Source organism: Lagenorhynchus albirostris, chromosome 16 (genome assembly GCF_949774975.1).
Source record: "Lagenorhynchus albirostris chromosome 16, mLagAlb1.1, whole genome shotgun sequence".
Taxonomy (NCBI): domain Eukaryota; kingdom Metazoa; phylum Chordata; class Mammalia; order Artiodactyla; family Delphinidae; genus Lagenorhynchus; species Lagenorhynchus albirostris.
Window position 1 is genome coordinate 14,435,795 of NC_083110.1, and position 72,089 is coordinate 14,507,883.

A 72,089-nucleotide genomic window follows, 5' to 3' on the forward strand; every position below is an offset into this window, starting at 1 on the left:
TATTTCTTGAATTTTTAATGGCCTAAAGTGTGGCCAAATTTTATAAATGTTCCTTGAGGCAAGAATTTTATTCCCTAAGTACAGAATTCTATAAATAGATATTGAATCAAGGTTGCTCATTATGTAATTCAAATGTCATATATAAGTATTTGTTTTTTTCTCCTCTCCTTGATCTGTTGATTTCTGAAAGAGTCTTGCTGAAGGCTCTTAAAATGCTTTTGGAATTGGCCATTTGTTGTGTTATTTCTAAAAGTTTTTGCTTTATATATTTTCATTATCTGCTGTTTGGTGAAGAAAATGACTTCTATATCTGTTTTTTAGATTGTGTCTTTTATCAATATCTAGGAGGGTTATTTTACAGTGATAAAAGGTACTCTATGTAGACTGCCAAATAATGCAACTTTTAGTCTGGGAGATAGAAATTGCTGTATTTGTTGCAAGAATGGGAACCCCTTCCAGGGCCCGAGAGTGGGCTCTTCTCTGCCGCTTGGAAATGAATTGCCTGAGGAGACAAACGTGCTGACAAAGCAAGAGACTTCATTGGGAAGGGGTGGAGAGCAGCAGGCTAAGGGATCCCAGGAGAACTGCCCTGACATGTGGTGCTCAGTCTTGGGTTTTATGGTAATGGGGTTAGTTTCCAGGTTGTCTCTAGCCAGTCATTCTGACTCAGGGTCCTTCCTGGTGGTGCGTGCATCACTCAGCCAAGGCGGATTCCAGTGAGAAGGATTCTGGGAGGTTGCCAGGACATATGGACTGGAGTCTCCTCTCTCCTTTTGAACTTTCCCAAATTCTTCTGGTTGGTGGTAGCTTGTTAGTTCTGCATTCCTTACCAGGACCTTCTGTTGTAAGATAACTCATGCAAGTGGTTACTGTCGGGCCTGGCCAGGTGTGCGGTTTCGGTCAGTGCTTCTCCTTACATATTGACCATTTCTCCTGGTTATACTTTTCTTTCCCTTTTTTTTTTTTTCTCTGCTGGTTGTGGATTTGCAGTTTCCTCAGCTTTGATTTTTCTTCCATCTCCAGACTTAATGCCCAAGGTAGAAATGCCATCTCCTTCCTGTAGCTCCAACCAACCTAGCTGGATTGTTCTCTTGTCAACTTGATGGACCTGAATACTACATTTCCCAGAATTCCCTACCCTGTATGATTCTGAGTTAGAATTAGTCCAGAGAGGAACTTGCATGAAATTTTGGAGGGTGGAAGCAAAATTGTGATCATTACTTTCTTAAGGTCTTTGTAGGCAGATAGGGTGAAGAATAGATGCAGAAATGCCCAGAGGGGTCTGGATTGTCCTTATTCTTTTCTGCTTGGTGTTCAGTTCTTCTTCCAAACTGCTGACCTTGCTGACTAAGAGCAGCCCCAGGCCCAACATCAGATGCTTGGCTGCAGACTCACAGGGGCATAAAATGTACAGAGGCAACATCTTCCCATAGCCCTCTCCAAGAGCTCCCCTTTGCAGTGTCACCTGTGGCTTGTGTAATTTAATTTCCAGATTTCCCTGTGAACTGTAACTTGTCCACCTGCTTTAGGACTAGTTAGTGAGTTTTCTCTGATCCTCTAGCTCCCTCTTCTGAATTTCCACTTAACCTAGCAACTCTCATAATTGTCGCTCTGTTTCCATAATCGAACCCTTATTGCTTTGCAAGCAGATTCCCATTATTTTTAGAGCTTAGTTCTCTCATGGCTTTCCTTGGAGTGAATGCCTGAGGTTGTTATTCTGTATGCTAAGAGGGGCATGATTGGCTTAGCTGCTTTGTAAGTGGTCTTTTATAATTTTAAAATCTGCCTGATTTTTTCTCCCTGTGCTCTTTCACATTTTGCTTACGGGTACTTAAAGCCTTCTTAGGGAAAATTGCTTCTTTCTTGTGAGGCTGACTTCTGCATATGTATTGGAATGAATATCTATCTGTTCTTTTTTCTCTGTCAATGTATCTCTTTTAAAAATATCTACCCTAATTAAAAAGAAATGTGTGGTCTAGTAGCATTATCCTGATTTCTAATACTCTTATGAATGTCTTCTTTTTTAAATCTCCCTGTCCTATGCTTTAAAACTTTTTGTATTAATTATTTGGAATGTGTCATAAATAATATAGATGGATTTTATTTTTTAACACATATGGAAATTTTTGTCAGTTAATAGAATAGTTTATCTCATTTATATTTATTGGGAAATCTGACATATCCTATCTCTATAATTTTATGTTATTAAAAAATAATTTCTTGCTATTTCTTTTTCTTTTCTTTGCTACTTTTTCTCTATTAATCATGCTGTATTGTTTTGTTGTCTCTAGGGATAATATAAATAATGAAACCATATTTTTGATTCATCCCTTTTTTCCTAGAAAAAAGCATAATAATTTTATTAATTAATTTGTGAAACATCTCCATAATGCTTTTTTCCATGTCTTTTGGCTCCTTACTCTTTTTTTTTCTTTGAAAGACTTAATTCTTTTTAAAGCAGTTTTAGGTTTATGGCAAATTGAATAGAAGGTACAAAGATTTTTCCATATATCCCCTGCCCCCACACATGCATAGCCTCCCGCATTATCATCCCTTGCCAGGGTAGTACACTTATGGCAGTTGATGAACCTACACTGATATATCATAATCACCCAAGTCCACACTTCACATTAAGGTTCACTCTTGGCTTTGTACGTTCTATGGGTTTGAACACATTTATAACGATATGTATTTAACATTTTCATGTCATACAGAATATTTTCAGTGCTGTAAAAGTCCTCTGTATTCTACCTATTCTTTCTTCCCTACCCTCAGTGCCCCCTGGCAAACTGATCTTTTTACTGCATCTATAGTTTTGCCTCTTCCAGAATGCCATATAGTTGGAATCATACAATATGTAGCCTTTTCAGATTGGCTTCTTTAATTTAGTAATATGCATTAAGGTCCCTCCATGTCTTTTCATGGCTTGGTAGTTCTTTTCTTTTTGGCACTGAGTAACATTCCATTGACTGGATGTACTACAGTTTACTTATCCATTCACCTACTGAAAGACATCTTGGTTATATCCACGTTGTGGCAAATTATGAAAAAAGCTTCTGTAAACATCCATGTGCGGGTATTGGAGTGAATATAAGTTTTAATCACCTTCGGATAAATACCAAGAAGCACTATTGCTGGATCTTATGGTGCAAGTATGTTCAGTTTTGTAGGAAATCACCAAATTGTCTTCCAAAATGGCTGTAACATGTTGTATTCCCACCAGCAGTGAATGAGAGTTCCTCACCAGCGTTTGGTGTTGTCAGTTGTTTTGAATTTTAGTCATTCTAATAGGTGTGTAGTGATCTCATTGTTGTTTTAATTTGCATTTCCTTGATGACATATGATGTGGAGCATCTTTTCTTATGCTTATTTGCTATCTGTATATCTTTTTTCATGACCTGTCTGTTAAGGTCTTTGACGTATTTTTTAATCTGATTGTTTGTTTTCTTATCGTTGAATTTTAAGAGTTATTTGTATATTTTGTGTGAATTCTTTATCAGTTATGTGTTTTGTAAATATTTTCTGCCTGTCTGTGGCTTGTCTCTCTGTTCTCTTAACAGTGACTCACAGAGCAAAAGTTTTTCATTTTAATGAAATCTAGTTTATCAATTATTTCTTCCTGGAGTTACATCTAGAAGGTCACCACCATACCCAAACTTATCTAGGTTTTCTACTGTGTTGATTCATCCTTCTAAAGATAAGACATATGAAATAATTTTATATCTTCCTTAGTTTTTAATTTTCTAGCTTGTTTTGTAATATTAGGAAATTCTATATCATTTTAAAAATATTGTTTCTTCTCTTTTGAAATTAATTTTCTACATTATGTATTGCTTCAATTATTTAGAAATTAATACACTATTGAATCATTTTGAAGATGCATTTTCTTCACATTATAACATCTTTGAAATCAGGATACATTTTGGAGTCAATAACTCTGGAAATCCATGTGATAGTCATACCTGAGTGAAAACCTTCATGATGTTTTGGTAAAATCAAGAAAACATTAAATTTAGATGTATTTAAATATTAACTGGTTAAATTTCTCTTTTTCTTTCCCTTTTCTCTTTACTAATTATTTTTTCTCACTTAAGGTCATTTTATTTTTAATTAATTGTTTATTAAAGCTTTTGAGACTTCCTTTTCCCTTTTTAAGAGAATGTATGTTTATGGAACACTAAGAAAATGCTTGTATGTCTGAGAAACTCTTTCTGCTGTCCTCATATGTAAGTGGCTTGACTGAGTGTGGAAATCTTGGGTCATGATCTTCTCCATAATTCTCAAAATTTTGTAGATTTTGCCTTGTGTCATTTTATGTTGAGGAGGAGATTTTGGTGTCAATAAGGGTTTTCCCTCCCAACATGAAGAATATGATTTCTTCTCCCTAGTTCCTCAAATTTTCTTTATTCATGAAATGTATGCAGGAAACATTTAGAGTCCTGATCCATGTGTATTTTATTAATTTTGCCCCATACTTGGAACGGGCCCTTTGATCTAAAGAATTAGTCCTTTCTTTAGCACAGGGACCTTTTCTTCTTTTACTTTGATTGTTGCTTTCATCTATTTAATTTATTTTTACTAGTCATATGTATATTATCTCTCCTGATGTGTCATTTATTTCTCTTTTCCTTTTGCTCATTCTCTCATTATCTGTAACTCTTCTGAGTCAGTGGGGAGAATGTTCATCTTCTCATTCCTTCTTCTGAAACTTACAATTCTCTGTTGTCTTTCATCACTGTAGTTTTAATGACTAGTCATGTAATTAAATTTTTTTTTAATTGAAGAATAGTTGATTTACAATATTGTGTTAGTTTCAGGTGTACAGCATAGTGATTCAGTTATATATTTTCCAGATTATTTTCCATTATAGATTATTATGAGATATCAAATATAGTTCCTTATGTCATATAATACAGCCTTGTTGCTTATCTGTTTTATATAGAGTAGTTTGTATATGATAATAATATACTACTAATTTATCCCTCCTCCCTTTTCCTCTCCCCTTTGGTAACCGTAAGTTTGTTTTTTACGTTTGTGAGTCTGTTTCTGTTTTGTATATAGATTTATTTGGATTACGTTTTAGATTCCAGATGTGAGTCCATGTAATATTTGTCTTTCTCTGTCTGATTTACTTCACTTAGTATGATATTCTCTAGGTCCATCCATGTGGCTACAAATGGCAATATTCTTTTCTTTTTCATGGCTGAGTAGTATTCCATTGTGTGTGAGATATATATATATATATACACACACCACATCTTAAAACAATCACCTGTTGATGGGCACTTGGGTTGTTTCCATATCTTGGCTGTTGTACATAGTGCTACTTTGTCATGTAATTTTTAAACTGAAAGTAAAATTTGCTGATCTCATGCTGTTTTCATTTCTCACATTCACTATTTTTCTGAATTTCTTTGACATAATTCAGAGAGAGACATATACATTTTTTTCTATTTCTTTCAGTAAATCTGTTTCTTTAGGGAAATTTGATGTGATTTGCACACACACACACACACACACACACACACACACACACACATATGCATACATACTAGTATGCCTAAATCTCTGTCTCTGTCTATCCTTCTTTTCAACTACCGAGTATTTTTTAGTATGCCTGGAGATTTTTGTCTGTTTATTAATTCTTATGGGAAGAAGATTTCTGCTTTATACAAGTGTTAAGAATTGAGGTGAGTTTTGTAGAAGATTCTGTGGATCAGTGCTTGCATATTTCCGGCCAAGCTGATGCGTGAAGGGACAGCGTAGATCTGCCGTGGTTTTATTTCGGCAGATCGCAGGTCCATTTCACCCCTGTAGGAAGTGAGGAGGGTGCAATCATCAGAAGGAGCTACGTGGCAGAGTGTCTCTATCATGTGCCTACGTGTTTCTTTTACATGTTTGTTCTTGAGGCCAAGTCAGTTGGAGCCGGCTGCTCCCATCCTCCAACTGCAAACTTTCCCTTCCTAGCCGTCGGCAGTGGTGGGCCCTGGTCTCTTCCCCAGAGGTTCAGGTAGGATTTGATTCACTGGCTTCCCTCCTGTCACAGTCTCCATCCCTGCCTCTATGAAAGCAGCCTCACTTAGGTAATCCCACAGTGTTTGAAAACATGGTATCATTGTTGAAATGATAGCATGGCCTCCTAATATACTAATTTAAGGATAATATTAATTCTGATAAATTGGAGTGTTCATTTAAAAGGTGTCTCATTATTTTGTTGGCATATTTTTTGTACCCCTAGAGAAAACTATTTTCTGTTATTAAGCCAAGTTATTATTTATTGTTAAGGCCAATGAATTTCCTACTGTTCTTATTTGATACCACTCAACCAGAAAAATAGTTTTCTATTTTTCCAAATACTTCCCAAATGCCATATGAAGTTCCCAGTCATTCTTTCATTCAATAAATATTTATTAAGTGATTATATTTCCTATGTATAAGGCATAGGGGCATTGGACAGATTTATTTTCAACTAGCTGTTTAGATGTTTGATATGATTCTCTCAACCTGATTCTCCATGACAGTCACAATAGCTTAGAAAACAGGGAGAATTTTTTATGCATCTTCAGAAAATGCACGTTTGTAGATGTTACTTTAAGCAAAGCGAAATGGCAAGGCCTGGGCATACTCTGCCATTTAACAAAAATAAACTCAGTATCTTAAAAGAAAATTACTCTTTGAGATAGCAAAATATAATAGCTTTTCATGGACATATTTCAGGAAATGAAATCTTTGGTTGAAAATGGTTTAGAAATTAGGATGTGTCACCATGAATTGTTTTCAGTCAATTCGGAGAAGGTAGACAGAATGATACAGTAGGCAAAAAGCAGGCATTGGAACCAGACAGACCAGGCTCAAATTCGATACTTATTTTCTGCTGTGCCCTTGGATAAACCTCTTAAACTCTCAACTTTCCTGTCTGTAAAATGGGACTGTTACTCTTTCCATCCCCGATGAAGCAGTGACTAAAGCACAGCCTTGGACGCTCCAGCAGGATTTTCTCACCAATGGCAACCTTAAAGAGATGTCTTTCTTCCAAATCCTACTTTTTTCCTCCCTGCCAAGTCAAGTCATTTATTTACTAACCACTGCGCTCCTGGAACTTCCAGCAGGTGGGTTGCCCCTCTGATACTTGATTTTCATTTTTAATGGATAAGACTGTCTCATTGCTTAGTCCCTTGCTATGTCAGGCCATTGCTAGAGCTTTGACAGTATTTCTGGTGAGCTGGTATCTATTTATATTCATGGATAATTCTTTCATAAGTATCTCATCCTGTAACAGTTGATCTTATAATAACCAGGCACACATACTCACCTATATGAAGGCTGTGACTTGAACATATGACATATGCTCATATAAATTTAAGGCAATATTGTGAGTTATCAGTCACTTGAAAGTCCATTTATATAACATCTCTTCTAACCTCTTGTGCTAATAAATGTTCTTGGCATGTTTAGCAAGACCCTTGTCAAGGAAGAAAAAAGAGAGCTCTGTACACTGAACTGATGAAATGACATACTCACGTTCTTCCTATTATTTCACGATTTTAGACCTTTAAGAAAGGCTCCTTCTTTAACTGACAAAAAACTGAAACAAAATAGAACAATGCTTTCCAGGGGCAAGCAGCCTTAAATTCCGGTGCAACTTCACTGTTTATTCTTCTCCAGGTGACCTTGCTCTCTCATTCTGTAATTTAGGAAGCACAGTCCAGTTCATTTTGAAGTAGGCAGAGGGATAGATTAATGCTCATTAACCCAAGAGTCTCCATTCCAAGGTAAAAATATAAACTCTCATCTCCAGGGGAATTTGTTTGGACAGACCCAACCTGGGTTCCGGGACCAAGGTTTTCTCCACATTTTTTTCTATGACTTCAATTCCGATTCTAATTCCATCTGTAGCAGAGAATAGTCACCTGTATGGTGTTCTTTTCTCACAGGGCACACAGCTAGACGACATTACTCAGACTCCTTTGTAGTAAAGTATGACCACGTGACTGAGTTCTAGGTGGTAGAACGTGAAAGGTGAGGCACACCACTTACAAGTTTGGACCGAAAACCTCGTGTGAGAGGCTTCTGTTCTTTCTCTGTCTGATGCTAAGAATCTAGAAGATGACTCTGAGGTCCCTACACGATATTGGAGGCGTAAGATAGAAGAATGCTGGGTCCTTAGATTACCACATTGAGTTGTCACATGAGTGATAAATCAGCTTCTCTTGTGTAAGTTCATTGAGATTTGGGGGAATGTTCTAGCAGTCTCTGACAACTAAAACACCATCTAGATACATAGCAGCTTCACTGCCCTTAATCCAGATTCCAGATGGAAGCCACTTTTACTTTGTGATCTGAATCCAACCATCACTTTTTCCATTTATTCTCCTCTCTCTCTTCAGTGATTACATTCACGTTTACCAAAGTGTGTTCCATGGTTCCCTAATATCCAAGAATATTAATAGATATTACATTTGGTAACACTGGCTCAAAGATTAACTTGTTCATTTACTGTGAGACCTCTCAAAGCTTTTATATTTTTGAGTCTCTGAGAGGGACTACAGTAAGCAGTATTTTAAAGCATATTTTGGAATTACATTACTTCCTATCTTCTTTTTATTAGCATCTTACAGGTATACTTTAAGAAATACTAGTCTAGGCAATTAGATTCGTATCATAGGTCTTTCCACGTGAGTTTTTCTGCCTCTGCATTGTTACTTTCCATGTCAGTGTCCTTCGCCTTCACATTTTTTGCCATATGTGAAGAGGCATATTTAGACAGTAGGTGCCCAAATTGTATGTCTTTAAAAATCAAGGTGGACCCTTTATAAGGTAGAAAAAGTAACTGCCACGTGTGTTGGTAAAATGTTGAAGGGAGATGATTCTGTCCCCCAAAGCTAATCCCCAACCTGAAGTATTTCTCCCTCTGGTTAGTCCTGGGTTCTGAAATTCCCGTGCTACTATTTACTGCCTTTCATATATTTAACCTTAATGTAAGGCAGTCTGTTTCTATGGAGAGGTGACGATGAACTGGCTAGCATTTTAGTTAGGATAAGTTGTTGTGACTAATTCATTGCCACACATGCAGTCAAGCTTTGGGGCAACAGGACGCAGCATAGAGAAGTTTTGATTTCAGGTAGGAGAGAGTAGGGAATGGAGAGTTAAGTCTGCTGTTACTTTGGGGTGAGGTCCAGGCAGCAAGGAGAGAGGCACGGTATGAATCTAGATGGTTTCAAGCTGTTTCTTCACTTGATAATTAGGCCTGGAGTAAGTTGTTTTACTTCTTTAAGCTTCAGTGTTCTATCTGCAAAAGAAAGGTAATAAGATAGTAAAAAGAAAGATAAAAAATATCTTACCCCATAGGGTTTTGATAATTAAATGAGAAAATACATAATTAATGTTGGCTATTATTTTTATTGTCATTATTAATCCAATCCTTTGGATGGTACACCAAAAATAAGGCAGCTTTTTAACCAATGAATCATATGCTTTTAGTGAACAAAGGAGACTCAAGGGGACGTTGTTGGGAGAAGAAAGCAAATTCTTTGTTACTGACGTTCAGTCTTTCATGCCAGTCAAATATTGTGGTCCAAACATTGTCATTTATAAGTATATAACATTACTGAAAAGGAAGAGTGGGATCCTTTCCATTGCCTAGAAAATTGGATAGATCTCATGATTGATACACTTGTGTAACCTCTTCAGTTTGGGAGCAATTCAGTTTTGATCGTCGCTTTCTGGAGTTTATGAAAGACACGTATTACTTGCATCGTGCTTCCTAGGTTTTGCTATTAATCATATTTAATTCAGTGAAATGTTACCCCATCAGTGTTCTTTGAAACAAGACACTTCCAAGGCGGAATTCAGAGTTGTTCTTTAAAAATTCATCTTTTCACTTGTTAGCACGGCTGTTGTGTTCCATTGAGGAGTTCCTGGTGAGTACATTTTCTTTGTGAGGCTGACTCCCCTTCTTTTTAGCTCTACTTTGAAGATATTAAGGGAAGAATCTAGCTGACATTCAATGCTGATATAGAAATACACCGAGAAAGAAAAAAGTCCTCTTGGGACAAAGGTGTGGATGAAAATATTTCTCCAGGCGATTTGGTGAAAAGTAGGATTATTTGTATTGATGTGGCAAATAAAAGGCCATTTTGAAAATATTCCCTTCTTTATTTCCCTCCAACCATTCCTCTGTTTTGTATTCATTTAAACATCCATCAGCAAGTACTTGCTAAGCACCTAGCACATGCAGGGCCCACTGTTTATCTCCAAGTTTTTTGTTTTGTTTTTTACGATGTTTAAAATATAGATCAGCTGTCCGGTTAGGGAGTTAAAACAGAGACACACAGATAGGCAATCTATAAAACCCAAAGGAGCAATGGATGACCAGAATAAGAGTTCACACTTACGGAGTGCCTGCTATGTGCCAAACATTGTTCTGTGATTTACAATTACTAACTGATTTCAGCCTCACACTTCACATCAGTGGTGGAGATGAGGGAGTCAAGGTATATGGATTTAGTAACTTTACTAGCACTTCAGTACTAGAAATAAAATTCGAACCAGTCTCTCCTCTGAGCCTTCTTAACCACCACACCACGCATGTAATAAATGTATTAATCATTAATTATTAGATGCTTAGAAAATATCACACCTTGAATATTGTTACTGATGTCTAGAAGGTAACGATGCAGTCCACTGCCATAGGCAGAGCCGTCACTGCTGGATCATGAGTCTGACATAAGCCCAGGTGAAAACGAATCCAACTCAATATGGGAATGGGAATATGTGTGGAACAATATTTTAAAAATATCTTTTAGAATAGTTTTAGGTTTACAAAAAAACTGATCAGAAAGTACAGAGCTTCCATATGTATCTCTTCTTTCCCACACTCCTCTCACCTCACAGTTTGCCTATGATTAATATCCTGCATTAGTGTGGTACATTTGTAACAACTGGGGAACAAAAAATACATTATTATTAATGAACGTCCCTGGTTTACATTAGGGCTTACTCTGTGTTGTACATTCTCTGGGCTTTGACAAATGCATAATGTCATGTATCCACCATTGGAGTATCATAGAGAATAGTCTCACTGCCCTAAAATTCACCTGTGCTCCGCCTGTACAACCCTTTCTTCCCTTCTCCAAACCCCTGGGAACCACAGATCTTTCTACCATTTTGCCTTTTCCAGAATGTCGCATAGTTGGGATCGTATAGTATGTAGCCTTTTCACACTGTCAGCTTTCACTTAGTCATATGCATTTAAGATTCCTCCGTGTATTTTCACGGCTCGATAACTTATTTATATTTATAGCGGAATAATGTTCCACTGTATGGTTGGACCAAAGTTTGTTAATTCATTCACCTACCTAAGGACATCTTTGTTGCTTCCAGATTTTCGCGGTTATGAATAAGGCTGCTGTAAAGACTCACATGCAGGTTTTTTTGTGGACAGAAGTTTTTACATCATCTTGGGTACATACCAAGGAGCATGATGGCTGAATTATAAGACTATGTTTAGCTTTGTAAGAAACCACCAAACTGTCTTCCAAAGTGACTGTACCATTTTTCATTCTCACCAACAATGAATGAGTGTTCCTATCGCTTTACGTCCACAGTTGGTATTCTTGATGTTTCAGGTTTTGGTTATTCTAATAGGTGTGTAGTGGTATCTCACTGTTGTTCTAACATGCAATTGCCGAAAGACATATGACGTTGGGCATCTTTTCATATGCTTATTTTCTCTCTGTATATCTTCTTTGATGAAGTGTCTGTTAAGATATTTGGCCCACTTTTTAATTGTGTTTTTTGTTTTCTTGTTGAGTTAAGTTACTCATATATTTTGGATGTGGATCCTTTATCAGATATGTGTTCTGCAAAGGTTTTCTGCCAGTCTGTGGTCTGTCTATTCATACTCTTAACAGTGTCTTTCAGAGAGCAAAAGTTTTTAATTTTAATAAAGTTCAACTCATCAATGATTTCCTTCATGGCTCATGCCCTTGCTGCTGTATCTAAAGAGTCATCTCCATACCCAAGGTCTCCTAGGTTTCGTCCTGTGTTATCATCTAGGAGTTTTATAGTTTTACTTTTTACATTTAGGCCTATGATCTATTTTGAGTTCATGTTTTGGTGACAGATGTAAAGTCTAAATTATTATTTTTTTTGCATGTGGATTTCCAGTCATTCCACACCACCTATTGAAAAACTACCTTTTCAAGATAGAAAGATAGTCTTTCTCCATTGTATTGCCTTTGCTCCTTTGTCAAAGATCAGTTGACCATATATGGGTAGGTCTATTTCTTGGCTCTCTCTTCTGTTTTATTGATCTAGTTGTCTGTTCATTCACCAGTATCACACTGTGTTGATTACTGTAGCTTTATAGTAAATCTGGAAGTCAAGTAGTGTCAGTCTTCTGACATTGTTGTTCTTCAATATTTTCTTGGCTATACCGGGTCTTCTGCCTTTCCATATAAACTTTTGAACCAGTTTGTTGATAGGAACAAAAAGATTTGCTGGGACTTTGATTGGGATTGTGTTGAATCTATGGGTCAAATTGGGAGGACTGATATCGTAACAATATTGAGACTTCCTACCCATAAACTTGAAGTATCTCTCCATTTGTATACATATCTTCTTTGATTTCTTCATCAGAATCTTAGACTTGTATATTTTTACACACACACACACTACTTACACTGTATAGATACTAAAATAAATATAAAACTATATGGTATAAAAAATCAGCAAACACAATCCTTTATTTTTAAACATTGGAGAAACAGAAGCCCAGAAGCAAATGAGACTTTCACAGACATCAGCTGGTTAGTGACAGAGGCAGGACTAGTGCTCAAATCTTCTGACCTATAGACCTTTTTTGGGTTCATTTTTATCATAACATTATGTAGCTTCTTTAGTATTAGTTACCTACAGCTGCCTAACAAATTACTTCAAAATTTAGTAGTTTAAAACAATGAACATTTATTATTGCATAGTTTCCGTGAGTTAAGAATCAGAAATGGCTAAGCTGGGTGCATCTGGCTTAAGATCTCTTACGAGGTTGCAGCAAGATGTGGTCTCATCTGAAGAGTCAAGTGGAGGAGGCTCCACTTCTAGGCTCATCTATGTGTTTGTTGATTAACCTCAGGTCCTTGTCACATGGACCTCTCCAAAGGACTGCTGGATTCCTCCAGGGTAACTGATGAGAGAGAGAGGCAGAGAGAGAGAGAGAGAGAGAGAGAGAGAGAGAGAGAGAGAGAGAGAGAGAGAACACTCGAGACAGAAGCTCAAAAGTGACATCTAATGCTCTATCATATTCTATTGCAAGTGGGTGACTGAATAAAACCCACACACTCAAGGGAGGGGCTTCCACAGGGTGTGAATACCAGGAGGCAGGAATTACCAGGGGTCATCTTGAAGGCTCTATTAAAACCCTAGGTTCTGGCTTCAGTCTTTCTGGGACCAAGTAATTAAGAACTAAGAAGAATTGATGATGGAATTACTCCCTGCCAGCATCCTTTCTTTACTCAGAGAGGAGAGAGGCCACTGATCATAGAAGGGGTGGACTCCTTCTTTTACACAGTAACACACTTTGATCTTCCACAAAGTCACCACAAAGCTCTGATCTTAGGGTACACCAATTCAATTAAGTCTATTCTCCTCTCACATATAGGCCTGGCCATATCTAGCTCTCTCACCTGATGACTTTTTTAAGGGAAACAGAACCTATCCCAGATGAGAAGAGACTTTAAAATATTAAAGAACTTTCATCTAAATTGGTTTTCTGAGACGCTTTTTCACGTGGTTCTTAGAACACATATATGCAGAGAATATATGAATATTAAAATGAATAAAACTAAATTAGGGATACCATATAAAGCAAAAAGATATATATTTATTGTCTTTGTCCCTTAAAAAATAATCAGATGTTATTTATTTTTCATTTATTTGTTTGTTTATGTATTTATTTATGGCTGTGTCAGGTCTTAGTTGCAGCACGCGGGATCTTTCGTTGCAGTGCGGGCTCTTTGTTCCAGCACACAGGCTTCTCTCTAGTTGTGGGTTGGGCTTTTCTCTAGCTGTGGCACGTGGGCTCCGGAGTATGTGGGCTCTGTAGTTGTGGCACGCGGGCTCTCTGGTTGTGGCGCACGGGCTCAGTAGTTGTGGCACGCAGGCTTAGTTGCCCTGTGGCATGTGGGATCTTAATTCCCCAACCAGGGATTGAATTGCATTGCAGGACGGATTCTTAACCACTGGACCTCCAGGGAAGTCCCTCAGATGTTATTTTAAAACAGCCCTGTGAGCAATGTAATCCTGTGGTTCTGTACATGAGAGAGGGAGATCTGAGAATTGGCTCAGTATCATGCGTCTACAGTTGACTCCCATCCTTGATTATTTGGCAACATAATTAGATCCAGGTAATATATATGCTTCTGAACCAAACAACAAAAACAGGGAGAAAGCCTGAAGGGTGGGGGAAGAAACCTTCATGTGACTTTATCTCATAATTGGATACCCCTTCTTAGGCCACTAACTTTGTAAAGATTCCCTTTTATAGAGACTGCTCGGGGGAGAGGGAAAAAAAGTGTCATTTAATCCAGGGCTTGGAATAAGTCCTGTGAATCTCTAAAACTTCTGTGGAGATATTAAACTCTGGGAAGAACTATAACTTAAAAGCTTCAGGCTTTTTCTCTGATTCTCTTATTCTATTATTTGTGGAAATAAAGTTATTATGTAGATGCTCTTTGCACTGAAAGACCACTTTGATAAATCTTGAAGTTTTTCAAAGGTAAAGTAAATTTGAAAATAGAGACATTCAAGATGATATGGACCCAAAAGCAGAACATTTCTCTGTAATAATGTAAAAAAAATTGTTTCCATTTCAGCTAGCATTTCATTGTACCATATTGTGTTTCCCTTAGGTCAAATGTATTTTCCATGTTAAGATTTAGATTGATTCATCTCTCAAAAACATTTATCATATTTGGAAGTTGGATATGAGTTCTTGTCTGATAGTTGGGGCAGAGGTCAAGAAGAAAGACGCAAATGATTGACGGTATAGTGGCATTTTAAATTTGATGCTGTTAGAAGAATCCTGAAAAGAATTGGATTGACTGAGTTATAGAAGTACCACATGCAGTATTTTCCAGAATGAGTGGGCCAGACTCTGGAAGGTACTTGGATGTTGTCTGTTGTGCTAATGTCAAGAGGTGAGACGATTCAGATATTAAGGCCTCATTTCTGTGGGACTTAGTGGGGATTGTCCTGAAATGAATAGACTTCCTTGGGGTCATTCACTCCTGGAAGAAAGGCTACCTTTCCATGAGGGAGTAAAAAGGTCCAGATGTACCTTCTCATTGTTAACTACTAGAAAACTGGACAAAACATATGAAACAATTTTTTTGTTGTTGTTTGACGTTGTACAATGGTGCAGGACTGTGATTTCTGAAAGAAGACAAACAAATGAAGTGAGCTCTACAATTGCCCTGACTTTATGCCTGACAGTTTTCAAACCATGGCACAGGGAATGGGAATGCAACCATAGCCCAGCTATGTTGAGTTGGAAACACAGAGTGTGGAGTTTAGAAAGGCTGGTGTGACTGATTAGAATTTGCAAAGCAGATGACTGGGAGAAGGGACGTATGCAGAGAAAAAACTCCAGAAATATGCATGTGTCTGTCCTTGAGTCTTTGGCTGAATACCACCCTGCATATGCAAGGGTGACATTCACAAAGCTGGACAAAGAATAACTAGTGAGGAAAGAGCAATTCCTGGGTTGGTGATAGAGGCTGCAAGTCAGATGAGTCCCAGAATTTACATAGGACTTGGAACCATATAATCTCCCAGCCTGATGGAGGTACTGGAGTAAAAACACAGAAGATTCATTAAAGAATCCTAAAGGGAAAACTAGTCTAGACTCATAATCAAAAAGCTTGAAAACAAAACTTGATCAAACTGACATGCAAATTGTTTAACCACCTGCAGGAGCAAAACCTAACATTCTTTAAAGCAATGTAACAAAATCCAGCCTTCCACAAAATAACATCACAATATCCAGGATCCAATAAAAAATTACTGAGCGTGCCAAGAAGCAGAAGAGTTTGAAACAGAGCCAGGTCTCTCAGACAAGAGACCTCTGGTTAGGGCTTCCCTGGTGGCGCGGTGGTTGAGAGGCCACCAGCCGATGCAGGGGACACGGATTCGTGCCCCGGTCCGGGAAGATCCCACGTGCCACGGACCGGCTGGGCCCGTGAGCCATGGCCGCTGAGCCTGCGCGTCCGGAGCCTGTGCTCCGCAACGGGAGAGGCCACAACAGTGAGAGGCCCATGTACCGCAAAAAAAAAAAAAAAGAGAGACCTCTGGTTAATAAATATAAAACACACTCAATCTGAAAGCAGGCAGGAAATGGGGGAAAAATACAACACAAGGGGTTCATGCAAAACAAATAGCTAATAGTAGATTTAAACCAAACGTCTTGATGGTTACATTCAATTTAAATATTCTAAGCACTCCAATATAAAGGCAGAGATTATTAAACTGGATAAAGGTTAGACCCAAATTTATGCTGTATTTAAGAAACTCACTCTAACTGTGAAAGAGATAGGTTAAAAGGAGAAAACCAGATGTAGCATGCATGCACTATGTGTAAGAATTCTGAAGTGACTCTATTGATATCAGACAAAGGTAACTTCAGAAAAAGAATTATTATAAGGAATAAAGAGGATTTTTTTAGTAGTAATAAAAAGTCAATTTATCAGGAAGACTTAGTCCTAAATGTGTATGGGCCTAACAATAGAAATACAAAATATTTGGAGCAAAAACTGACCAAACTGAGAGGACACATTGACAAATCCACAGTAGAAGCAGGAGAGTTCAGAACTCCTTTTTTTCTTGTTGTTATTAGAGCAAGTAGACAGAAAGATCAATGGGTATTTAGAGGACAACGCTATCAGCCAGCTTTAGCTAATTGAAGTATATGGAACACATATGGAACACTTCACCCAGCTACAGGAGAATGCACATTCCATGAAAGTGCTCATTGAACACTCAACAAGACTTAAAAGATTTTGAAATCAAACTAGGAATCACATATGCAATTCAACTAGAAATCAAAACCAAAAAAGATACCTGGAAAATCCTCAAATACTTGGAAATTAAGTCACACATCTCTAATTCACTTATAAAGGAAGAAATCACAGGAGAAATTAGAGACTGTTTTGAACTGAATGAAAACACAGCCTAAGACAAATTAGTGAGACGCAACTAAAGCACTGCTTAGAGGGAAATATGTGGCTTTAAAAGCTTATATTATAAAAGGAAAGAAGTCTAAAGTTAATTATCCAAGCCTCCCCTGGAAGAAAGGAGAGAAAGAAGAAAGCAAACTTAAAAGTAAGTAAAAGGAAGGAAATTAGAGAAAAGAGACGAAATCAGCACAGGTCTCAGTGGAGGACTTTTGTCACTACTGAGAGTAGACGTAACTCTGTTCTTTATGTTACTATTCTTGTCCGTTCTCGCCTGTCTTCAACATGCTAAGAGCTACCTCTTGGTCTCCACGGTCATGGGGACCTGAAGGGAAGGTCTGTTACCGATGGCTCAGTGTTAACAGCAGTCCGACAGAAGATGATTTCAGGTGGCAGGAGGAGATCTGTGGAAAACAGAACAGGCGAGTGTAGCCCGATGCTTGGCTGCAGGGGCAAGCCACAATTAGGAGAGACAGAAGAATCACATGAAAAATTTCTGGAGATTCCTAGAAATATGTGGATGAGGAAACATGGCAAAGTATTAGACTTTCTGCAGTCAGCTAGGATCAGGACTGAGATTTAAGAATTAAAGAAACATGTTTTCTTCTAGGCTAGCAAAGTGTGGAATTATTTGAGTCACTAATTTTGGTGAAACCATCGTTTAAGAATGGGCGTTGTTAGAAGAAATTTTCACTGCGAGGAAATGGTGTGGGGCTTGATTGAGGAAGAGAATCGGTTGACAGGACGTGAGAGTTGAGGGGAAGCTGTAAGTAATGATGTAGGTGACCTCAGCTGTCTCAACCATACACGGTCATACAGCAACCAGTGTTTTAAGCCATGGTCGCCTTTATATAGTGGGAAGTCCCACTAGAGCCCCAGTCTTCTGATTTCCCATCAGCAGACCTTTCTGATATATGACGAAGACCTTTCCCATATATGATTTTTTTCCCCGATTAATAGTATGCGGAAAATTGAATGATTGGAAGTCGTTTATTTAACAAATAGTTATTGAATACTTTCAATGTACCGTGCAGTCTTTTAAGTTCTGAAAAGTCAGGAATCAACAAGAGAGACATCCTCTTTGCTTTCATGGAACACACCTTCTAGTGGCTTCTCTCTCTCTAGAGGAGAGACAGGAAACAAACAGCTGAAGAGGAAGATACAGAAGACAATTTCAGCGCTTTCAGGGAGAAAAGTGTGGTGGGACTGAGTGGCTGGCAAAGAAGTGGAAGAAGTGTTAGATAAGGTGGCAGGGAAGGCCTCTTTGCACTAGAGGCGTCTTGAGTTGAGGCTGAGTGATGAGAAGACAACCGGCAATGCAAAGAACCTGCCCGGCAGAGAAGAGTACACATTTCCAAGCTGAAATATGCTGACTGTTTGCAGCCGGGTTTGTCTATGAGACATTGGCGTGAATAGCAAAGGAGATCTAGGGGGTGACTCAGGAGCCCTAATTTTGGTCCTCCTTCCACCACCGTTTAACTCTGGTCCTCAATTTCTTCACCTGTTAAAGCTGCATACTCGGTCCTGCTTCTGTTCCCCAAACTTACAGAATGGCCCGAAACATTGGATAAGATCCCTTATGTGAACGCAAGCTGAAAATCTACACTGCATCCTCCAGCCAGAGGGAGGTTAGCATGACAGAGGCCACTGAGGGCTGCAGAGCTGCCTAATCCCCACAGAAGCCAAAGGAGCCCCAGCAGAGCTTTCTCCACTCTGGCTCATTTGCTTACATGTGCTCGAAGAGCAATGAAAAGGAATAGCTTGCGCCCCAGGATTAGGGGTAGCTTAGGAAAAAGGGTTGTTAAGGTCCCTGCAAGGGGAAATGCTAGCACAGAGTGGAATGTGTCGCCATGCTCCATTATTCCTTAGAACACCGGGGAGCAAGAGACCTTCTCACTTGGCAATGTATTATAGTTTAGCCCCAAATCATACTGTACCTGCGCTGTGCCCAAGCCCGGAACTGCATTATGCCTCAACGGGGACAAACACTTGAGGGATATGTTCAAACTGTTTCTTCAGGCCAAAGCCAGTAAATGCATTAGGGAGCTTTTAGAAAGCTTTTCTCTTGTTCATGAGAAAGATAAATAATAGCATTTGAGTTTGTGACCCCAGTTTTTGGGGCAAGTTTTAAAGACAATTTCCAGCCCCACGGTGATGGTGAGAGAACACGCACATGCGTGCACACACACACATACTACACACACACACTGGCATTTTGAGAATGCCAGCCTATTATTCACCCAGGATGATTTCAGCTAAATGAAACAGAATAGGAAGGAAGCTGTTTCCGGAAGACACGGGTACACGAAAAGGAATCCACTGCTTTGGGAGAATTGAGGAATGCACTGTCTGTCTACAACTCGTGAATAACCCATGAGAAAACTAAAAATAGGACAGCCCTCCATAATGCTGAGTATTTATGAGGCAAAAGAACATGTACACAAATCACTTACGGGGGACATCTCAAGCAGTCCACATGGTTATGTCATTAAAGGAAGTACTTGGTATCTGTAGACATACAGATGGGAGCGTAGCTCCTGTTAAATAGTGTAATTTATGTTTGGAACTTAATGTAGCATCCTTAATCTGAATCTTCAGAAGGACGGTAGTGATTGTCTCTCCCCACCATCTATGTAATGACCTCAAGGCAGTGTACCCATTTGGACAGGTGGCAGGCAGCACTGAGGAACGATGCAGGCTGAGCTACAAAACTAGCTCCTTTCCTCAAAGGTTTTCACGCCTATCTAGGGCAGAGGTGGCACATCTGTAGACCAGCCTCTGGTAAACGTTTCTGTTGCTCTTGATACTCTTTTATACCCATTTAAGAAGATTGGGTTAGTAGCCAACTTGAATTTCCTACTTCTCTTGAGAAACAGGAAGACCCAACAACACTAGGCTTGTGTTCTTGCATGGCTGCCATCAGTTGGACTTGGGTAGCAGCTCCCTCTTTAGGCTGGATGTATGGACTTTTCCCCTAGGTCCTCACCTGGCCCATTTACATACTTTTCATGTGATTTTTGCAGTGCATGATTGGTAGACATTTTATCTTCCTGTCCCCTTTCCATGTTGTTGCTTTAGGAGCAAGGTTTGGTACATACGTATATCTTTATCTTATCGTACAGGGAGACTGTGTCCTCAAGTCCAGTTGTGGGCAAGTTTCCTGTAACGAAAACCGTCCACAGGAAAAATATTACCTCAATGTTACCACTACTAAGTGAACTCCTGCCATATGTGAATCACTGTGCCAGGCACAGGGGAAGGGGGGGAGCGTATGGAACAAAAGACATGGTCCTTGTTCCCAAGAAGTCCAGGCGAGGCCATTAATGTTTATTTAATATGCAGCACACTTGAAATGGAAACACAGTGGGAAATATAATTTTCAATCACTTGCTAGATTATAGGAAAAAGAAAATTGCATGTGACATGTTTTATCCTGAAACCTGCTTCCTGTGTATAAACAAAGATAATAATAAGTAGATGGTGAGTATTGTTAGCATTCGGAAGGAAACTTTTGAGCAACTGTAAGTAAATTAGAGGTTAATGGTACTTGTTCCCTTGGGACTGTTTTTCTTAAAACATTTTTAGATTTTGAACCATTATATTATTTTTCTACATTTCTTTTTAGGGAAATGCAAAGGGTAGGGTGGAGGGAAAAGAGAGAGGTGAATTAGGGAGATAGAAGGGGGAAAGAATGAAAGAGAAAGATGAGGAAGGGTTAAGGAAGATATGAATGCACATGTAAAAAATAGATTCCTGAGTTGGAGCTCATTTAAGAGGGAGATAGAGAGATGGAGGGAGGGAGGGAGAGGGAGAGACACCGGTGTACGTGTTCTTGATCTGAGTATTGATGAAGAATGATATATGTGGAATCTAAAAAAATGGTACAAATGAACTTATTTACAAACCAGAAATAGAGTCGCAGATGTAGAAAGCAAACTTGTGGTTACCAGGGGGAAAGGGCGGGGAGGGATAAATTGGGAGATTGGGATTGACATATACACACTATTATATATAAAATAGATAACAAATAAGGACCTCCTGTATAGCAGAGGGAACTCTTCTCAATACTCTGTAATGACCTATATGGGAAAAGAATCTAAAAAAGAGTGGATATATGTATATGTATAACTGATTCACTTTGCTGTACAATAGAAACTAATACAATCTTGTAAATCAACTATACTCCAGTGAAAATCAGTTAAAAAAAAAAGAATGATACAGGCACCACTGTTATCAAAATCCTCAACGTCTCTCACATTGGAAAATCTAAAGGTCAGTTCTCACCCTTCATCTTCCTTGATTTATCAGAGCCATTTGACACAGATGATCACTCCATCCCTCTAGAAATACTTTGGCTTCCAGGACACAACACGCTCTTGGTTTTCCTACCTTACCAGCTGCTCTTTTTCATTTTCTTCTGCTGATTCCTCCTGATTCCCCCAGCTTTCCTGGTAGAGTGCACCCAAGGCTTATGGCTTGAGCTCCTTTGCTTTTTTACCTACCTGTGTTCCCATAGGGATCTCATCTGCCTCCTGGCTTTAAATATCATCTCAACGGTAATGATCCTCAGATACATCCCTCAGCCCTGAGCTCCAGACTTGTGGACCCTTGGCATACTCTAACATCTCCACTGGGTGTCTAGTAGGCATCTTAATTTTAGCACAACAATGAATTCTTCATCTTTCCTCTCAAAGCTCTTTCTCACTTTTCTCCATCTCAAATAATAGAAACGCCATCCACCGTGGTTTAAGCTGAAAACCTTTAGAATCATTCTTCACTAGCTGTTTCTCTCACCGTACATTTAATCTGCCTGCAAATTGTATATGACCTTACAAATCCAAATTCATACAACTTCTCTTCGCTTTGTCCTTATCATGTTGTTATAAGCTACCATTGTCTCCTCCCTGGATTACGGCAGTAACTTTTGGGCTCCCATTGTTATGCCACCAACAGTGGCAAAACCAGAGCAATTATTTTTATTTATTAGTAAGATCGTATCCATTCTCTGCTTAGAATCCACCAATGGCTCCCCGTTCACTCTGAGAAAAATTCTAAGTCCTTAGGATGTTCCCTAAGCCTACAAAATCTGGTAGCCCGTCATCTTTCTGAACTCACCTCCAACAACGGTTCTTTCTTACTATATTGCAGCCCTGCTGGCCTTTTTGCTGTTCTTTGAATATTTTGGGCAAGTCCACTGCCTCAGGGCCTTTGCATTTTGCTTTTTTTTCTGCTTAGAATGTTAGTCACAGATATATGCTTAAGTCCTTTGCTTAAAAGTTAACTGTTGGAGACCTTTCTAAACCACCTTATTCAAAACTGGACCCCTGTGTACCTTCCAGGCATCTTCAATCCCTCTTCCTTTTTAATTTTTCTCCATAGTATTTATCACCTCTTTATATACTATATCTTCTACTTGTTTGTGTTTTATGCCCCCCACTACAATGTAGGCTTCTTGAAGGGTTTCAAGAAGAAATATACATTTTAATCTATTTTACTTATTGATGTATTCCCAGTACCCAGAATAAATAATACTTCACAAAGTAGGGGCTCAATAAGTAGTTGTGAATGAATGCATGAATGAATGAATGCATGAAAGGAAGTGGTATGACTAATTTTTTGATCAGATGACAACCTAATTTAAACTGCAGGTGGCATCACAGTTCCAAGATGATCCGTTTCCTAGACCATCAAGAGAAGAGAAGGGAAGTACAAAGCAGCTTGTGAGGTGTCATCAGAATAGAACCCATTTGGTTTTTTTCCTTCTTTGTTACCAGGTCATCCTCCGTCCCCTCCCCGTGCCCACCATGAGGCCACATGTGTAACCTGGGGGCAGGCACTGCCACAGTGGTGGAGGCTGTACTGGAGTCTGACCACCCGCCCATGTACCTTACTTGTGTCCTCTTGACTTGGTTGTGCCTGATACCAGCAGTGCCCCTTCCATCTTACCATGGATTGATGCTGGGCCACTGAACCTTGGATCTGGTGGGCTTGGCAACCCAGATCCTGACGGGCAGCTCTGGCCACATGGTCACTTGATGTTTTCTGGTCTGACGCTCCATCTCAACTAGGGGTCAGTACCCTATGTGGGAGCTATTTGTGAGTGGCCTGGAGGTCTCTGCAGTAGACAGAATGAGCCTTGCTACAGATAGTATACACCTAAGGGTCTATATTATCATTCTTCTACTGGAGCCTACCATAAACTCTATACAATGTCTGTTCTCAACACAGACACTTCTAATAGCATAGGGTCTGCTAGATCTTATGCCCCAAGTGGAAGGACTGTTTGGACTGTACTTTGGACATATTGCCGGTCTTTCATGCTCTGAGACCCACTTCAAGCTGGAAGTCTCCCAAGTTTCTCAGTAAATGGGTGGAAGCAGTATTCCCAAGTGTGGAATGTGCTGCACACACAACTTAAAAAGGCCTACCAAGTATCGTGCTTCCTTCATTGTGGTAGTGGTTGTGATATGCTATAATTTGTCATTTGCTTGAAGAGGATGTCCCAGAATACTCTCTTGGCCAGGGACGGGAAGGAGAAGGCAGGTTCTTAGTCTTTCACTCGGCTTTTGCAAACACAGTAACTCTTACCCTACAAACTAAACAAGATATGTCTAGTTTCTAACAACTACCAAGTATGTTCATGCCAATTATACGTTCAGGTACTGGGGAAGTGATGATGGAGAAGGTGTATGCACCCCAGTGGACCCACAGTAAGCAGGAATTGGGCCACAACAATATGTACTACATGGTACCCATATGGCCGCACTGTAACAGAGGGCCATATGATGCTTTGGGTCACCAGGTATCAATGTTAGTTTGGGCTCTGTGTCCAACAGTTCTTAAAATGTTTGGATATTTCTCTTTCTCCCCTGTACAGTTATTTGATTATATGGCAGAAGCCCCTTGTGGAAGAACTGGAGGAATCATTTCCGAGTAACTTTGTCATGGTGTCATGGGATTCTTTTTCCTGGCGACATAACCTACCCATCGGCCAATGCATCCAGGTCTGAGAATGGACATTGGACAAGAGATTGTGAATTTTTATTGGGGTATCCACCTTCAGCTTGTTGGTCATCCATCCTTAATTTATTTTCATTGTACAGTTGAGCGATACTCTTGCAGGCTGCCCATTTATCTTGACATTTGGAATATAGTGTTCTATTAAGCATCTCCATGGTTCTTTACAGGTCAGCTTCCTCGGTTACCACTTTGACCTTACAATTCATTACGACAATTGTGTTCACCTTTCCTTTTTGTTAAGTGCAGCCACCTGGCTTCTTTTGCTTCTTGATCCTCTCATACCCATTGTTAGCGGGGAGCCCAGTTCTTTAGCAGAATCTCTTACTGTCCTGGACTACCAAGGACAGCTATCACGAGCTTCTTAACTATGCTGGTGCTCTTCTTATTGACAAATTCCTTAATACTTTGGTAAATGAATTGTCCCTAGGCCCTTCCATAGAGCATTGTAGATGGGTGGGTCTTCTGACCTTATGTAGTATATCCAATCTCGGAGGCTCACTTCTCTAAATCTTTTGATTACCGCCTCCACCATCTGTCACCTTTCTCCTTTATTAGGTGTGGACTCTTGCTTTGTCCACGATTCCAAGAACCATCTTAGCAGCATATTAGCCCTGTCTCCTGGGATCCTTGATGGGATGACAATCTTAGATCCTTGATGGGATGACGATCTTAGATCACAGGGGAGTGCTCACATATTGATGAACTCATCCCTTTCCAAGGTCACATTGTGTTCTCCTTGATACGGCATCCTCAGATGCAATCCCATGTAAACTTTTCTGGTTCCTGCTGGAACGTATTGGCTAGGCACGATAGCTTCTTAGATGCATAACCTCTAACCTATTTTATCAGGCCCAGAACTTCTCCAGATGGGTTGTTATAACCTTCTCCATGATCTGATGGCCAAGAGGGAAGGTGGGGTAGATCATAAGGGGATGTGTGTTATCTTGCAAAGCAAAAGCTTCTGCACCATCTTCAAGCATAAGTGGCTTGGGGAGTGCAAGGCTTTAAGAGGGAGGAGTGGACCACTTCCGAGCAGCTAGAGGATTCAGGGGGATCTGAATGTATCTAACGATTCAAGATTTTCTAGTACGTCAACCAGCGTGTTCCCATTCCAAGTCTCCATGTTCCACTCCTTCCCAATCAGGGCCCTGCCCTTACTATAGAAGACACGATGGTGTGGAGAATTCATCCTTCTCTGTAGCTTTGCCTGGGTCTGATCCTCAACTTTTTCTGCCCTCTGGCTACAGGAGTTGAGAGCTTTCTTATAATCTCACCAAGGAGGCCCTTATGTTCTCATACCACATTCTGCTGGCCATGTTTCATCCTTCGGCTTTCCTTTCCATCTCAGTTCTCCATTAGGGAATTTATAATAATTGCACGTAACTGCACACTAGTTATTTTGGAGTAGGTTATCCGTCTCCTAAATCCCCTTTTTTAGTTGTCTTCCTAGGATAACGTTTGGCAGGAACTGTCCCAGTTTGGCTCCTCAGGTGACAAACTCTAAGACTTGGAGATTTGCATGCAGGAGGTTAATTGAGAAGTGCTTTTAGTAACAATACCTGTGACGAGTGAGCTGCAGGATTGGGCAGAGAGAAGTTGAATTGTGATGCAGTCACAAGAGAGACCTCAGTTGATCCTACAGTGAGATCTGGAGCTGGAGCTGTGATGTGCTTCTCAGTTGTCCTAATTGAGTCAAGAACCTTTGGACTCCAGCACCATTGGTCAGTGGATGCTGATGCCTCCAGAAAGGAGGATGTGTCTTCCTTCAGCCTAAAGCAATTCTTGGAGAGGAACTCAGTTGTGAACTACCAGCAGTTTGTAACCCTGGCAGCTGGGGAAATGGGTGCCTCATCTTGAAGGAGTATTTGGCCAGTGGAGTTCCCAGTAGAGACTTGCTGAATGAATGATTGGATGGTCCTTTTGGGCTAATAAGCCTCTTGAAAGTAGGTTTCTTTTCTGATTCCTTTTGGGTTACTATATAGCAATTTGCATAACACCTTCCATGTAATAGTCAATTGATCAATATGTGTTGAATGAATAAATAACAGATTTACGTATTATAAATTTCAGGGTTCTTATCTATCTGTGGCTCTTCATGTTCCCAGTCAATAATTGGATATTTTAATTATAATCCTTCTGCACTGCAGTTTTCTAAAATTTGCCACTCCCACAAAGAAGGATGATGTGGGTTTACTATTTGTGTGGAACAGTGACTGGAAGGGTCACTTTGAAATGTGGTGCTTTGAGTGGGCGCTAGTTGAGCCCAATTTAATTGCTGCTCTGCTCTTTAACTATGACATAGGGCCCATTAATGCCTGGTTGATGACAATTCATTGGCATGCACTGCCTTAGACAGAGCCTGAGTCTTGTGTGCTGTGGAAATGTCTATTAGCTTTATTCTGAATACTTAAGAGTATACCAGACATGCTTAAAAATTCTTTCTTGGAAACAGATTGTTGGTAACTACTTTATTTCCTCTCTAAATACATAGTGTTGTCACCACATGCATTAATTCTTCATTAAACGATGTCAGCATTCCACTTGGTAGAAATAATTGTACCCTTTCCTTAGGTGCAATTATCCTGATGAAAGTAATTAGTCAACACAGCTACTTAAGGAGGAGCCATGCATTTGGAAGAGATTCAGTTTATATGTACCATGTGGTAGGGATTTAGCTTGGCACTGGATTCAACTTGGCAACATGCACAACTTCACAGAGGGTTTCTTGGTTTTTCTCTTCCCCCATAAAGGTGATATCCCGAGAACATCCAGTACAAAGAAAGCATACTACAGATATTAAGACTGAAAGCATACCTGTCATTATGAAAGAAGTTACTTGTATATATTATTTTTTAAAAATTGGCATAAGAAATTAGGGAAGCTAATTTTGCCTTATTCTCTCCTGCCTGCTTAACAACTTACTGGACATTCAGCTAATGTTGTACATTCGCGTAAATCTCTCCCCTGCCATCAACTGTGCATTTGCAGTTTGGATTTTTCTAAAACAAATAGAGGAAAGTGACTCTTTAACGGCTTGAGGTCTGAAGCAGTTTGTGAGTGTGGGGACAGTTCCTATCAAATTTTAAACTTTTAAAGTTACACCCAGCCCAGTCTCTTTCTCGGTAAAAGGGTAAAGAAATAATTCAAAGAATCTCAAGTCCCCACTGCTACATTTTCTGGGGTGATGGTAATGTTCTATATCTCGATAGGGATTTGGATAGCACAGATGTTTGCAGTTGTCAAAATTCGGTGAATGACCACTTTGATATCCAAGGAAAAGACTCAGAACAAATATTGAACTCTAATGGTATGTATAAGTATTTATGGAGAAGGCAACCAATGTCTGCAATTTAATTTGAAATGCATAAAAATAGTTGTTAGACGAATATGAGGATGGATAAATAGAGAATTATGTGGTAAATCAAGTACTAGAATGAAATGTTAATGGTGAAATCTAGGTCCCAGGTGTAGAGATGTTTCATGTAAAATTATTTTAAATTTTCTATATGTTGGAAATTTTCATAATAACATATTAGAAATAATCACCATTGGCCCTCCTCCTGCAGTACCCTTGAGGCAAACGTTGATCAGTCTGACAGTTCGATTTATCCAGTGTTTATCGAGTTCCTACCTACCGATGTTTATCGAGTACCACCACCAAAGCTGGTGCTGGGTATGAGATTCCATTGGGATTCCATGCTTAGCAGTCTTCCTCTACTCTTAACTAGAGTTAGTAGAGCAGCTTCAATCCCTTCCTCTAATTCCACTTCCAGCAGGAAGAATATGGGCAAGCGTATCCCAACATTCTGTGATTCATGGATTTATTTCATATGTCCATCTATCCATCCACCCACCTATCCATTCACCTATCCAACCACTCATCCAACTATGCATCCATCCATCAATCCATCTATCCATCCATACACATATCCATTCACCTTTCCATCCATCCATCCATCCATCAGTCCATCCATCCTCTCACCTATCCATACATCCATCCATCCACCTATGCATGCATGTATGCATCCATCCATCCGTCAATCCGTCCACCCACCCACCCACCCACCTACCTATGCATCCATCCATCCTCCCACCTATCCATCCATCCATCCATCAACCTATGCATCCATCCGTCCATCCACCTATGCATCCCTCCACCAAAGCATCAGTCCATCCATCCATCCATCCTCCCACATATGCATCCATCCACCCACCCACCCACCCACCCGCTTATCCATCCATCCACCTACCCATGCATCCATCCATCCACCTATCCGTGCATCCATCCATCCACCTATGCATCCATCCATCCATCCATCTATCTATCCATCCATCCATATATCCAAATATCTATCCATCCATCCACCTATGCATCCATCCACCTATGCATCCATCCATCCATCCATCTATCTATCTATCTATCTATCTATCTATCTATCCATACATCCATATATCTATCCATCCATCCAACCATCCATCTACCCACCCACCTATCCATCCATCCATCCATCCATCCATCCATCCATCCATCCATCCATCCATCCATCCATCCACCCACCCACCTGTTGATCCATCCATCCACGGATCCATCCATCCACGGATCCATCCATCCACGGATCCATCCATCCATCCACCCATTCATCCATCCATCCATCCATCCATCCACCTATGCATCCAACCATCCATCCACCCACCCACCCATCCATCTATGCTTCCATCCATCCATCCGTCCATCCATCCATCCATCTATCTATCTATCTATCTATCCATACATCCATATATCTATCCATCCATCCAACCATCCATCTACCCACCCACCTATCCATCCATCCATCCACCCACCCACCTGTTGATCCATCCATCCACGGATCCATCCATCCACGGATCCATCCATCCACGGATCCATCCATCCATCCACCCATTCATCCATCCATCCATCCATCCACCTATGCATCCAACCATCCATCCACCCACCCACCCATCCATCTATGCTTCCATCCATCCATCCGTCCACCCATCCATCAGTCCATCCATCCACCCATCCATCAGTCCATCCATCCACCCACCCATCCACCTATGCGTCCATCCATCCATCCATCTATCTATCCATCCGTCCACCTATCCATCCATCTGCCCCTCCATTCACCTATCCATCCATCCATCTCTCCATCCATCCATCCATGCATCAATCCACCCACCCACCCACCCATCCACCTATGCATTCATCCACCTATGCATGCATGCATCCATCCATCCACCCACCCATCCACCTATGCATCTATCCATCCGTCCATCCTTACACCCACCAACCCACCTATCCATCCATCCGTCCATCCACACGCCTGTCCATCCATCTATCCATCCACCCACTCACCCACCCATCCACCTATATGCACCCATCCATCCGTCTATCCATCCGTCTATCCATCCATCCATCCATCCATCCATCCATTGATCCATCAGTCTATCCATCCATCCACACAACCACCCATCCACCTAGGCATCCATCCATCCATCCACCCACCCACCCACCCACCTACCTATCCATCCATCCATCCATCCATCCATCCATCCATCCATCCATCCATCCATCCATCCACCCACCTATCCATCCATCTATCCATCCACCTATGCATGCAGCCATCCATCTACCTGTACATGCAGTCATCCATCCACCTATCTGTCCATACATCCACCTATCTATCCATCCGCCCATCCACCCACCCATCCATCCGTCCATCCATCCATACATCCATCCATCCATCCATCCATCCATCCATCCATCCATCCATCCATCCACTCATCTACCCATCCACATATGCATGCATCCATCCATCCATCCATCCACCTATGCATCCATCCATCCATACATCCACCCCCGTCTACCTATGCATTCTTCCATCCGTCTATCTATCCATCCATCCACCTATCCATCTATCCATCCATCCCCCTGCCTGTCCATCCATCCATCCACCCACCTACGCATCCATCCATCCACCCACCCACCCACCCATCCATCCATCCATCCATCCATCCATCCATCCATCCATCCATCCATCTACCCACCCATCCATCCATCCATCATCCATCCATCCATCTGTCCACTCATCCATCCATCCACCTATGCATCCATCCATCCATTCGTCTATCCACCCATCTGTCCATCCATCCATCCATCTACCTATCCATACATATATCCATCCACATATGCATCCATCCATCCATTCATCTATCCACCCACCCATCCACCTATGCATCCGTCCATCCATCCATCCATCCATCCACCCACCTACCTATCCATCCATCCACCTAAGCATCCATCCATCCATCCATCCATCCATCCACCATCCATCCACCTATGCATCCAAACGTCCATCCATCCATCTCTGCTTCCATCCATCCATCTATCCACTCATCCATCAGTCCATCCACCCACCCATCCACCTATGTATCCATCCATCCATCCATCTATCTATCCATCCGTCCACCTATCCATCCATCCACCCCTCCATTCACCTGTCCATCCATCCATTCATGCATCAGTCCACCCACCCACCCACCCATCCACCTATGCATCCATCCACCTATTCATGCATGCATCCATCCATCCACCCACCCATCCACCTATGCATCTATCCATCCATCCATCCTTACACCCACCAACCCACCTATCCATCCATCCACCCAACCACCCATCCACCTAGGCATCCATCCATCCATCCATGTATCCATCCATCCACCTATCCGTCCATCCATCCATCCATCCATCCGTCCATCCATCCATCCACCTATCCATCCATCCATCCATCCATCCATCCATCCATCCACCTATCCATCCATCCATCCATGTATCCATCCATCCACCTATCCATCCATCCATCCGTCCATCCATCCATCCGTCCGTCTGTCCATCCACCTATCCATCCATCCGTCCATCCATCCATCCGTCCGTCCGTCCGTCCGTCCATCCACCTATCCATCCATCCATCCGTCCATCCATCCATCCATCCGTCCATCCGTCTGTCCATCCATCCATCCATCCATCCATCCATCCATCCATCCACCCACCCACCTATCCATCCATCCATCCATCCACCCACCCATCCACCCACCTATGCATCCATTCATCCATCCACCTATCCATCCATCCATCCACCTATCCATCTATCTGTCCATCCACCCCCGTCTACCTATGCATCCATCCATCTATCCATCCATCCACCTATCCATCTATCCATCCATCCACCTATGCATCCATCCATCTATCTGTCCATCCACCCCCGTTTACCTATGCATCCATCCATCTATCCATCCATCCATCCACCTATCCATCTATCCATCCATCCCCCCGCCTGTCCATCCATCCATTCACCTATTCATCCATCCATCCATCCACCTATGCATGCATGCATCCATCCATCCATCCGTCAGTGTCTTCTCAGTCTCTTTGTTTGGTGCAACATATTTTAAAAGTGATTGAGATAGAATTTTACAATTAAGAAACTTACGGTGTCATGGGATCTCAGCATGAAGTTGCTATTTCTGCCTGTTCTATGTGACATTGTTTATTCATTCTGTCAGACAAAATCACTTCAGAACCAGATATGTGCTGTAAGATATATGAAAATATACTTGCCTACATCTGGAAAACTTCAAAAGTAGCATTTTTTATTTTTGTGGTAATTTTCAAAGCCCCAAAATATTCTAGTCACAAATAAAAACCCACAGCTTTTCTGTGGGAAATGTTAGAGAAACCTAACAGAACTTCCCCCAATTGGGGTAAAGCATTAAATACTTAAAAGCATTTTAGTAGCAGATAAAACCAAAGCAAGTCCTCTGAAAATCATGGGGCTAAATCAAATGTTCAGTTTTAAAAGTCCCAGCTGAATGCACCTCACCCAGGTCCTGCCAAGGGAGTTACTGCTCCCTCCAGAGTTGTCTCCTTTTTTTTTTTTATTATTGGTTTTAATTAAGTTTTAGAGAATAATTAGTTCACTGTATTTGAATCACATTTGCACACAGACATGAAAAGTTCTTCTTTCCCTCTTCCAAATCAGTGCTTTACTGCTGAAATAGCAGTCTGTGCGATACAACTACTATTGAAACTCCAGTCAGTAAAAAAAAAGTTCTGGTAAAGTGGGAGGGAGAGGAAAGGGGAAGGAGAGCCATAGAGGAGACAGCAGAAACAGAGGAAGCAAAAGGATAATAGAGACACAGAGGAAAAAACTAAGGAAATTAGACAGAGCCATGGGGCAGCAAAGGACTTGGTACTCTTAGAGCCAAATGCTAAAAACTTGCTGTCAGATTCTAAACAAGTCTCTGGTTCCCTTTGTCTCCACTCCAAAATCAGTGAAATGCTTGTTCAATGTCTTCCTATCCCACTGTTTGCCATTAGAAGCAGGGGTGCCGGGTCCTCTGAATCCTAAGAATCAATGTTCTGGGTACTTGGTTCTTGATCCTTTTGTATCATCTAGAATAGGAAAAGTATTTATCTCCTCTATTTCTCTTTTGGTGTTAGAATTCCCAGATGATTTTCTTCACTTGCTTTTGCCTCAGTTTAGGCATATAGTGGAGAACAAAGAAACAAGCAAAACCCAACCAACCAACAAAAACCCTGTGTTACACCAAAGAGAGGATTTGAAATTTGCAGTGCCGGTTCCTTCCACAAGGTGGTGCTCGTCTTTCTCTGTTTTTATTTTGCATCTTGAAACTTGAAATGACTGTGACTTGGGTTTCGAAATGATGTGGTGGATTAAACATACACATTTCTGATAGCATCACGGGATTTTACTCCTTGGGATATTTAAGTCGCGTGGTATGTTAGGGGAGTTGGAGGTGAAGGGAGTGTTGAAGTTTGGGTATTTCTGGAAACAGACTCTGAGATGATGGGAAGGCAGGGAATTTATTGAGGAACGAATGCTCAGGGCTTGACACCCGTATCAGAAAAGGGGAGGAAGCAAGACTGGGCATTGGGTGGAGTCTTATGCAGGTCTTAGCTGACTCACAGGGCTCTGAACCTAGGGTGACCCTCCAGACGTGTTCCTTTAAACATCAGGGGCCAGGCCTTTATCCTTTCGTATTGACCAGTCTCTGGATGTGGGCTGTTCCAAGAGGGAGAATACCGCAGGGGCACTTCCCGACAAGGGCTAATGACTGAGAGCTGTCAGCAGCAGTAGGCCTAGCAACTATGGGAATAAACCCCGCCTTCCTGGAGGGGAACTTTCTGGCACATTGCAGCTTCCACTGCAGGAGGCATTCTTTTCTTTCTCTTCCCTTATGCTTCTGTCCCCTAGTACTGTGTCAGCCACAATCCCATGTGGTTCTTTGAGTCTCCCCTTAACTCATGCAGTTAGCCAGGGCTATTCCATCTCAGATTGTTTCTGTTTCAGCTTGTTTCCCTGAGCAGCTCTAGCTGTGGCTTCAATTTTCCGAGCAGCTTATCTTTCACCTTTAGTTTGAAGTTACGAAAGATCAATGTGCCTCGATGGAGAAGATCTCACCTACTCTGATTCCTAGGCTGGGGAAGAGCAAACCACGACCCATCAGTGAGAAATGTACAGGTACGGGATTGGTTTCTGCTAATTTTTCTGATCCGTGTGCTAGTGCCGAAATGGATGGTGGTTGCTTTTCTGTTTCTTGCTTGTAAGGAATGTTAATATGAGTTTCAAGTCAATCCACTGGTGGATCTATATATTTTCCTTGGAGAGCTTAAGAAGGGTTCACTAAATAATATTCTTTTCCACCCATCAATCTGTGTTAGGAAGATATATGACTGGTATCTAAGGCGCTGTCAGTGTGTTATTTTCCATGTTCCTCTCACATGTCAAATATAAAAATACAGCCTGTCAGTGTAAGTGTGATACGGGGCATTGTTCAGAGAGACTGTGAAAAATCCTGCAGTGTTCCTTGATTCATCATTTCAACAGCCTAATCATTTCATAGACCAGTCTAAACAAAACAGTTAAGGGCATTCTGACTTAGGGGGTATTGAATCAGGGTCGATTCAGAAAAAAAAAAGAAACAAAAAAGAGAAAAATCCCGAAGAGAAAAAAGTGTTTTGGGAAAAATAAGAGAAGCCTTGTCTTTGTATCCAATTTCATAGTTACTGATCGTTTTCAGAAGGTTGTTTTTATCAGTTAATCATTCTCCACCACACCCTGCGCCCTGGCATTTAGCCAGAGAGGCTGGGAGGCCTCGTTAATTCAGAATTTCTACTTTCCGCTCACCTGTCACAGCTAAAGGCTCCCTCAAATGCATTGACATCGATTAATATTTAATGATTGAATAGTAGAAATATTGGGTCAGCACTTTTTACTTTTTCTTCCTTTAAATTAAGAAAAAAAACCTTTAGAATGGACTCGGCTTCATACATACTTAGCTCTAGATTTCTACACTGAGAGATTTATTTGGGTGCCAAGAAGCGGGGGGAAGACCGTTGCCCTGTCGAAGACCATGTGTGCTCCAGGTAAGGGCTCAACTGTGATGGAGAGAGAGAACTAACATTTAATGAGCACTTACTCTGTGCCAGGCACTGTATTGGGTACTTCCCATAAGTCATCTCCAATACTCACTGTACCTCTCTAAGGTAGGCATTATTATATTCTTTTTACAAATGAGGAAGCAATGTCAGAGAAGTTAGAAAACTTGCCTGAGGTCACATATCAAGCAGCAGTCAGTATTTGCATCTTGCCTTGTTTGGTTACACAGTCCATACTCTTTCCAAACACATGGTGCCTTCCTGAGAGACTGGACACCTGAAGCCTGTTGCACCAGTGCCCTATTCGAGTCCAGCAATCATTCTGTATCTTCGTGTCTCCATTTTTCTATCTGTGAAATGGGCTGTAAGCCAGATCTTGAATTCTAATTTGGACATAAGATCCTGGTTTCAAATCAGGTTAGCTCTTAGTTTCTATGAGCTGTTAATACCCCACAGATCATTTTTTACAGCACGCAAATGGAACTGAGACTCAAAAACGTTTCCTTCCAGGACAAATAATAAAGCATATACAATGCTAAAAAAATGGAAATATGTCCAGTGTCCATTTTTAGGGAGATCTATCATCATGACAGTGAGAGTGGAGAAAAGCTGAGCTCACACAAAGAGAATAGGCTTTGGATCAGGAAGATAATTTAAATTCTGCTTCTGTTACCTATTAGCTCTGTAAACTGGGGCAAGATTTGTAACCTTAGCAAGTCTTGGTTTCCTTATCAATGAAATGGGGATAATAATGCATACTACACAGAATTGTGAAGAATGGAAGCGATAATATATTTCAGGGGCCTGCAGTAGTGTTTGGCAAACAGTGGGTACTTGTTAACTAAGAGATGGGTGTTATTAATATTAAAAAGGAAATGTCAGCCATTATCCGCCATCATAACTACACCAGGCTCGTTCAACTTCATCACTTATTGCCAAAGATAAACTAGACACATGCTAAAAGGGAGCATATAGATGAAGACACAAGGAGTCATTTTAATAACTCAACATCCTAAGTATACTGATAGATTTGTAAGTAGTAGGTTTCGGTGAGGAGAGGAGGGACACTTCATTCAGCTCAGAGGGAAAGGAAGGCCTGGAGGAGATACCTGCTCTGAGTTTTAAGACATGAAGAAGGTTTGCCAGGATTTGCGGGTTGTTGGCTGTTGCACAAAAAATCCGATAAATTAGGAAACTGAGGATTAGAAAAGTAAAGTGATTTGTCAAAGAGCACATAGGTAGGTGAGGGGAGCAGTCAGTGTTTGACTCCAGATTCAGATGATTCCAAATAGTCTCTTGCCACCTATTAAGATGTGACTTCTCATCCAAAGCCAGGAACACTAAGTTGATCAACACTTTTGAGATACAGAGCCAACAAGAATTCAGCTAATTAAGATGTGAGAAGAAATCAAAGAAGCAAGATGTAAGATGGTGGGTGAAATCTGAGGACACAGGCTAACACCCACATATGGTGGACATTCATGAGATTTTTGGCATCCCAGGACCCTTTCCATTTGTTACCATCACCTTGGTTTCTGTGGGGAAGTTACCTCTTCCCTTCAGGGTACCATATGGTGGGATCCTAATCAGGAAAACCCTGCTCTCACCTATAAAAGGAGTATTCATGTGATCTAAAGCCAGCTGGACACTCGTTCCCTGGAATTTGAATATTGAAAAAAGTAACAAGCAGACAATGTATGATCAGAGTTGAATCACCCTTGGGGGTAACCAGACTCTTTCTGCTGTGTGTTCATTCCCCCTGCAGTCCTTGATTCCAGATTTCCAGGTTCCTATTTCTCCTGTCTCTTTCAGACTTGGCCTCGCACTTACCCGTCAACTCTGTGAACTCCTAGCATCCTTTCAGTATATTCCTTTTGCTTTAAATCAATCAGAGTCAATGTCTGTTGATTGCAAACAAGAACTCCAGTTGCCACACCAGAATTGTGTTTAATCCACTCCTTGTGCTTTCATGGGTAGGTCAGGAATATTTCAGGAGATCTTGTTGAGACATGGAACTGATACTTCTACACCATACTGAGAAACAGTCGTTAAAGTCTTATTTTATGAGCAGTAAATAAGAGTAGAATAATTTCTAGGCAATAGGCATGAACTTTTAAAAGGAAGCTACAAGTGGTGGTAGGGAACATCAGGTTGAATAGCAAAGCTTCTCCACCTATCATTCACTGACACACTCTAATTCAGTACATATGTAGTTAAAATTTCCTACTACGAAAGATTCAGTTAAAAAAAAATTAAACACTTAGAGATGTCTCAGTGATCTACAGGGCTTCAACCATCAAAATAATCAAGATGGAACTTCTGACATTGGTTCACACTATGCACCCCTTCTTCCAGTTGGAGATCTGAATGAGGAGGCCATTCCTTAGAATAATAAGAGTGTGGTCAGAGAGTCAGAATACTATGCAGTGGTGGATAGGAGAGTTTTCCTTCTCAGCTAGCAAGGTCATTGTAGATGAAAAGGAGGTTAAGGACTACTGGACTCTGAGGGTTAAGACTAGAAGCTGTGCCCACCAATGAATTTTCCAGCTAGGGTATAAGAAGGGAAGTCAACCCCTATAAAGTCCACAAAGAAAGGAATTGAAAGCAATTCACATACTTTGTCTATTGGGGAAGAAAATCCAATAGCTAGAGGTCTAGTAAAGTAAAGAAAACTAAAGTATGTGGGAATATTAAAAATAGTGCACCACAAAGGAGGACAGGATTATTCTAAAGACTTAGAGGAGAAACAAACCTCAGAGAATGATTTCTGCCAATAAACAGAGAGAAGTTTAGAAAATTGGATCATTAGTCGTGGAATGCAAGACATCCTGTCCCCGTGAAAGAGTAACAGAAAGTCGTAATGAAAGACATTGGATGAGATGCGAAGGAAGATTCCTGAATGATGAGAGGACTTTTAGAACACCAAAAATGAAACAGGATAAAATTGAATAGCAGTAAAGAATAGAATAGGCACTATGGAAAAATCAAATCAGTGAAGCATTGAGCAAGCTCTAGAGCTCCTACAAAATGCAGAAAAAACGATAGAAAGATGAAAATGATGAAGGAGAAGATGTGGCTCCACAGGCAGAGAATAGAGATGAAACCTAATGACTTTAGGTGTTTAAGAGGAGAAAACAAGAACAACTGGAAATGAAGCAATAATCAAAGGCAAATGTTAAGTAGAAAGCAACTTCTCTGTGTCATACAAAGGCTTAAGTATTGAGAAGAGAAGGATTCACTGCATGCTAGACAAAAATCAAAATATTAGAATTAGACGAATAAAAATAAATCCTACATTCACCCAGGCAGAAAGAAAAACGTTGCCTACAAAGACTGACTTTAACCTTTCTGTAACGGCAAATGCGAGAATTTGAGAAAGATCTTAGTGCTTTGGGGTGAAAAGTTTGTAACCTAAGAATTTTCAAAGCATTCAGATTGTCTCTCATTTGTGAAAGCAACAAAAGACCTTCAGTGTTACTCAAAGGCTCAGAAACTACTCATGGATGTGATCCGTCTATTATTTAAAAATATTATTGAGGGCTTCCTCAATATTATTATTATTGAGGGCAAAAAAAAATTATTGAGATAAATAAGTCGTGAGGATGTAAAAAAGTACAACAAAAGGTATATAGTCAATAATATTGTATTACAACTGTGTGGTGACACATGGTAACTTGACTTACTGTGGTGATCATTTCACAGTGTATACTAATGTTGAATCACTATGTTGTATACCTGAAACTACTATGATGCTGTATGTCCATTATACCTCAGTGAAAAAATGAAAACATGTTATTTAAAAATAAACTGTAGGAGATTTAAAATGAGCAAAAACAGAAATTCTAGGCACTGTGCTGCCATCACACATTGCATCCTAAAATTGGATTTTGTAATTTGAAGCCTGCAGGGGTTGAGGTGGCTAAGCTTAGCCTTGCAGCTCTCCCTTGCGCTCTTACTTTCCACACTTTCTTGGCGCCAGATGTAAGTCTTGAGCTGTGTCACATCCTCTACTTTGCTCCTTTTCCGATGGAAGCCATTGCCGTATTCACCACTCTTCTCTACAAGGACTTGCTGACGATGGATGATCTGTGTACGTTATTGGGCTAGAGAACCTGGAAAATGACTGAACAAAAGATTTGCTTTTGTTCTATACTAAAGTAAAGTGTGTATCTGTATTCTGGCCATTTTCAAGGCCAAAGGTCTTGACTCTTGGTGTTCTGTATTTTTCAAACACATATTAACTCCGGTCCTTGGGATTTAGTCTGGTAAGGTTTATAAACAACCCAGTGGAAAATTTTGTCAGAAAGGCCCTATTTACAGCTTCTTCTCACTTTATTTAAAACAGTTATGTATTTTATATTAAAAGATTGTAAGGAAAATGCAGCTAAACATTAATAATATTAACCAGTGGGTGGTGGCATTTGAGGTGAATTTCATTTTTTTCTTTACAGTTTGCTGTAGTATTTCACAACTGAGCATAAGCTCTTAGGAAGGAACTTAATTTAAAAAAAACCACAGTATTCAAAGGATACAAACAGACATCTCACAAAAGCAGAAACCTGAATGACGAGTAACATGAAAAAACACTCTGCTTCATTAGTAATAAAGGAGTTTCAAATTAAAGCCACCAATAATGGTTATGTTTTCCTAATCATTAGAGTAGGCAATAATTTAAAAGTTTGACTACACCTGTAAAAGTGAGGGTGCACTGTGGAACTCTCACACCTTACTGTGAGAACATGAATTAGCACAACCGTTTTGGAGATTACTACAACAAGATCTAGGAGAGTTAGCAATGCACACATTCAGAAATTACACTTTTAGATGCTGCAGTATTGCTTGTAATGACAAAACTTGGATTTTAAATCCATTAAAAGGAAAAAAATATATAAACCTTTGTGGTATATTCTGTGCCGTAGTTAAAGTAACTGAATGTGAGCTACATAGGACAGTGTAGAAAAACCCAAAAAATGTAATGTTGAAGGAGGAAATGCAAGTTACAAAGGAATATTTATAGCATGATTTGAATTTTGTAAATTGAGAAACATAAAAACCAAACCTTACTTCGTTTATGGATCCAAACATATGTAGTAAAATTACCCAAGTGTACAAGGAAATGATGAATTTAGGCTGGTAGTTATCTCTGGGGAGTGAAGGAAGGGACTTGGAATTGGGGGAAGAGCAACACAAAGGGCATTGGTCATCCTGTAATTTTATAAAAATCTGAGACACGTGTATGAAGATGTTAGTATCTGGCAAAGTGGAGAGTAGGTATAATTTTAATTGCTTAAAATATGTCATAGTAAAAATGAAAATAAAATATTAATAATATGTTTTATAATATATATTTTAACTTTATTTTATATTAGAGTATAGTTGATTAACAGTATTGTGTTAGTTTCAGGTGTACAGCATAGTGATTCAGTTATACATACACATGTATCTATTCTTTTTCAAATTCTTATTTTAATAAATATAAAAATAAAGTCTGTATTTACAATTTTAGTGTGCAAATTATCACAGCAGATGAAATATAACATAAAGACTAAAAGAGGAGAAGGGGCAAGATGGTGGGGTAGGAAGATCCTGGGCTGGCCTCCTGCCATGGACACACCAAAATTGCAACTACATTTAGAGAAACTGTTTCTAGAATGCCCTGAAGACTAGCAGGAAGGATTTCCCACAACTAAAGATAAAAAGAAAAAGCCACATTGAGATGGGTAGGAGGGGTGGAGATGCGGTCTGCCCAGAACCCACATCTGCAGTGCTTCACCCCCCACGCAGGAAGGACATCACAGCCTCAGAGGTCCTCCTGAGGAGTGAGGGCTCTGAACTCCACATTGGCTGCCCAGCCCCAGGGACCTGCACCAGGGAGATGAGCCCACATAACGTCTGGCTTTGAAAATGAGCGGGACTTATGTCTGGGAGAGCTGGAGGGCAATAAGAAATTGCGAATCCTCCCTTGAAGGACATGTGCAAAAACTTATTGCTCCAAGTCCCAGTGCAGAGGCAGCAGTTTGAAAAGTGCCTGGGTCATACATGAAGGAGATTCATCTCGTCAACTAATGCCATGTGCCTGAGGGGCAGGGATCTGTTGGAAGTTTTGCTGAGTACAGTGGAGCTGGCGGGCACCCGTTTATTTTGTTGTTTAGCTCACTCTCTAGCTGGCCTGGCACTGACAGGTATCATTTTTACTCTTCACTGACTTACTAACATGACTTACCCTGCCCCAGGTTCACCCGCAGACCTGACACAGTCAGTGCTCCTTCAAATTCCCTGCCCCCTGCCAGATCCAGTGGGTACCCTTGGCCAGCACTGGATCTGCCCCCCAAAGCAGCTCCCCACCCACCAGACCTAGCAGGTGCCCTCAGCAGGCACTGGAGCTCCTTTGAAGTGGCCCTCCACCCCACCATATCCAACAGATGCCCTGAGCTGGCATCAGAGCCCCTCCAAGACCCCCAACCGAAGTGGCTTCCTCCCAGGGGCTGGCCATACAGACCAAAGCACCCACAACAGCTGTGGCCAGGCCTCACAGCCAGCTGCACAGGGGACCAGCCCCGCACACCATTGCACCTGCAGGAGGCAGGGCCCAGGCATAACAGGAGGGCACGTGCAGCCTGCACAGGGGCACTCCTGGAACACCTGGTGACAAGGGGGACTGTGCTCCTGGGTCCCACAGCATACCTTCTACACAAAGCTACTCTTTTAAATACTGGGAGAAAGAGCTGGTCTACCTAATATGTAGAAACAAACACAGATTGAGAAGAAAAAGGAATATGCTCCAAACAAAAGAACAAGACAAAACCTCAGAAAAAGAACTAAATGAAATGGAGATAAGCGATCTTCCAGATAAAGTGTTAAAAGTAATGGTCATAAAGATGCTCACCAAACGCATGAGAAGAATGGAGGAACACAGTGAGAATTTCAACAATGAGATAGAAAAAAAATCCAATCAGGGCTGAAGAATAACAGCAACTGCAATGAAAAATACACTAGAGGGAACCAACGTCAGATTAGAGGATGCAGAAGGAGAGATCAGCAATCTGGAAGGCAGGCTATTAAAAATCACCCAATTGGAATAGAAAAAAGAAACCCAAAATGAGGACGTTTTAAGGGATCTCTGGGACAACACCAAGTGTATGATTATTCACATTATAGGGATCCCAGAAGGAGAAGAGAAAGAGCAAGGGACAGAAAACCTATTTGAGGAAATACTGGCTAACAACTTCTCTAACCTGGTGAAAGAAACAGACGTCTAAGTCCAGGAAGCAGAGAGAGTCCCAAGCAAGATGAACCAAAAAGAGGTCCAGGAAGAAATCAAAGAGGAAATAAAAAAATACATTGAGACAAATGGAAACAGTGTTCCAAAATCTGTGGGACGCAGCATATGTAGTTCTAAGAGGGAAGTTTATAGCGATACAGGCCTACCTCAGGAAACAAACAAAAAACCTCAAACAATCTTACTTTACACCTAAAGGAACTAGAAAAAGAAGAACAAACACTACCAAAGCTAGTAGAAGAAAAGAAAACGTAAAGGTCAGAGCAGAAATAAACAAAATAGAGACTACAAAAACAATAGAAAAGATCAACAAAACTAAGAGCTGGTCCTTTGAAAAGATAAACAAAATCAATAAAACTTTAGCCAGTCTCATGAATAAGAAAAGAGAGGACCCAAATAAATGAAATCAAAAATGAAAGAGAAGTTATTCTCGACACTACAGAAATACAAAGACTTATAAAGGACTACTGCAAACAATTATACATCAACAAATTGGACAACCTAGAAGAAACAGATAAATTCCTAGAAACATACAGTCTTCCAAGAGTGAATCAGGAAGAAACAGAAAATCTGAACAGACCAATTACTAGTAACGAAATTGAATCAGTAATCAAAAAACTCTCAACAAACAGAAGTCCAGGACCAGAGAGCTTCACAGGTGAATTTTACCGAACATTTTTTAAAGACGTGATACTTATCCTTCTCAAACTACTCCAAAAAACTGAAGAGGAAGGAAAGCTTCCAGATTCATTCTACAAGGCCAATGTTACCCTGATACCAAAATCAGATGAAGGTTTTTGGCTTTATCCTATGGACCACCATTTCCCAAATGGAGTGTTGTGGAACACCAGTGACCTCTGAGGTGTTAATTTGTGTTCTTGGGAAATGAATTTGCCCTGGTCAGTAAGTTTTAAAAAAATTATGCTTCTGCTTGAAACACAATGCACATTTACGTAGTAATGTCGCTGAGAACTTCTGCAGTAAAAAAACAGCACACAACAAAAACTTAGTTAGCATTTGTTCAGCCCTGTGTTTCCCAAGTACATATGATTGTAGATCCCTTGATCAAGGAGTATTTATTATCATTTGAGGACTATTAATTTTCAGGAGATACAGTGAGTGGAACATACTCTTAATTACTAATATATGTACACCATTATATGGAAAGCAGCATGATTAAAAGATTTTGGATATTGAAAGTGGCAGTGTTGGGCAAGATGATTGGAGGTGATGGAGGCTGGAATCAAAGAGGCCAAATAAGCCATAATTGCAGCAGGTAATAGATTATTAGGGCCTTAGTCCGTTACTCACAGCGTAAGCTAATGATTGCCACACTTATGTTCCCAGTACACAATAAACACTTGTTTCTCACATGTCTGTGGACTTGCTGGGATTCAGCTGCTCTGGCTCCAAGTTATAGGTTGGGTCACATTCTGCTTCACGTAATTGTCCTTAAACAAGAGCTTACCCAAGGTGTATTCTTCATATGACAAAACACAAGTTTACTCCACACGTTGTGCCATGTCGGGAAACATCCCACTGGCCAGAGCAAACGACGTGGGTGGCCAAACCCAAATCAAGAGACAGGGCATGACCATCTGCTTACCACCATGAAGCCAAAGATAGTCGCAGGGCCAAGGTTAGCATCAGTCAGCTGGGGAAATCTATTTTTCCCAGGGAACGGGGAGTGGGGTGACAGCGTGAATATTTACTGAACAGTAATCTCATCTGTGGCCATGTCTGTCTACAAAATGAAGAAATCACAGGTATTTGCTAGATAGTGGAACTTCGTGATACTGGGTCCATCGACGTGGGCTCCATTTCTGAAAGATGCCAAGGACACCATAAAAGGATGGTTTCGGCGTGGCACGAATGAAGACAGTAGCGTGACAGCTGAACCTTACCTGTATCTTGTTTGCTCACCAGGTGTGATAGCAAGGTGGAGTGAGAGTGGAAGTGGGAATCCCTGAGCAGAAAATTGCTAAGAAATTAAAACAGGATTGTATGAGCTTAGCCCAGGTCACTGAGCCTGGCAGAGAGAACCAGATGAGTCCATCTTTCACATTTTACACAGCTTTCCTCTTTTATAAAAAATTAATTAATTAGGCTGCGCTGGGTCTTCATTGCTGCATGTGGGCTTTCTCTAGTTGTGGCGAGCGGGGGCTACTCTACGTTGTGGTGCGCGGGCTTCTCGTTGCAGTGGCTTCTCTTGTTGCAGAGCACGGGCTCTAGGTGCGTGGGCTTCAGTAGTCATGGCGTGCGGGCTCAGTAGTTGGGGCTCGTGGGCTCTAGAGCGCAGGCTCAGTAGTTGTGGTGCACGGGCTTAGTGGCTCCGTGGCATGTGGGATCTTCCCGGACCAGGGGTGAAACACGCATCCCCTGCGTTGGCAGGCGGATTCTTAACCACTGCGCCACCAGGGAAGTCCCCAGCTTTCCTCTTTTAACATTAATTGATATCTAGTATTCAGAGACATGACAAAGTCTAGATCTCAGAGAATAATTTCAATTCCCAAGGGAACAAAAAGGAATGATCTTGAATATTTTGAAATAATGTGGATTAAAACTATAGGTTCATACAACCTGTTGCATTTTTAGAACCTTAATATTTTTACTCCAAAATGGTTTGGTGCCTGCTGTGCTCTACATTTAATACCATAAAAACCATATTATCTGGATTTTTTTTTCAGTTTGTCACCTCCACATACTAATTGTGTAAATATGATACACAGATAACTCTTCCTATATGAAGGCACAGAGCCTCTTTCTTGCTTTAAAGAGTGATAGTAAAATATATATATATATATATTTTTAAAACTTTTATTGGAGCATATTTGATATACAATGTTGTGTTAGCTTCAGATGTACAGCAAAGTGAATCCGTTATACATATACATATATCCACATTTTTTTTTAGATCCTTTTCCCAAATAGGCCATTACAGAGTATTGAGTAGAGTTCCCTGTGCTATATAATAGGTTCTATTGTAAAATATATATTGAGGTTTTATTTTCTGGCCCGAAAACTTCTAAAAGCACAGGGCTTGTGTCTAGTTGTGTTGCAGAGAAGGTGGAGAATGAAGAAATGACTAGACGGGAACAGAAAAGTTCGGCCTGTGGCCAAATTGTAAAAATGGCAAAATGTGTCCACAGTACTTGGTTCTCATAAGCACCCTGGTTCTTCTCCTCAATGTCATTGCTTAGTGACCTCATGGTGCCTGCTCTGGGGAAAGGGAATGTGACACTTATCCCCTCCTGGCATAAATGACTTATAAGGATTCCTGTTTTACACATCAAGATGGAAATCTACAATGAGCAGAGAACACCAGGAATGGAAGGTGGAAAAGCATTTTGGAGAGCGGGGATTCTCTCAGTGCTCATAACATACCATCAGGAGGCACCAGATATGTTCTACCTGCAGAAACACATGTGTATATGAAATGTTTAGTGCCAGACCAAGTCTATAAAGAGCACAATATCTAGTACTAAAAATAAAAAAAAAAGAAAGAAGAAGAAAGGGGTCTGAGGCAAGGTATTCTAGACTTACAGTATGTCTCTTGTATGGATATGGTCCTATTATTTTCAAAATATAACTTAAAATAGAAACAAAACTTCATAGAGTGTTAGCGGTATGAAACTTCGGGAGATGGAGTATCAAATAATTATCATTAATATTTAGTATTCAGTTTTGTACTGAATTACAAATCACTTGTTGAGCTGCTACCTGAATGAATAGCTGTGCCTAGAAATTCTCCTCGGTATCAATCATCACGTTACCCGTTAGACTGTTCATTGCTGTCCACCCAACACCCAGTCCTAGATTCATAATTATTAGTAAAAATGATGATAATGATTAGAGTATCATTTACACAAAATGGTCTTAGAAACCCATTACCGTGGTTTTGTGTTAGAGTCTCTGCCACTGACCAAAGGGATGAATTTTGGGTGACCACCTTACCTCTTTAGGATCCAGTTCTATTCATCTACTTAACAGGTATCATTGAGCATCTACTCTGTGTATGCCTTTCCTAGGCACTGTGGGAAATGCCAAGAGGAAAAATACACAATCTTTACTCACAGTGAAATTACAATAGAGTGGGATATAATATGATTATGCGGTGGCATTATAATTTAAATGCCATAAGGCAGTGTATCTAAAATGTTAAGATACCCAAAAGAGGGAAGGAAGGACAAGATTTGATGTACAAGGAGCTTTGGGGCTGGTCTGGAGGGATAATGAGACACTACAAATTGAGGGAGGTGTCTTAACAAAGAATGAGGGAAAAAAAGAGACATATTTGTGAAATGGTGGAGATTCCCTCTTGACTGCATTGCAAGTTATGTGTCGGGAGTACAGGGAATAAAAGTCAGGAACATAAATTAGGGACAGAGCATAGAAAACGTTGAATTTCCAGATAATGGGGTTGAACTTTATTTACAAGATACTGGTGAGTCAGTGAATCTCTTGGAGCAGATGTTTGGCATGATGTGAGCTGTGCTTTGGGAGAATTACTCTGGCATGGTGGGTAGGATGATTTGGACTGGAGGGAAGGGAGAGTGGCTTCATGCCCACCAATTAAGAAGCTACCACAGCAGTTCAGGTCAAAGGCAGTATGGAGCTGAGCTAGGGGGGTGGATAGCAGGGGATAGAAATGAACACAATTCCTGGAAGAAGAATTGATGAGGCAGTTGGGAGGCAGCTGGGAAGACGTCAGTTGTGGCTTAATTTTTGAACCTCCCCTCATTCCCATAGACCAGGTTTTCTCAGCCTCTGGACTGTTGGTAGTTTGGACTGGATAATTCTTAGTTATGGGAGGCTGTCCTGCACCTTGTAGGAGGTTTAATAGCATTCCTGGCCTTCACCCATTAGATGCCTGTGGTACCGTCCTCACCCCCACTCCCATCTCCAGCTGTGAACACCAAAACTGTCTATAGACATTGGCACATGTCCCCTGGGGAACACAGCTGCCCCTAGATGAGAATCACTGCTCTATGTAAAACTAATAGGACAACTAGGTTATAAAATCCAACAAGTCACGGACAGTGTCTCTATGTATATATGTATGTACGTATGTATCTGTCTATCTATTATCTATCTCATCTATGTCTCTACCTATCTACTGTTACTAGGTTTTAAGACATCTCCACAAATGCCCAAATATGAGTGGGTTGGGGAAACCCCATGAGAGTCAGGAGACCTCAGTATCAGCGTCTTTGCAGGTGGATGTCAAGGGAAGGCAATGTGAATCCTGATGGTCCCGAGTACGCCCACATCCCTAAGAGGTACTCGCTGGAAAACGTGGCTGAACTGGGTGGGAGTTTTGTAGGATCCAGATCACGGGTGGGAGCAAGGGGCTGCACTTGACGACACCTAATGGTGCTAGAGCAGCCTGGACCCTGTAGACCATTGATCATAGTTCCCTTCCAGGGGGAACTATTGGGAATAGGTTCGACCCTGAGCCAGGAACAAAGGGGCAGAAACATCCAGATAAAAATGGGATTAGAGCGTAAAAATGGGAGATCTCACAAAGTACAAGGCCATGTTTTTTTAATCACCTTGAGAGAAAAACAGCAAAGGGAGTTTAGACTCATGAATCTAGAAAAATTATTTTGACCTCTCCTCCCTCCTAAAAGTAGACAAAAACTTATTTACTTACATATGAGCAAAGGAAAAAGCATGCAGTCTAATGAAGACAATGAAGAACAGAATAAATTCCCCATGGCCTGGGAGGCACACGGAAAGGCATGCGCGCAAAGCAGATGAGAACTGAGGCTCAGGATTCCATAGTGAGCTGAAAGCAAGCAAGGAGATGGGGGAAGCTGGGCCAATAAATCACACCTAGAAAAACGCAGAAATGAGGTGATTAAGGAAGAGTTAAAAAAGGAACTGGAAATAACAAAATCGTCCCTGTAATGAAGTTGCACTAAGAGGACCACAAAAGCAAGTAAACAGAAAGGATAATGCAATGAGAGAAAGAGAACATGGAAAAGGAAGCACATTTTACAAATCAAAATGCATTTTAGAACATCTGAGAGAAAGGGATAAATTTAGAAGATTCAACATATGTCAAGTACAGGGGTTCATGACCTAGAGGCATGGAATTCAGTGTTTTTGTGGATAAAATTCAGGTGGTCTGTGGGTTTGATTCGTAAAAATATGATGTCTTCACTGCTGTTCACCTCTAGATGAAATTTAACATTTTTCTTTAGCTATTAAGGCACAACAGAAAACACAGTAGTATTAACAGTAGCTGTGACTTGCCACCAAAGCTAATTACAAATGTCATAGTATCAAATTATAGCTTTAAAAAAGTCCAAATATCATTTATGTTCATCACTTTTTCAAACTTAAAGTCATTATCAGACTTAACACTAGACCTTATTATTTACTGTGGTAGTAAAGAAGTAAATATATTACTGTATCACAATTTTTTTTAATTTTGAGAACGGCTGTTTCAATATAATTCATTTCCTTTGATACTCTATGCATTCCATTTTATGCATCTAAAAAAGGCTCCATAGGTTTCACCAGACTGCTAAAAGTTCCACACAAATTTTGAAATCTCTATATATAATAGGGGTCCCTGAAGGGAAATTATAATTGAAAAAACTTTCCTGAAATAAAAGAGAATTTGAAATTACACATTGAGAGGACTGGAAATTAGCCCATAATGGTTGACACTATCCTGTAAAGAAAAGTCCTTCGGACATCCCAGCAAAAAGACCAATAGAAAGAAGATTTAGATTGCCATCAGAGTCTTTAACAGGAACACTTTTATGACCAAGGAGAATACAGTAACATATGTAAGAAAGCTAAGGAAAGAAAATGTGGGCCAAGAATCTTACGTTCAGCGAAACTGACCTTTAAGTATAAAAAGCCTCTGGTAAACTGATGTAAACATGCAAGAACACAGAGAACATTGTTCTCATGTGCCTTTCCTGAAGAATCTAGCAGACCGCCGTGAAACAAGAACAGAATTTAAGGGTAAGAATTTTGAAATTTTTATGGCACTTTGACATTGCCGTGACATCCAAGCACATGAATCATTTCTCGAGTAATTTATTTTTATTGTACTCTTCTAAAGTATTGGTCCATAAAAGATTGGAAAAAAACATTTTTTTAACTCTCCATACTAAAAGATCAGCTTCAGACAACCAAATTTACCATAAAGGTGGGTAGAGAACATTCAATATAAATTTACCTGTACAGTTAAGACCAAAAAAATCACTATAAGGGAGACAGTGTAGTATGTAGTACGTCATATCCATGTGCTCTGGCAGTGTAGGTAACGTAACTATTTTTAAAATGCGAGCATTAGGAATAAGGAGATGATAAAAAAGCTGCCTTCTAGTTCTGCCCTCTGACAAAGACTAGAAACAGTGACCAAATTATTAGTAATGAGCATTTCTCACAATGCAGGCTGAAGTCTTGAAATATGTACTCTTTCCTCCTCTTGGATTTGCGTAATTCCAGGTCTGAAGCAGGAATTGTATATGATTAGCCTACGATGTACCAGAGAGTAAAAGGAAGCTATCAAAGATTACCGAGGTTGTGCCCAGAAGCCTCCGTAGCTAACTTGAAGAGGCTCTTAGTGGTCAAATATGGGATAAACACAGTTAAGAACTTGGGGAGACCTAAGGATATTTACAGGCAGAGGGAAAAGGCCTGGGTAGAATGGGAGACACTCACAATTTAAGGGGGATGAAATGATGGGTGGAAAGTAATTTGCCCAAAAAAAGGACCTGAAAAAAAAGATCTTGAAAAGGCCTTCACACTCTAACATGTAATTCTGTCCCTGTAAACTTTGCTGGTCTCTTGCCCAGGGTAATTGAGACATTTACCACTTCTAGGGTGAGAGGAATAGGAAGAGAGACCCCGTGTTGTTGGGAGTGACTAGAATGGATGGAAAGAAAATAATGGGCGATGTCTGTGCCGCCGCTCTTAAAGTTACAGCAGGCCCAGGCCTCTATCACTCAGCTTCAAACTGGTTTCCGAAGGGCTGTCCTAGTGACGACTGCCGTATATAATGAGAGTGCTAAATCAGCTTGGATGATGATTTTCCTATATTTGTTTATGAACTGTGGCCCTCTTGCAGTTTGCAGCGTAGAATGGATGACTGTCTTTAGCTTTTAAATGGGTTGGTTAGCCTCAGAAAAGAGGATAGCAGCCCTTGAAAGACTCAGATTCGTGTACCATTGAGTCCTACTGCTGAGGAAAGAAACAACTCTTTGATACTGTGAGGTTCATAATTATGCTTCCCTGAGAAGATAGTAAAGAATATCTACACACGTAATGTGTATTTTATGTTCCTGGGCCTTCTGTTTCATGCACTGCTACTTTGAATATTCTGCTATTTAAAATCAAGATTAAAACAGGCCTTGGGATAACTAGAGAGCATTGCCCTTAAGTAAAAGGACCTTGAGACAAAAAAATAATCAATTCCCATTTGCATAATGCTTTCAATTTTTTTCAAAGCCTTTTCCATATCTGTTATTTCACTTGATCTTCACAACAACCATGTGAGGCTGTTCACTTTAAAGAAATGAACTTGAAAGCAACAAACGTTTAAAACATTTCCAAAAAAATGTCGTGAAACCACAAAGAAAATTCCCAGAGCATCTATACCATAGCTCTAACGTAAACTGTATTTACTGCAAATTGTATTGACTCAGAAGAGATGGCAGCTCATAAATACAGTTTCTCTGTCCTGAACCACATTCAAACTGCAGTTGTTATGAATACAAAAGAGCTTTCCGAGTACATGACTGTAGTTTTGCTGCATTAAAGTGAAAGGCTGGCATTTGGACTAGAAAACAGGCTGTAACTGTGTCTGTTCTGCATGGCAAGCGTCTCAGTGCCTGCCAGCAGTCGGGCTGGATTTACATATATTGACTCAATCCAGCATATGAGTAACGATCAATTTTCTTGATCTATTCTATTCTGTCAATCTGTGCTTTTGCTAGCAAATGAGGAGACATTGCTGTCAGCCAGAAATAGAGTTTCCTGGGCTCATGTGAGCTTTTAAGATCCCTTTCCTACTTAATTAAAAGATACATACAGTGGTTGGCAAAGAGCAGCAGGCAAGTCACAGTAACAAAATTTGCCGTGTAGACGGGTTCCTGGAAGAAAAATCCTGAAAGATGGCAAAATAAATGTAACGGCAGACTTCCGTTTCTGAGGATAGTATATTTTTATGTCAATTTTATTAATCGTAAAATAAATACAAAGGGACAAGTACAATTTATCTGTCAGGAGTGGCCAGTAAAAGCATCCTTATCAGCAGTCATATATTACTCTTTCAAGTGACGGTATGTAAGAGAAAATGCTTTCCTGTTCCGTCGCTTATTTTTTACTTCCTTTTTGCGGTACGCGGGCCTCTCTCACTGTTGCGGCCTCTCCCGTGGCGGAGCACAGGCTCCGGACGCGCAGGCTCAGCGGCCATGGCTCACGGGCCCAGCCGCTCTGCGGCACGTGGGATCTTCCCGGACCGGGGCACGAACCCGTGTCCCCTGCATCGGCAGGCGGACTCTCAACCGCTGCGCCACCAGGGAAGCCCCGTCTCTTATATTAATATATCATGTCATATTAATTCATTTGCTTTTGGTCCAGGTCATCTCTGCCCCCAAGTTGTACTGGAGCTGTAAGGAACATCACATAATTGTATACAAAGGGAGCGGGAAACGTTCCCATAAGGAAAGGCTGGACGCACATCCAGCCCCTTGAGGTCCCCTTTCACCCCAATGTACCGGTGATTCCAGGGCACCCAGCGGGTCGCCAGACAAACTGAATACTTTTCCAAGGTAGTTTTCTGGTGGGTGAGTAGTGGAATGTTTCTGCTAGGAGGCGCAGTGGTGCAATCTCACAGTCTCTACTTTTTGTGACTTCTTTCAAGTGTTTTGGGGGATGGACATTCTGAATTTGTACAAGAAGAGGGATGTGAGTATGTACATGTTTATTGGCTCATTAAGTACTGGGATGGTTGGGGACGGCTTCTGTCTGTTCCTTAAGACCTTCCTGAATGCTAGTATCAAGTACTTCTGGAACTACCTAAACTTACCCGGGGACAGGTTTAGGAGTAGACACATTGGCAAGAAATAATAGCTGAAGTTCTGTGCTCTAGTGAAGGGAACCAGCAGCCAGGAGGCCTGGCCTGGCTCTTCCATCGATGAATTCTGCGGTCATGAGAAAAGCGTTACCCTTTTTGCAGCTCAGTTCTCTCATCTGCAAAATGAAGATGTCGCCGTAGATGCACTATTTTCAAACTGAGCGTAGGGCGTTTCCTCTGCAGCTGTCATCCTGGGACTCCCGCTTCTCAGACGGTGTTAGCAGCTCCGCTTATACCCATTGTGTAACGCACGCTCCCAATTAGATTTGCTTCAAACCGAGGCTAGAAAGGATTTAAAATCATGGCATGAGAGCATCTTGAAGCTTTCTTACACCTCGAAAATTCTGTGACCAGTATGAGAACGTCTGAGCCTTTTGGTTTATTATGATTAAGAATTCTGCTCTCCAAATGCCAGGAATGGATGTAACCTCAGTCACCTCCAGTTTCAGTGATTCTTCCTCCTTGGTCGCGTCTGACACGGATAGCCCCCGTTTGGTTAGCTCACTGGTATAGCATCAGGCACACAGGATGGCTACCATGAATAGGCATCAGGTGGCTTTCTGGTCTAAGATTCACACTTCTAGATGTTAGCCAAAGGAACCGGCGGTGAGAATAACCAGATAGAGGATGGGCATCTGAAAGGGCAAGAGCAGACTGAGAAGCAGATAAAAATAAAATTAAGGTGTCTGATCCCTAAGGATCAAAAACATTGACACAAATTCTGCATTTGTTTCATAACCCATCTCATTTGGTTTGGAACTGAAAATAGACATACGGTGCTCTCTGCAAAAGCTGCGTCTCCTTTTTGGTCTCTGCCTCCACCTTGCCACGTGGTGTTAAATAGCTGGGTGCTGAACATTTGCCCTCCGGAGACAGTGGGATGAAAGAGCTCACCCCAGCCTCCACCACTCGGGACTGCACCAGTACGAAACCAAGACTGCCCTAGGGCACAGGTGCAAGAATCTCCGGTTCGAAGTCTCTCATAAGGACCCAGAGCCACAGTCGACCGTGAGCTAAAACGTATACTGTCCTTTCCCCTATTGTGTCAGGTTTCTAATGCTCACCCTCAACCCTTAATGTTGTTATAACTGATCCTACTAGGAGCACTCCCTTTTCATCCATTCCCATGTCTTTCAGTACTAAGGAAATCAAGACCCGGGGTGGGTACAGGACTTATACAAGGACACACATTTAGGCTGTGGGACCAGACAGTTGAGCTGGCCCTTACGAATATTCCTTGAAGAAGAGGTCATTATCTTTAGATGTCCCGTAGCTCACAGATATGAGACAGGTCCACAAGTCAATCAGTCAACCTGTGTTTATTGAGCATCTACTGTGCCCCAAGAATGGTGGGAAGCCCTCAAGATACAGTAATGAACAGGACACACTTCCTACTTTCATGAAATTTACAATCTAATGGGGAAGACTGGTGATGAAGTTCATTTGAGCGAAGGCTAAAAAGTAACCCAAATATTACAAGGCTAAAACAGTTAAGAAGCAGACCCAGCCCTATTTGGGGGTAAGGGAGGCCTTCTCTGAGGAAGCAGTGGTAGAGCTGAGAGCTGAGCAATAAAGATACAGCTAAGCCAGGGTTTTCTAAAACTGCTTGATAACAATCGTCTAGGCATTTGTTTCTACTCTCCTATTTCCAAGCTCCTTCTCTTGGAGATTCTGATTCAGTAGATCAAGGGGTGAGATCTTGGCGTGTGTATTTGTAACTTTCCCAGGACGTTCTTGAAATCCAGGAGGTTTAGGAAATCCTGAATGAAGGGGTGAGCATTCCAGGCAGAGGGACTGTCCATGCTGAGGTGTCACATTGAGATTAGGGAGGACCTGAGAGAAGTTATTTTGACTAGAGGGTAGAGTGTGATGCGGTAGGATCAGAGAGGATTTGCTAGGACAATTTTTTTTTTTTTTTTTTTTTGGCCACACCTCACGACACGTGGGATCTTAGTTCCCCGACCAGGGATCAAACCTGTGCCCCCTGCGGTGGAAGCACAGAGTCTTAACCACTGGACTGCCAGGGAAGTCCCCTGGAACAATTTTTTAAGATGTCGAAACCTTGCACAGTGACTGAGCAGAAGCTTAGGTGAGCACAGGGATGTGTGGGGAGACTAGGAAATTGATGACTCTGCTCTACAGAAGGAACTGGACCTGCTAATTCCTTAGAGCTACCCCCACTCCGCCCCAAATAAAGTTTGCTTTCCTTTGCTTTAAGCATTATATTCTTTAAACGCCAAGGAGAAATGTAGGTAGCTGAACAAGAGGGGTAGTTTGTGGAGGAGCCTTAGGAAGACTCTGGCTTTTTCTAAAATACCTCCTACAACAACGCACAAAACTCTGCAGAGAATTACTCGTAGGTTGATATTTCAATTAAACGTAAATAGTCACGGCCAAGGGGCTTCATGAACCACAAATCTGAGTGTCTTCTTTTGTGTTAGACACTGCGCTTGAACCTTCACAGCTATTTATGCAGCTATGCAAATGGCTCTTAGGAGAGACGATGTGCACAAGAACATGAAAGATTAACTTTGCTTATCTCATATTTGAGGATAAGGTGCACCCTACCTTCAGCTTTTAGAATCCCTGGCCATGGTTTGCTGGAGTCACGAGAGCCTACTGTTAACATCTTTTCCCATTTTGATGTCCAGTGACTTCACATCGGTAGCTTGAAATCAGCCATTGTGGGAGCATTTACACTGTGAAAAGCAGCAGTTGGCTTTTTTCATTGCTGAGGGCCTATTGTTGGACACTTACTAGCACACCACTGCCTGACAAGTATTCCCATTTTTGCAGTTGTGGCTATTTCTACGTGAGAGTATTCCCTCCTACCAATGAAGGTGCATCGCTCTCTCCTCTTTTTCATTAGGGAGGAAAGTCTTTCCCAGACTCTTCAGTATGCTTCTGTTACTTCTCCTTGGTTAGACCTTTGTCCCATGGCCATTCAGGGGTGGCTGGAATAATACCTAGCCATGGGGGATGAGGCTACCGTATTTATTTGTTCTAAATCAATCCCGACTCAAACTGTGGAGCTGGACACAATACTCCTGAATGAAAGTAAGGCTCTGTTAGTAAAGAAGACAGGGACCTCATCTTTGGCCAGGAAATGAATAATATTTCCCATGTTAGTAATACAAGAAAAAGATGAATGTGTTCTTTAAGATCCAGAAGCCTGAACTGTTATAGAACTAAGTTCTCCCTGTTTTGTTTTTGTTTTAACAGCTGTTGACACTCTTACAGCAGTGCTTCTCCAAGTGTGGTCCTCAGATCAGCAGCAGCATCCGGGAACTTGTTAGAAATGCAGATTCTTGCCCCCCCCCCACAAATCTCCTGAATCTGAAGTTGTCAAAGGAGGAAGTGAGGGGAGCGGGAAGGAGGCCTGATTAGGGGTGTGGTGTAGCAACTGGTATTTAATAGGTGGTCCAGATGATTCTGAGAGATACTAAAGCTTAAGAACCACTGTCTTGGGCTTCCCTGGTGGCGCAGTGGTTGAGAGTCCGCCTGCCAATGCAGGGGACACGGGTTCGTGCCTCGGTCCGGGAAGATCCCACATGCCGTGGAGCCGCTGGGCCCGTGAGCCATGGCCGCTGAGCCTGCGCGTCCGGAGCCTGTGCTCAGCAACGGGAGAGACCACAGCAGTGAGAGGCCCGTGTACCACAAAAAAAAAAAAAAAAGAACCACTGCCTTAAGATTGTGCCTAACTCTATCAGTGTGATACATGTACAGTGAATTTCAGTGAGTCATAAGCACCTAGCTGGTGTTAGGCACACAGTAGGCACATTCATTCATTCATCCATTTAATATACATTTCTTGAGCATTTGCTGTGGTTACCCCATGTCATGCAATTGATTGCCCATAGCAGCCAGAATGATCTTTTAAAACTGTAGGTCAGTTTTGCTGTTTGCTTTCTTTTTTTTATTTATTTTTTTATTGAAGTAGAGTTGATTTACAGTGTTGTATTAGTTTCAGGTGTACAGCAGTGACTCAGTTACACACACACACACACACACATTCTTTTTCACATTCTTTTCCCATACAGAGTACTGAGTAGCGTTCCCTGTGCTCTACGGTAGGTCCTTGTTGTTTACCAATTTCATGTACAGTAGGCTGTCTGCTTTCTTTTTTTTTTTTTGCGGTACGCGGGCCTCTCACCGTTGTGGCCTCTCGCGAGGAGGAGATTTGAATTGCTAGAGGAAATGAACAGTTGGAATTAGTGCTTTGCCAGAGGCAGGTCGTGCTTTTTTTTTTTTTTTTCACTCGTAAATTGTAATCTATTCCATTTGTAGAAACTTAAATTTACTTACAGAAAGCTCTTCAAGGGATCATGGAACTCACCTATCTGGACAAGGTCAGGTTTCTTCAGGTTGAGTTGGCGGTGTGTTCATTTATCGATGGGAGATTGCCAGGAACTTGAAAAAGAATATCAAAACGTCTTATACTTTGCACTACATCAGATAAGCAAGTAACTGACTCAGAAAATTTATGATAGCCTTGCAGTTGTTTTTCCCAGAGACTGTTCTGGAAATAGAAAGACGAACTCAGATTCCAGTGCCATCTAGTGGTCGTCTTTAGTTCGTCTAGAAATAAAATCCAGCATACTCTTAGATTGATCCTTCACTTGTTTGGGAGGGTGTGTGTGTGTGCGCGCGTGCGTGCGTGCACGCGTGTTTCCGTCTGTCTTTCTAGCCTTACATATTACTTTAGTCATAATAATGGTGGTATGGGTTGGTCAAATTCTAGGAAATTCATGAGGAACATTAATCTTTCATGTTGTCATGTTGTGATAGAAATGTAAGTTTTATAAACCATTGTATTAGGTGACCATTCATTTTCAGCTTTACAACACCTAAGAGACTCGATCTATCTGACGCCCCCATCTGGTGGTGGGCATTGGCTGTCACTCAGAGGCAGAGAGAGAATCCTGAACTTCTATTCACCACTCACCAGCGTTCATCCTACTTTGTTGTACACGCAAATGTCCCATCCTGTCCTTGTTTTCCATCTTCCCCACTGGCTCATGGTAAGTCCCTTTGCAAGAGATAACCAAATCTTCAGTTGGAGAAGCAAAATGGAGGAGCGATTTTAAACGAAAATTAGAACCCCCAAAGTTTTAAAAAAAATTTTCTCATCCCCTATAGCCATAACATGATTTATAGGGTCTATAGAACTAATGGGAATTAATATTCTGGGTGCATATAAAACAGACTGTGCCCCGTGCTAAGCATTTTATACACATGTATCTTTACACGTGGAACAGTCCTGCACAGCGTGGATGAGGACTCCCTATTTTTAAAAGAGGAACAGTAGGACTCAGAGAATTGTCATTTGTTGAGCCCCTAGTGTATGCCAGGCATCATGCCAGGTGTTTTCCACGCATTCTTTTATTTAATCATACAAATTTTCAGAAGTAGTATTATCATCTGTTCAGATGAAGAAACTGAAGCTCAGAGAAGTTATTTGGCCCAAATCCCGTATCTGGAGACCAGAATTGGAGTCCTTCCGGCTGGCTCCATTCTGTGCTTTCTCTACTCCTTTTCCAGCATTTTAGAAAGAATTTTGATTGTTAATTGTTTAAAAAATATTTCTCCCTCCCCTACTCCACATCCCATCAGATGATCAGCGGTTTGAGGGCAGGGCCTACATCGGGGCCTGGCAGGTAAGAACTCAGGGACTACTTGTGGCATGAGTTGAAGGAGGTAGGCTTGGGACGGTTTCAGTTCTCTAGTCAGTCACTTGGTTAACATTTGTACCAGTTGTTTATTGCTGCATAAGCTATTACCCCCAAACTCAGTGGCTGAAAACAGCAGACGTTTGTTATCTCCCAGTTTCTGTTGCTCAGCATTCCAGGGCCAGAACACCTGGGTCTCCTGCATTGTGCTCGTCGAGATTTGGGCAGTGGCCCCAGTCATCTCAAGGCTCAGCTGGGGCAAGGTCTGCTTCTAGGTTATTCCCGTGGCTGGCGGCAGGCCCCCAGGGACGTGGGTCCAAGCTCGTCCACCTGGCCATTGGCAGACTTCACCTCCCTACCCCATGGGCTCCTGCACCAGGCTGCCTTGCGATATGGCAGCTGGCTTTCCCCAGAGTGAAGTGATCCAGGAGAGAGTGCCAGGGAACGCCTCAGATGGAATCCACAGTCTTTTTGTAACCTAATATTGGGAGTGACATCTTTTCACTTCTCTTTTCTTCTCTTCCTTAGAAGGGACTCATGAAATCCTTCCCACTTAAGGGGAGCACAATTCTCAAGGGCATGGAAATCAGCGGGGGCCATCTCAGAGGCTGCCAACCGTAACATTCGTGGCATATCCATTGACTGTTAAGCTGTGAAATCGTTCTGTAATATTATAGATTTGTTCCTTCCCGTAATAACCAAGAATGTTTTGTGATCCAACTGAGGCAGTCTCTCATAACCCATAGGAGAGCTAGTTCTGGTGGCAGACAAACTAAATCCAAATCCTAGCTCCCTCGCTTCACAACTGGTTCCAATGATGCCTCCATTCCTTTTTCATGACGTAGACATCATAACGGTACTTAGCTCGTTAAGTCTGTCATGAGTATTAAATGAGATACTATCAGTACATTTCTAAGTACGGTACCTTACGGCATGAAAACAGCAATATATTGCAACTAATACAGTCTAAATGCACATGTGAATTTATTTCTAACTCTCCATAGTGCTTTCTTCTGTATTTTATATTTTATTTTATTCTTAATATAATCCTAGTAAGGTGTGGTAGGATTTGATACAGGGGTACCCATTTTAAATTTGACCACATGTAAAAGTGGAAAAATAGTGCCAGTAAATATTGAAGGCAGGTCTAGAATCCAGTTTTCCTTTTGCCCAACTAATTTCTCATTCCTAATTCTTTCTTTCTTTTTTTAAAATATCTCAAAGAGATGGGCAAAGAACTTCCTTATTACTCCATATCTATATATATTTGGTATTTTTTGTCACAGAGCTGTAAGAATTACCTAGGTAATGAGGCCAAAAGTTGTCTTAAGACAGAGTCATATTTTGAATGTTGTAAAAGAACCATCTATAAACTAACTGTAATACATGTACCACCTTCTAAACAGCACTGTTAATGGTAGCTTAGGAAACCCACATCCTGGCTTCAGTTCCTCATTCTAAGAGTATGGTTTTCTGTTAAGTTAATGAAAAACAACCTCATGGGACTCAAATTCTATCCCTTAATTTGAGAATGGTCTACCAAAAAGCCTGGGAGACCTTCTCATGATAAATTCCAAATGATATTTTACCTAAGCCAGCTCTGTAATAGAGACATTGAACCACAAATACATCCCTATTTACTTCCTATTATTCTCCAAGTCCTCAACCCCTTCTCTCCCTTCCCTCCCAGAAAACCCCACATTCAGGCCAAACAATAATGAGGGAAAACATTGTTGACTGTGTGTCATAATCACATCTGTCTTCGGAAACAGAGGTCTCTATTCCCCAGATATTAGATGGAGCCTTGAATCATTTTAATTTACGAAGCTGATCTATTCAGAAGAAGTAGATTTTTATTTTATTATTGAGGCTCGCTGTTTCCTTCTCTCCGTGCCTTCTTTACAAAATAAACAAAGAGCAGGTTCTCCGATCAAGCTGATGATCTCCTCTCCCTTAAATGATTACAGCCTTCTTCTGAGCCCTGTGTTCGGTCTACAGATGCATGTGAGCTACCCAACTTTTAAGGCTTTTTCTTATTGAAGCCTACAGTGTGCTTTGGAGGGATTAGAAGGAAGAAAATGGGGGAAAGCAGGAGATGATGGATTTATGTCTAGCTTTTTAAAAATTATTGGAAGTCTGTCTAAGAGAAAACAAAATTCTTAACACCTTTATGGAGTATCACACAGAGCAGTCAGTGCCACTTAAATGTTTAAAAGAGAGAAATCTTTCAAAGTCAGGCTCTTTATGTCCCTTTCCCTGGCTAACAGACATAGTTGTTCTTGGAGGGCCTCCAAAGGCAATAGGTCATCACCACCGTGGGTGTCCACCTCCAGCCCTACAGCCAAGCAGGCAAGAAAATCATGTCACCACTGTGACCTTTCTGGGGGCTGATCTAATAGAACACTGTGTTCTCTAGAGCTGTAAAAGGCTGAAGAGCATGTACATCAGAACATCAGTGCCATCATAATAAAAAGTGTCTGTATGTTCGTGTGTGTGTGTGTGTGTGTACATGTGTGTCTGCTAAGTCCATATATACACAGAGATACACAGATAAGCATATGTATGTATGTGTGTATCTACTTATCTGCTTGCAATCAACAATCTTTAAGCAATGTTCCATGTTCAAGCACCATCTGGAGTGTTGTATACAGCCCCGGGTCATGCATTTTATGAGCGCCCCAAAGACGGAAATATACCCAGAGACGGAATCTCGGCTAAGGAAAGATCTGGAGACTACTAGGTAGAATGAACAGAGGAGAAAAGTAGGTATTATTTCCCTGGAAAAGTGAAGGTATAGTAAGACCAGCGTCACTTCAAATACCAAAGCAATGTCATCTGGAGAGAGAAAAGGCTATGTGTCACTCTAGGGGCAGAGCTAGAACAAATGACCGAAGTGACAAACAAGAAGATTGGTCCTCAAAATGCGATGGGCTTTCTAACAACTTGAGAACACAGCAACACAATCAGGCCAGTCAACTCAGCTGTCCCCCTAGCGTCCAGTCCAACTAACTGCAGCATCTTGCCCACGTGGCAGTCTAAGGAACGAGGCCAGATGCATTTTCAGAAATCCAGCCTCGGGATGTCTACACTGTACCGCTGATCCAACAGACTAATAATAATAATAATAGCAAACAGCTATATAGCATACTTACTCTATGCCAGGCCCTATGCTATTACTTTACTCATCAAAAGATAGCAGCCCCAGAGAGATCTTTAACTCCTGATGTGAGGCAGGGAAGAAGGAAAATAATTCCATGTTGTGACAGTGAAGGATAAGTGGAACGGCACAGAGTTCAGTCAGGCAAAATAATGTGTCTCAGTTCTTGGGTTATTTTTAAACCTTTCCCTTTAAACAACCGTGGTATCTATGTACAATGGAATATTACTCAGACAGAAAAAGGAATGAGGTTCTGATACATGCTATGACATGGATGAACCTCGAAAACATTATGCTAAGTGAAATAAGCCAGATATAAAAGGACAAATATTGTGTGAGTCTACTTGTGAAGTATCTGGAATAGGCATATTCATAAAAACAGAAAATAGTTTAAAGATAACCAGGGGCTGGGGGAGGGGAGAAGGGAAAGTTATTGCTTAATGGGTATAGAGTTTCTGTTTGGAGTGATGAAAATGTTCTGGAAATAAATAGTGATGATGGCTGCACAACACTGTGGATGAATTTAATGCCACCGAATCATACACTTGAAAATGGTTCAAATGGTAAATTTTATGTTTTGTATATTTTATCAGGATAAAAATTGTCCAGTTTTAAAAAGGGCTATCTACCCTGAAATATCATCTCTTCCTTCCCTCTCACTCAGAGGAGTACTTGGTTTAAATTGGGAAATTTCCGAAAAGAAGGATCAGTGCCGCATGTGGCAAGTCCCGGGCCCAGAGCTGCTTGGAGGTCATTTTCAGAAGGATCTGATTGGGGGGGAGTATCCAGGTTTCCAGCCAACAGTGGTTCTCAGGAGTAATACCACCCCTTAGGCATCGTCAAGAGGAACCCCTGTTCTGAGGTTTTTGCTTTACTTTATTATTTTTTAAAAAAATATTTATTTGGCCGTCCCGGGTCTTAGTTGTAGCATGCGGGATCTAGTTCCCTGACCAGGGATCGAACCCAGGTCCTCTGCATTGGGAACGCAGAGTCTTATCCACTGCGCCACCAGGGAAGCCCCGCCCCTGAGCCCTTTGCTTTAGCGAGCGCTGTCTAACGGGACTTTCCGTGATGATGGAAATGGTCTATAGCTGTCCAGTAACCATTAGCTACATGTGGCTATTGGACATTTGAACTATGCTCAGCATGGCTGAAGAGCTGATTTTTAAATCTTATTAAATTAAATTAAATTTTTAAATTTTTATTTATTTCATTGTGCCTCGCAGCTTGCGGGATCTTAGTTCCCCAACCAGGGGTTGAACCCAGGCCCTCGGCAGTGAAAGCGCCGAGTGCTAACCACTGGGCCACCAGGGAATTCCCTCTCCTTTAATTTTAATTAATTTAAATAGCCACGTGGGTCTGGTGGCTATTGTATTGGACAGCATAATTTTAGAGAGTTTCACTCTGGCCCTTCCCTAGCCATGCTCCTCCCCAAAACATGAGTGGTCGAAGGGTCTTAAAGTGTCCTCTTCCTCTTGGCTTCTCACATGGTAGAAGCAGACCTGATGAGGGACAGGTGGATGCCAGAGCCGTGGAAGAAGGGTCTCTCTGAGTCAGGTTAAGGGAATTTGGAAATAGGGTCATAGTAAGGAATAAGGAGGCATATAAGAAGTTGGCAAGAGTAGACTTTGATCCTAGCAAGCGCAGGCATGAAGACAGGTCATGGTGGGAGAGCTTGGGATGTGAAGACGAGAGATACAGGGCTGAATGAAGTTTTGTGCTCATGTGGTCACCTTGGATGACATACTTCCTTCTGGGGATTTGGGAGAGAGAGGGGTTCTCTCCAGGCCCTTTCCATAGTGAGGGAAGGCTGTTTGCATTCTGGTGGAGAATGAGACCTTCCTGACTCCAGACCTTAGTCTGTTAGGGGCAGGCCTTGGTTGTGCATAGAGGTGTCAGAATCCACAGCAGATTTGAGGAAGATGGTCATGCCGAACTAGTACTGCAGTAATTTGGCCCAAATAAAACTGTATGGCATCTAAATTTCCACTTCTTTTATGTATTCTCCTTTCTCCTAATTTCTGTCTTCTTGCTAAGGAGATCACGTTCACCATCCCCTTTCCCAAACTGTGGAACTGAAGACACAGGTCAAAATTAGGGAAGCCTGAGTTTGGCTGGTTCAAATCACTAGTGAATTTGGAGATGAAAGGATGAATGATCAATTCTCTTGTCACTGATTCTTTTCTATGAAAAAGTCCTTTATTTACTCTGTCTTGGCAATCACTTGACTGATCCTAAAAACATATACCTTTAATTTCCCTTTGGAAATATTTGCAACAATGAAGCAGAAAATTGACCCTCCTGAGCCAATTGCTGCCTCGATGTGTCTGTTTCGCAATGCAGTTAATGAGCCACTGAAGCCACCATTGAAATTGGCTACTATGAAGGGAAGTGAGAAGTTGCACCTTCCCTTTCTTTGACTTCTCGCTGAATCTAGAGCGGAAAGACTGTAGTTGTTCTAAAGCACATGGCTAGCCGTGGATAAAAGTGCAAGGTAATCATATGATTATTATAAAAATGCCCTAGAAAAGATAAGGGTGGAACAACCAACATTTAAGTTAGCATCTATTGATGCTACTTGAACTCCATGCCAGACACTTCCCATGCATTTTTACTCTAAGGCCCATTATATCCATGACAAAGCAATTGAGGCTCAGAGAGGGAAAGTCACTTGACAAAAGATGCACAGCCAAGCTGTGGACTTAATTCTGTCTGATGCCAAATGTCATAAATGAGGTGATGCTAACTAGTCTTTCTCCTTCTTAGTCCCAGTTTTTTTCGGGCTCTTAGGTACCTGATGCTGTCATAAATGCTCACTCTATCAAGGCTTCCCCTAGTACTTCCCTTGTTGCGTCTCCCTTGATCCCGCAGACCCCAGGCTCCCAACCTGACCTGTCTCTTTCCCCCATTCCTGAAATCTGACTCGTTCTGTTCTTGTTTCCTCAGCATCTTGCTATTCTCACTGTCACTAATTGATCTGAAGAGATTAATATACTACTCATCATACCAATATTTGCACTTTGAAAAAGTCATCTGTGGACAGTATTACCATGATCAAAGGAATGGTTCTCTCTAATGTAGAAAAGTTCAGGCACCAAGACAGGCTGATCAAGAAATAATATTAGTACATCTGAGCGTGGTGGTTGGATGTACGCGTGTCTGCGTGTTTGAGAAGGGGAACGCCCCTAGGGAAAGGCTTTCATAGTGTTCTCCTAACACACCTCATTGACCGATGAGTTTCAGTCTTTTTTCATAATTGCTCCCCTAAGGGCAATTTTTTCTTAATTGTCCTTTCTCACGATAGACTGTATCTGTTTAGGTACTAATGTGATCTGTGCTTTATACATAAAAAGAGTAAAATGTTTTGAGACTCCTCACAACCAATTTTCACCTCAATGGGGATGATATAACTAAAGTTGAGAATACACGCTGACAGCCTAGTGCTTCTATTTTTTTGAGAGGCAGGATGCCTGGTGTTAAGAGCATATACTCTCTGAGTTAAAATCCTAGCTCCACTACTTCCTGGCTTTGTGACCTGGGCAAGTTATTTAACCCCTCTCTGCTTCAGTGCTCCCATAGGTAAAATGGGTATGATAATAGTCCTTGCTTCATAGGTTTGCTGTGGGTATTAAAAGAATTAAAAGTATGCAGAGGGGCTTCCCTGGTGGCGCAGTGGTTGAGAGTCCGCCTGCCGATGCAGGGGACACGGGTTCGTGCCCCGGTCCGGGAAGATCCCACACGCCGCGGAGCGGCTAGGCCCGTGAGCCATGGCCGCTGAGCCTGCGCGTCCGGAGCCTGTGCTCCGCAACGGGAGAGGCCACAACAGTGAGAAGCCCGCGTACCGCAAAAAAAAAAAAAAAAGAATGCAGAGCACTTAGGTCTGGAGGCAAAGACGGAATTAAGTGTTAGATATTATATTTCATGTCAAGGTGCACCTAGAAAGTGATGTTACTCGTATTGCACACTGGGATAAACTAAACTGAGGAGGGCAGATTTGGGGGTGTCTGTATGGGGCTTATTGGGGCGAGTTTTTATATCCTATAGTTACTACAAGAAAAAAATACAAACAGGAAAAACAATTTAAAAAACTCTATAGAACTTTCAAATAAAGCAATGTCAAAAAGTGTTATGAGAAACTTGAACTTATTTGTCATCGTTGCCAGAAATCTTTGCCCACACAGGTGGTGGCAGTTGTCCGGGGGAGAAGCTAAGGGTCTTCAGTGTCAAAATAATAGTTCTGAATTCAGGAAGTTTATAGAGGGAGTCATTCAAATAGTGCTTGAAGATAATCTTAATCTTTGTAATTTTTTTGAGCAGTCACTTTTTAAAAAGGTTGAGCATTTGTAGTGCAGTGAAGATTTAGAACCTCTCCTGTCTCCTGGCTGACTTGTATCTTGCTTGGGGCATGCAGTGGTGTGCCACGTCCCAGGGGTTGGGAAGCTCTGATGTCACCCGTCGCCTCCCCGATTTTGTGTAAGCCTGGCCCAGAGCACATGGGAGTGAGATGAGTTTTTCCTAATAGAAGCCCTTTTCACAAGCACTTTACTGAATTGTCTTAGTCTGAAAAAGAAGACCCAAGCTTGGCCTCTTAAAGGAACTATTTTGGTCCCCAGTCAGTGCAGTCACCACGTGCTCCAAACTGGGAGGGCCATGGGAGTGGCCGTAGCAGCTCAGAACAAAAGTGGGAGGAAGGGACCAACTTGCAGGAGATGCAGATGGTTGGGGTCTGACCGGGTGGGCCAGGAGGCAATTCTGTGGTTCTGAGACCTGTGGCTGAACTGGTTTCCTGCCCCCAGCCCAAGTGCAGGCTCACTTTACTATCCCCTTCCTCGCTAGGTCATGGAAGAGCCCCTGGTAGATTTCTAAAAATACAGAATTAAATCTCCTCTCACTTCTATTTGAATAATTCCATGCTTTTTATTATTGTTTCCCAGCAGTGAACTCAGAGAAGAACTGCGTGTGCTAGCTAAGCCTAATGATTGTTTTATAAATATTTATAAATCAGATACCATCTTCTTTTCTTTCTCCGCTCAGCCTGGCTATACATTATTTGGAGACCCATTTCATTCTTCCTTTCGCAGCCGCTCCTTTGACGTTGCGCTGGGCTGGGAGGGCATTCAGAGTTTGACATTTTTCTTTGATTTGCTTGCCTATACTTCGGGAGTCTTTGTTAAGAAGCTTCATTCTGAAGTATTTAAAGGTGGCCTCCTGAGGCTGCCTCGTTGTTCACATGTGCCAAAACCAAACTGAAGCGTCTTTGTAGAGATTTATGTTCTTTTGCAGAAGAGAGAACCCGTTTAGTAAATTCATTTATCAGCAGAGGAGACTTCACTGTGGCTGGGACAGAGTCTTTTGCCTGTCCGAAAAAGCATGAGAAGTGAAGGGGACGGGGTAGAGGAAGACATATCCGGAGCAGAAGAGTCAAGAACTGAAATCAGTACCAGTTCTGCAGATCAGGTCTTGTTCCTGGCAAGCTTCCGTCCGTTTTCTGGTAGCGAATGGCACACCATCTATGGTGTTTGGAAATCTGCCCTGGTGGCCGTGGCTTTCAGAAAGTGATACCAGACTCATTAGACTCAGTGTGCCCAAACCGTTGCATTGGATTGATCTTATTTTTTATTCTAAGCCTGGAATCCATACAGAAGCTACTTGCTAAATGAATGCACATCCCCTGTCTGGTACCAGTAGGTTCTCCTGACCCTCACTGACTGGGAAGGGGCAGTGTCGCATCAGAGAGGGCACAGTGGGACTGACAGGCCCTTCACAGTGGGCATCACCTTGAGCAGAACTTGCTTTCCTAGTTTCTCGGGGTACCTGGAGCCAAAGTTCGTTTGTTTGTTTATTGCAGTATCGTTGATTTACAATGTTGTGTTCATTACTGCTATACAGCAGAGTGATTCAGTTATACATGTATATACATTCTTTTTTTCATATTCTTTAACATTATGACTTATCCCAGGACATTGAATACAGTTCTCCGTGCTATACGGTAGGACCTTGTTGTTTATCCACTCTCTATATAAAAGCTTACATCCGCTAAGCCCAACCTCCCACTCCAGCCCTCCCCCAACCCCTTCCCCTTGGCGACCACCACTCTGTTCTCTCTGTCTGTGAGTCTGTTTCTGTTTCATAGGTAGGTTCGTTTGTGTCAAATTTTAGATTCCACATGTAAGTGATATCATATGTTATTTGTCCTTCTCTTTCTGACTTACTTCACTTAGTATGATAATCTCCAGTTGCATCCATGTTGCTGCGAATGGCATTATTTCGTTCTCTTTTTATGGCTGAGCAGTATTCCATATGTACCACATCTTCTTTATCCATTTATCTGTCGATGGACATTTAGATTGTTTCCATGTCTGAGCCAAGGTTATTAAAGTAAGATCTTCCAGAAAGTTAATCTTGATGACAAAGGGAAAAGTGCTTGTCCAGATGGCTTCCTAGGAGAGCTGTCAGGGAGCAGGGCTCCGTAGCCTTAATAATCATAACCACCTGAAGAAGCGCAGGTGGAAGAGCGTGCCAGGTTTCCCGCTTGTACCATAACTGGCTTCGTACGAAGTACTTAGCTCACCTTCTCTCATTTTGCAATGATCCTGGGGAAACAGCACATTTCAACGCATTTAGGACAACGCTGTGGGATCAACCATTCCTGACCTTCTGAGGGAGGAGGAGACTGAGGCTGAGTAACTGAGATATTAAATAATTTGTCCAAGGTCAAGGAGCGGCACAGCTGAGACGCACCTGACTGCACGGCCGGTGCTCTGAAGGCCTACACTACATCCTGTAATAAGGAACTAGACCTCTGTGTCCTGTAGATAGAGCTCTCTCCTCGGCTCCATTCTGTCACTGATAAAGAACACTTAGAGATGTTTTGTGATTTCTTCGGTGATCCTGTCAGGTCCTCTCTCTAGATGGGATTCTTTGCTGTTCAAGATACCGCCAGTAGGGACCAAGGTAAAAATGAATCCCTAGAATATCCTTTGGGGAAAGGGACAAGTTCATCCTCTCATGCTCTCTGAACAGAGTCTCCATGAAACCGAGACCTGGATCTTGTGGAGCTGCCCCAGGGGCTAATTTGGGGGCGGTGGGAGAATCACGTCTGGGGACATGCAAGTTTCTGGCTCGCTGCAGGTTGAGGGAAGAAGGATGGTGCGATGTACACCAGACCACAGGGAAGGCCGCATGCCAGCAAGCTACCAACCCACTCACCATAAAGCCAGCAAAGCAGTAGAATGCAGCCCTCCCTGGCCTCTGTGGGAAGGTTCAGGAAAGGGGGGCCTGGAAATTAAACTTATCAATTTTTCAAATTAAGGTAAATCACAACAATGAAGGGCTTCACCAAATTAGAACTAGTAGACCATTTCCATTTGGGTTTAGTGGCATGGGATACAGCAGTGGTTTTCACACTTGTATGTTTTCAGACTCTGGGATCCTTTTTAAAAATAAAGTCTCATGTAGATCTCCACTTTAATAAACAGCTTAAATTATAGTTTCTCAGATTGTAGCTATAGCTGCAGGAGAGGGTATACGCGCCCACCGGATCACCTGCCCCGTCCACAGTCACTTCAGAGCTCCCTGCGGGTTTGTAAACCATCCTCTGGTATATTTGGCGGGAGTTTATATTTACATTAACTCTGAATATGTTTTACAAGCAAAGACAAATTTCAGTTTAACCAAATTAATATATTGTCCTAAAGGTTGCAGAATTTAAATTGGTGAATTCCAGATTAATGAAGTTTGGCTGACTTTACGAATTTCAAGCATTATAGAATTTAAAAATAAAACTTTGTAATAGAACTTTTCAAACATACACAGAATAGGTAGACTATGTAGTAAACCACAGTACACTAGTTGTCACTATTCTGCCAATGTTTTAACTATCTTAACCTCCCTTTTTTTTCCTGGAATATTTTAAAGATAATCTCAGACTTCATATCATTTCACCCATAAATACCTCAGTATGCATCTCTAAACCACAGGACTTTTTCTTTAAAAAAACAATGCTACATGCCAGTATGACACTTAAAATCAATAGTAACTCTTTAATATACAGAGTCGTAGCATTTTAGCCTTAGAATTTTAACCCAATCAGCGTTTGCCCAAATGCATTTTGAAAAATACTAGTTTTCTTCTATACTAGCATCAAAATGTTACTATCCATTAGATATTTACAAAGGATTTTTTTAGACAAAGGGTTTCATGGTCAAATTATTTGGGGAACTTCTGGTTTAAATAAAGTTAAACAAATTGTCTACCTGTAAGACTTCCTAAAATCTTTAATATGCTAATTTCCACGTGACTCTCAAAGAAGGGAACAGAATATGCAGAAGTATTGAAATTTGACCATTGACACATTTTTCATGGAGCACAGGACTGGACAAGCGTTTCACAAAATACATGAGTGCAAAGTCAATCTCTGGACTGTAAGTTCCTCAAGGGTCTTTGTTTTTGTATTTCCTAGAGAGTTAAGGACTTGGCCTTGCTCTTGGTGGGCAGTGAATAAAGATGTTGGATGCACATCGATTGTCATCTTACCAAACAGTGAATATGCTGCTGAGGAAGGGTCTACCGTTTAATCATGGAGAAAGACAAATGCTGGTCTCATAACTCGGGAACCACGTGACATGGTGCTGCATTGAATATTATGCCTATAAATTCAGTGGGATTCCAGAGACGGGCGGATCCGTGTGGCCCTGTTGAGCTCCTCTGTCTAGAAGGCATGTGATGAAGCTGAAGCTTGGGCGGGGCCTGGAAAGATGAGTAGGAGAGAAGACATCTGGAGTATGACTGAATATGAGTAAGAACACAGAAATCTGAAAAATGATGGTGTGGTCAGGGACCAGCGAGGCCAGCCAGGCTGGGAGCAGTGGGAAATGAGATCTGATAAGGAGAGTGGAGTGTGAGAATGTTGAAGAACTTGACAGTCGATCTGGAATATTATCTAGATGGCATGATGATAAACGATTTGAGAGCAGATGTCATATCTTTTATGACATCCTTCCAAGCAGCATACCTTAAATACGATAGGCTCAAATAAACAGATGTTTATATACGGAATTCCATTGAATGGAAAGAGCCATGAATTCGTACATTTCAGCATAAACTCACTGCTCTCAATGTAACTAGCCTATCAGTTACTATAGACAAAACTCTAAGAGGATGGGCCACAGGGTTGGTCTATTCTGATGCGAGGGAGGAGGAAAAGGAAAGATCAGAAACGTGGATCTTTTGGGGTCAGAGGTTACCAAAGCATGAGGCTCCCTAGTGAGAATGAAGTTGGAGGAGGGGCTGACTTGGGAAAACAAGAGCCTAAGGGCATTGGGCCTTCCGGGCAGCAAGGAGAGAAAAAAAAGATTATTATCAAAGGACAATAAAAAGTCCTCCCTTGAGTAGAACTGGAGTCCTATTTAAAGAGGGTTGGAATTTAAAGGGTGTAGAATTGGCATTGGTGTCAGTGTTTGTAATCTAGAGGATGCTACTCACAGGATTGTTCGTGAGCCAGTACAGGTCATCGACTTGTCCGTTTCTTGGTCAGAAATGAGATAAGTATTAAAATTGTGAGTAAGCCAGATGGCACGGGGGACACTCAAGCAAGCGGTTGTTTTCTAGTAAATAATTTGTATTGTATTGTACTAAAGTATTAGTTTAAAAAGTGTTGAGTAAAAATATGAGCGCTTCGCCGCAGATGGTTTGAGAACTACAATCTAGATTATTCTTGAAAATGCCTTGAGGAATACATCTTCTTTCACAGCCAGTTTTTCGTTCTGCATTAAAACGAGTGGCTGTTTCTTTGTTAGAAAGCCAGATGGCTTGCCTTTATAGGCCATCGTATTAGAAAATTATGCATCTCACCCCTAGGAGCTAAACTAGGCCATCTTATTAGAAAATTATGCATCTCATCCCTAGGAGCTAAACCCAGCATAGGGAGATGCTCACACTTGGAGGGGCACCAGAGAATTGGGAGGGACTGAGGCCGTCCATCGCCTCTTCACTGGGGGTTTATTCTCATTGAGTAGAATAACAGGAGGGATTATTGGCCCTGTTCAAATTATTTCCCCTCCTTCCTTCTTTCTCTCCCATTTTCTTTCCCTCCCTCCTTGTAATGACCACATACATTTCCTGTTTTACAGCTACACAGTGTGACTGTCATATAGGCTACCACCCTTGTTCATACATATAATTTTATTCTCTTCTGCTATTTTCTGTTCTGACATGTCACCTCTCACCGAAATGCGAGCTAGGCAGGAACTATATGATTATCCCATTTTACAGCGGAGGAAACTGAGGATGCAGAGAGGATTTGTGACCTACCCTGTTCACACGGCTAGAACTCGCATCTTCTGACTACGTGCGAAACGGTCTTGACTTTTGGCCCGGTAGGAGGCAGCTGAGCAGAGCCAAAGGGCTTCCAAAGTGTTTTTAAAATGTAAATAAAGCCGCATGTGCAAAGGGCCAGCATGGAAACTGGTAGAAGGTAAGTGCTCAATCAAGGCTGGTTTCCTTTCTGTAAGAAATGCCAGAATGTAGCATGGAATGAAGGAAAGAGGTTGTACCTTTGAGCAAAACATGGCCCGTGCTCTTTACAGTCAAGAATTTCAGGGTTGGCATCCTACAAATCATTTAAGTCCACTTTTCCCAAAATGTTTTCCAACCCATGTTAATTAGCTCCCAATTTCTGCCACTTAGTGTTTCACCTCCAGCTGTTTAATCTCTCTGAGCCCCAGAGTTTTTTCATCTAATAGAGAAGGTTGATACAATTCACTTTGCGGACAGGCTGTGAGCTTTAAAGATAACATGCCTAGCACGTAATGGACACTTGATAATTGGTACTATTGTGTTATGTTTACACAATTTTACACTGACTTTACCCCGCGTAAAACAGTCAAATCGACCAATAGATATTCAGTACCACCTCGACTGAGCCTCGTGTGGGATAGGTCTGCTACCCTTAACTACCTATTCGTTAATTCAGAAGTCGGGCGATCAAGTCCAAGTGCCAACAGTATGCAGTCACAGGTACAAATACAAAATGCCTACGTGTATTCACTTAAAATGTATGTATCCTCCCCAAATTTCTCTTGTTTGGCACAGTATTTGAGGCCTGCAGGGATGATATATTATAGTCTAGCAGCACTGCTCCTTTGATGCCGAGGAAAATTA

General features: G+C 41.4%; 1 protein-coding gene across 1 annotated transcript; it reads left to right on the forward strand.

Annotated features, from left to right (window-relative positions):
* Positions 1-29,635: 29,635 nt before the first annotated feature.
* On the forward strand, positions 29,636-30,851 carry LOC132507508 (guanine nucleotide exchange factor subunit RIC1-like; the record flags this gene model as incomplete). Its single annotated transcript, XM_060126944.1, has 3 exons — positions 29,636-30,053; positions 30,160-30,307; positions 30,674-30,851. Coding segments are annotated over exons 1-3 (744 nt in total), but the record flags the coding sequence as incomplete, so codon positions are not given.
* Positions 30,852-72,089: the final 41,238 nt, after the last annotated feature.